The sequence below is a fragment of the Amblyomma maculatum genome, chromosome 10 (assembly GCF_055883805.1).
Source record: "Amblyomma maculatum isolate TAMU_Amacu chromosome 10, ASM5588380v1, whole genome shotgun sequence".
Lineage (NCBI taxonomy): Eukaryota > Metazoa > Arthropoda > Arachnida > Ixodida > Ixodidae > Amblyomma > Amblyomma maculatum.
In genome coordinates this window covers 141387278-141459366 of record NC_139353.1, presented here as the reverse complement: position 1 = coordinate 141459366, position 72089 = coordinate 141387278, and the positions used below count along the sequence as shown (strand labels likewise).

Below are 72089 nucleotides of genomic sequence, written 5' to 3'. Positions count from 1 at the left end.
GCAGCATATCTAGAAACTTATATCTTAAAAACTGTTATCTTGAAACTCTACACAACATAAAAGAAGAGCACAATACGTTGCGATTTCATATCTGCTTTACTAATGTATTTAGTTTCCTATTTGAAGCAAAAAGAGGTTTTTTTCATTGTTTGGAAGTTCGCAACTTCCACACATTCTTGCAAACCTACTACATAATTTCATGATTTGAGGTTGGATTGTCTGTTTGGCATAATTTGTCCAAGGTTTATCAACAAAAATGAAAGTCCTCCTCAAATTCTGACCAGTATTTCTATTTAAACGATGACTAGAAAACCTATTGTAATTGCTCGATACTTCAGAAAATACACACATAGATAATTTCTGGTTGTATATATCGTGGAAAGGTAGGCTAATATGTTTTGCCATGAATGTTACGGTGCATAACTTTTCCTTATATAATGCTCTAATTGACCTTCGCTGCAGTACATACAGTCTATCATTATCAGTCTTATTTCCGGCTCCCTCTACTAAGGCGCTGTATTTAAATTGAGAAAAAGAGCTGCTTTTTGAGTCTGACGGGGATAAGGTTTGGAAGGCGGCTTAAAATTACAATACATCACGCTACTTTCATGCCTACAATTCCCACATGGTAGTACCATGTTAGGTTTGAATGGAAAGTGACACCTACGAATGCTCAAGCTCAAGCAATGCATCATTACAGCACAGGCTCATATTGTTTAGAATGGGCTTGTTTTTGTCAGAAAATATTATATATTTTGTTTTGGTTCTATTTATATGAAGCTTGTTTCTATGCACTGATAAACCGAGCTCATTCAGCCATGCGTTTGACGTGGTCTCAGGTTCTTCAAGGCTCCCCCAGAAAAAAAGACTTGTTTTGTGAGTATATACAGCAACCCCTTACACAATGTCGAACGTCGTATATAATCTTATCTTTCCCTTATGTAATGACATGTATGGGAATGAACTGAGACCTCAACTGTAAATAAGTGCGTATCAGTCTTTGTGCTGTGCCTCTAAAATCATATGCTTCAAATTTACAGTGTTCTTCAGAATCAAACTCCTTACGAAAGTCTAGATAAATTTCAACTGTATATAGCTTGTTTTCAGTGTTACGAATGATTTTATGTTTAATATGCAGCAGGGCTGTTTTGGTGAATTTCCCCTCTTGAAACCCGTACTACTATTCGACTGTCACTTTCCTTGACGATAAAAAGTGCCACATTGTTTATATAAGACACGCTCTGCAACTCTGGAGTAATGTGACAACACTGAGATTGACCTCTAATTGTTTAGCTTATTGTATTTACTCAATTTGTATTTGAGTAACACGACCAATTTCCAGTCGTGGGAAAGTACCAAAGGCTAGTGTTGACTGAAAATATGAGGTAGGAATCTCGCTATGCTATCTGCAAGTGCCTTAATCAGTAGGGAATAATATCATCTTTTAAAATCATAATTTATCATAATAATATATTACAATAATTTATTATCTTCCCTAGCAGCCGAATTGTTGTCAAGGGAATTCAAAAGAGAAATAACTTCATCCTCAGATGTAGGAGAAAGAAATGTACTGTCCTTTATGACATCATTAATATAACATTAAGGGTTGCACTCTGGTTGGTTATTTGGCACTCCCATTGGAGCTCCGACATTATTAAATAATTGTTAAAGAAACTAGCTAATCATTCACGGAGTATGTTCTTCCATTATTTCTAATTCTAAAGGCAAGAGAGCCGTGGGGGCGCCGGTCAACTTACTAAAAACCCTTCATATTCTGTTGCTATATTGGGTTGAGTTCTCCAACCTACGTTGAAAAAAAGCGAATTTGATTTATTAAGATCTGAAGTTAACATACTCCTGAAGCGTTGGAATTCTTGAAACAGTTCAACTTCACCTGTTTTTAGAATCAGACAACATTTTTTACATTTCCCTTTTTTAATGAGCTTATAAAGATCATTAGTTGTCCATGGTTTCCGGGCTTTTTTGTGCTGCAGCATCGTTGATAAGAAAAATGCAACATTATAGTGTTGCTGTAGTGTATAGAAATGAATGGTGTAGTTTCGTTTGTTGGTTTTAATGTCCCGAAGCGACTCAGGCTATGAGAGACGTCCAGTGGAGCACTCCGGAAATTTCGACCACCTAGGGTTCTTTAACGTCCACTGACATCGCACAGCCCACGGGCGCCTTGCGTTTCGGCTCCAGCGAAAAGCGGCCTCCGAGGCCGGGATTAGATCCCGTGTCCTTGGGAACAGTAGTCGAGTGCCGTAGCCACTGCGCCACCCTGGCGGGGTGTAGAAATGAATACATCATATGACTTAGCGAGATCAAACGTATCATATGACTTAGAGAGATCACTTTCAGTGTACACATTTGTCCATTTGGAACTAGCTACCAAAGACGTGAGCAAAATAACACTATGGTGATTCATGTGTCTTTTAATGTATTCTATACTTTGAGTATTGCTGTCTATGGGAAGTGCTGTAAATATTGTTAGGGTTTATTTACAGTGATTCTGCACCTTAGCCTGATGTGCTAACAGATGGTAAGCTTCTTCTTCTTCTTCCTCTATTCCGGAGAGCCTCTTTTTGCACTTCCTTCTCCTCTTCTGTGCGCATTCCTGACATGCGGCCCTTCGCAGACGAAGCCCCTGGGCTGTCAGAGTTCCGAGCGAGAGTGGCAGCGCTTCATTCTTGCGAAATGAATTACCTGTGTTTTCCGAGAGGGGCGACCGTGGGAACATTGGCGAGACACGACGTAATTAAACCCATTGATGCGTTTGAGCACAATAAATGGGCCTGTGTAGCGCGACAACAGCTTCTGGGACAAACCACGCTTGCGAAGAGGTGTCCAAAGCCACACTAAGTCGCCGGGAAGGTAGGAGACATCCTGATGCCCACGATCGTAGCGCTGCTTAGAGCGGTCCTGCGAGGCCAGAGTGCGTAATCGGGCGACCCGGCGAGCCTCTTCAGCGTGGCAGAGGGTGCTCGAAACAGACGGCTCGGTGTCGAGAGAGAACGGCAAAATGGAGTCAAGAGAACGTCGAGGCGGACGGGCGTAGAGGAGGAAAAATGGACTATAAGAAGTTGTCTCATGCTTCGAGGTGTTATAGGCGTTAGTAATTAAAGGAAGCACGTCATCCCAGTTCTTGTGCCGCGAGTCAAGATACATCGCAAGCATGTTTGTCGGTGTCCGGTTTGTACGTTTGGCGAGGCCATTTGTCTGGGGATGGTACGGCGTAGAGTGACGCAACTGGCAAGTGCAATAGCGCAGAAGCTGTTCCACAACATCTGCCGTAAACTGGCGGCCTCGGTCACTGATAATTACACGAGGAGGCCCATGACGGAGGATGACAGCGTGAAGAAGAAAGAACGAGACTTCAGCGGCGGTGGCGGAAGGGATGGCGGCAGTTGCACAGTGACGCGTGAGATGATCAACGCACACGATGACCCAGCGATTGGCTTTGGACGAGCGGGGAGACGGGCCTATGAGGTCAACACTCACTTGCTCATATGGTGTGGTCGGTGGTGTCACCGGGTATAAGTGGCCCGGCGGAGAAGTCGTGGGGAGCTTGAACCGCTGGCACTGCACGCAGGAGTTCACGTAACGCTGAGTCGTTCGACGCATATTTGGCCAGTAGAAACGTTCCTTAATGCGCGTAAGAGTCTTGGCAAACCCCAAGTGCCCAGCTGTAACGTCATCGTGCATAGAGTGTAGAACAGAGGAATAGAGGCTAGCCGGAATGACTAGCAGAAAGCGTGCACCGCCAGACGAGTAATTTTTTCGATACAGCAAACCATCGCGAATGCAGAAAGGGTTCGCAGATGCCGGATCACGAGCTTTTTCAAAAAGTGCTACCAAGTCTTGATCTTTTCGTTGTTCTCGCTGGAAAGTGGCAAGACCCTAAAATTGTACGTTAACGGTGGCAAGATAGTCGTCAAAGTTGTCATCGCAGAGGGTAGTTGCGAGAGGCAGCCGCGAGAGGCAGTCAGCGTCAGCGTGTTGGCGGCCACTTTTGTACGACACTGTAAAGTTGAACTCCTGAAGGCGTAATGCCCAGCGGGCCAACCGACCGCAGGGGTCGCGTAGATTTACCAGCCAGCAAAGTGAATGATGATCGGTGATGACTGTAAAGAAACGTCCATAAAGGTACGAGCGAAACCGCTGTACGCCAAAAGCGACGGCAAGGCACTCTTGCTCCGTCACGGTATGGTTGCGTTCAGACTTGCTAAGGGTGCGACTTGCGTAAGCGACAACGTGTTGGTTTCCGTCATGCCGTTGTATGAGCACAGCACCCACGCCGATGCCACTTGCGTCAGTGTGGAGTTCAGTGGGAGCTGTCGGGCTGAAATGACGCAGTATGGGCCGCGAGGTAAGAAGAAACTTGAGCTGGCGAAGCGCAGAATCACATTCAGGAGTCTATTCGAAAGGAATATCTTTCTGCAAGAGGCATGTGAGGGAGTAGGCTACGTCAGCAAACTTAGGGATGAAGCGTCGAATGTAAGAGCAAAGTCCCAGCAAGCTCCTGAGTTCTTTCACTGACTTGGGCTCTTTGACGCAGCTGACAGCTTCAATCTTCTGTGGGTCAGGCCTAACACCGTCTTTGTCAACGAAATGCCCAAGCACAACAATCTGGCGTTCACCGATGCGGCACTTAGAGTTCAGCAGGAGACCCGCTTTCTCAATGCAGTTAAGGACCACAGCTAAACGGCTGTTATGCTCGGCGAAGGTCCTCCCAAAAATCACTACGTCATTTAGGTAACACATGCAAATTTGCCACTTCAGACCATGCAAAAGAGTGTCCATAATTTTTTTAAAGGTAGCCAGAGCGTTGCATAGGCCGAAAGGCATCACGTTAAATTCATATAACCCATCGGGAGTCACTAATGCCATCTTCCCCTTGTCTTTCAGATGCATCGGTATCTGCCAGTATCCGGACCGTAAATCAACAGATGAAAAGTAGGAAGCTGAATGGAGGCAGTCAATGGCATCATCAACACGCGGAAGCGGGTAAACATCCTTCTTGGTGACAGTATTGAGGCGGCGATAGTCGACACAAAATCGCCAGGTGCCATCTTTCTTTTTCACGAGAATCACAGGGGCGGCCCATGGGCTAGATGATTCCTGAATGATTCTTTTTTGCATCATATCACGGACCTGTTCGTCAATTACCTTACGTTCTGAAGGTGAAACACGGTATGGTGTCTGTCTAATCGGGTGTGCAGATCCAGTGTCGATCATGTGATGGGTGCGGGAAGGCGGAATCGGTGGTGTCTGATCTCGAGCGAAGTCGAACACATCCGCATGTTGCATAAGAACCTCTATCAATATTCGCCGGTCGTTGGTGGGTAGCGATTCATTTATCATAGACTTAAACTGGGAATCAGCATGATCGGGACGTCTAGTTGAACGGGCAACGCCGTCATTGAACGCGGCGATGTGCATAGAAAGGCGTTCTTCAAAGTCGGCGGGTTTCAAACCACGCGGCAATACGGCAGACACATTGGTATGATTGACAGTCCAAAGCGTGGCACGGCCCTCGTTCACTCGAACAACGCTGCGGGGCACCAACACACTCTTTTTGGCACCGGAAAGGGAAGCGGGTTCCACCAGGGCGTCGAAGGCATTGAGAACTGCACCCGAAGACACAACTGGGACGAAGGTGGTGGACATCGCCGGAACGACGGTATTCTCGAAGACAGAAAACACTTGGACCGCCCGCGGCGATTCTTCTATGAGGGCCGATCGAAGGCTGGGGCTTATCGATATCTCGCCACTGTTGAAGTCGAGAGTTGCGCCACACTGCTGTAAAAAGTCAACTCCTAGAATAACGTCGTGCGTAGAGCGAGGGAGCACCGTAAATTCAGTTCTAAACTCGTGTCCAGCCATCGCTACATTAACATCACAAATACCAAGCGGAACCAACGATTGTCCCCCTACACCTCGAAATATCGCAGTTCTATCCCAGCCAAACATAATTTTGCGGCCGAGACGGTTCTTAAAATCTAAGCTCATCAAGGAAACTGTAGCACCCGTATCCACTAAGGCCATAACACAAATACCATCCACTAACACTTCCAAGCGGTTCTTCAGCATAACGACCGGTAGAGGAATTGGCATATCTATCACCTGGCGACCGCACCTCCATCGGCCGCACACGCTAGTTTCCCGGTGGCGGAGAAGAACGGCGGGGAGAAGGCGATTGTCGGGAGCGGCGGGCAGGAGGAGTCAGGCTGCGATCAGAAACTGCTGAGTCGTTGCGTGGTGGTACGTAGCGGTAGGAGCCCGAAGGAGGGGGATAGGTCGGGTCACGGACTTCTGGACTCACAGTAGAACGGCGATTCTTCCATTGGCGCTGGTAGCGTGATGCCGGGTTCCGGCGGCGGCAGAATCTGGATATGTGGCCAAGCATACCACAGCGGTAACCGACGGGTGGTTCACAAGCACGGTCCAAATAATAGTCCGCGGTAACAGGATCGCAGCGATCAGCAAAGTCCAGCCGCTGGGGTTGTTGCGGAGGAGGTGGCGCCCTATAGTGGGAACGAGCTAGGGGAGCAGGGCCATATGAGTCGTTTCGGTGGTCACGGACGGGAGGAGGAGCGGTAGAACATCAAGAAGAGCGCTGGATGGGAGCTGCCTGCAGGGAGCAGCTATCACAGGGGATTGCACTGCGGTTCACATCTTGATGGCGGGAGAGCTCATCACGGACAATTTGGCGAATCATGTCGGCCAAATGCGGAGGCTCATGTGAATGCTCGTGAGAATCCATGCATGGAACAGTGGTCACGTTAGGCAGACGGCCGAATTTCGGGGTTATGCGACGCAGCTTTAAAGTTTCGAACGTACGACAGTGCTTGATCACGGCCGCGGGAGAATCTAAGTTTTCTTTTGTAATTAAAAAGTTATATACGTCCACCGCGATGCCCTTTAAGAGATGGCCAACTCTGTCTTCGTCAGACAAGCTCGGATTCACCGCTTTGCAGAGTTTTAGGACCTCTTCTATATACATAGTGCATGTTTCACCAGGCCCTTGGGCTCACTGGAATAAAGTCTGCTCAGCGCATTTCCGTTTTGCCGTGGTATCCCCGAAACAGTTGCGAATCTCCTCTTCAGAACAATCCCAGCTCGTTAGAGATGCTTCATGGTTCTCAAATCATGTCAGGGTTGTGGAGTCTAAGAAAAAAATAACATTTGCCAGCATTACAGTGGCATCCCAGCGATTGTACTTGCTCACCCGCTGGTAATTGGTGAGCCACTCATCCACATCTTCGCCAGCCTTGCCAGAAAAGGTCCGCGGCTCACGGTAATGCTGCCATGCGGGTGCCGCTGGACCTGGCTACCGTGCGTCGCCGTCTTGGATCATTGTGGAGGTCAAAGGAGGAAGCCCAGCGGTCGTCGGCTCGAACGAGGTAGAGAAGTATCCGTGGTGATCTTTGCAGCACCTTCCACCACACTGTTAGGGTTTATTTACAGAGTGATTCTGCACCTTAGCCTGATATGCTAACAGATGGTGATCTTCTTCTTCTTCTTCCTCTATTCTGGAGAGCCTTTTTTTGCACTTCCTTCTCCTCTTCTGTGCGCATGCCTGACAATATGAATAAATTATCGCTAGTATATCCGAACACAGGAACCGTAGAAAGTTGTCTGCTTAAGAATGCTTGTGAGACAAAAATAAATGCGCGTGACTGAATCCATTGTTACCCTAGTGGCTTCGGTGATTAAATTTTCACAATTTGAAAGCATGACTTCTAAAAGTTGGTATCGTGGTTGTTCAGTTGAAAAAAGGTTAACATTAAAATCACCAATAACAAGAATATGCCATTTTTTGGCGTTTGAAACCTTCTACGAAGATGAAGAATCGGCAATGAGAAAAGTAAAAGGCTCAGTATACTATACTTATGGGCGACTTCAATGCCAGGGCGGGAAAAAAGCAGACAGAAGACCAGGCAGTAGGTGACTATGGCATTGGCTCTAGGAATAGCAGGGGGGAGTTACTACTTGAGTTTGCAGAGCGCAATAACTTAGAAATATGAATACCTTTTCCAGCAAACGGAAGAATCAGAAATGGAAATGGAAAAATCCTAACGGGGCGACTAAAAATGAAATTGACTTCATACTGTGTTCAACCCCCACTATTATGCAAGATGTAGAGGTAATAGAAAAAGTGCGATGCAGTGACCATAGGATGATCAGGTACCGAATTAGTCTAAATCTGAAGAAGGAACGCAACAGATTAGTAAGAAAGCTGTCCACCAACGAATTAGCAGTGTGGGGGAGGGCAGAAGAGTTCAGGATCTCGCTACAGAATAAATATTTAGCTCTACCCCAGGATGGCGACATTACCCTAGAAGCAATAAACAATAATTTCAGAGATATAATTACTCAGTGCGCTATAGACGGAGGCGGTAGGATAGTTAGAAAGGATACCGATAAGTTGTCTAAGACGAAAGATTTGATCATAAACGCCAGAGTATGAAAGCTTCCAATCCAACAGACCAGATAAAATTGGCAGAGATACCAAAGGTAATCAAAAAGCGCAGTGGCCGATATAACAAAGTATAACATGGAGAAAGTTGAGCATGCTGTAAAGAACGGGAGAAACCTTAAAGCGGTAAAGAAGAAATTGGGCATAGGCAAAAACTAGATGTATGCGATAAGGGACAAGGCTACAACGTCATCATGAATATGGACAAGATAACCAAAGTGCCCGAAGAGCTCTATACTGATCTCCACAGTAGCCAAAGTGGTCAGGACCGTAATGAGATTGGTGGTAGGTAAAAACAGTGAGACGTTCCACCAGTGACGAAGGACGAGGAATAAAACGAGGAAGCAATAAAAACTATGAAAAGGGGAAAAGCAGCTGGAGATGATCAGATAAATATAGATTTGTTGAAGGACGGGGGGAGGGAGGGGGGGGGGGGCGGGGGGCCTATCGTGCTAGCCATCCTGTATACGCAGTGCTTGGTGTCATCGACGTTACCGAACAATGGAAGAATGCAAAACAGTATCCTCATTCATAAAAAGGGGACGCTAAGCCTCTAAAAATTACAGACCAATCAGCTAACTGCCTGTTACGTAAAAGGAATTTACTAAGTTAATCGCTAAAAGAATCAGAACAACCTGAGACTGCAATCAAGCAAATGATCATGCAGGCTTTCGGAACCGGTACTCTACTATCGATCATATCCATACCATCAACCAGGTAATAGAAAAATGCTCGGAATATAACCAGCCCTTATACATAGCATTCATTGATTACGAAAAAGCATTTGACTCAGTTGAAACCTCGGCAGTGATGCAGGCATTACGAAATCAGGGGTAGACGAGCCGTACGTTAAAGTGCTGGAAGATATATATATATATATATATATATATATATATATATATATATATATATATATATATAGCGGCTGCACAACATCCATAGTTCTGCATAAAGAAAGTAACAAAGTTCCCATAAAGACAGGTGTTAGGCGAGGAGACACAGTCTCCTCAATATTATTCACAGCTTGCTTAGAGGAAGCATTCAGAGACTTGGAATGGGAGCAGTTAGGGATAAGAGTCGATGGAGAATACCTCTGTAAACTGCGATTTGCTGATGACATTGCTCTGTTAAGTAACTCAGGAGGAGGAGGAAAAAACTTTAAATAAAAAAAAATACGTAAACACTTCTAGGAGGACCTCTCAGTCGAGGAGCCCTCTGGCTGTTCCTTCTAACTTAGCCCGCTCGACCAGCTGCAACTGAGGAGATGAACTGCAAATAATGATTTGATGACATAGACAGGAAAAGTAGAAAAGTAGGATTGAAAGTCAAAATGCAGAAGACTAAGGTAATGTTCAACAGCCTCGAGAAGGAAAAGCACTTTACTTTAGGTAGCGAAGCACTGGGAGTAGTAGGCGAATATGTCTACTTAGGACAGGTAGTAACCGCTGATCCGCACCATGAAAAGGAAATAACAAGAAGAATAAGATTAGGATGGAGCACATTTGGCTAGAGCTCGCAGATTATGACTAGCAGCTTACCGGTATCGCTCAAGAGGAAAGTATACAACAGTTGCATCTTACCTGTACTGACCTATGGGGCTGAAATGTGGACGCTAACCAAGAGAGTTCTACTAAGTTAAGGACAACCCAGAGGGCTATGGAACGAAAAATGGTAGGGGTAACATTAAGAGATAGGAAGCGTGCTGTGTGGGTCACAGAAATAACTCAAGGTACTGACAGTCTAGCGGAAATCAAGAAGAAATGGGCAGGACATGTAGCGCGAAGAGAGGGTAACCTATGGTCGCTTAGAGTAGCAAACTGGATTCCAAGGGAAGGAAAGAGTAGCAGGGGGCGGCAGAAAGTTAGGTGGGCGAATGAGGTTAAGTTCGCAGAAGTCAAGGGGATGTAGCTAGCATAGAACCGGGTTAATTGCAGAATTATGGGAGTGGCCTTCGCCCTGCAGTGGGTGTATGCAGGCTCATGGCGATGATGATGAACTTTCTATAGCCTCCACCCGTCGATGCAAGTCGCTTATGCCTGCTCTTGCTATCCTATGTGTTTCTTAGATCATCATAGGTATTCGACAGATACTGGACGGTTTTCGCAGCGTTTGTTGCCGTTTCTTGCAAGCTCATCAAGTATTTGCTTCGACTACCCTAAACTACTACCATCTCTGGCTACATTTTTCCAGTCTGATGTATTTCAGGCTCGCTAGCATAAGGCTTGCAAGAGGAACATTCTAGCTTTTTTCTAGTTTTTTGCTTTCATCGGTCGAAATGACTGTACAGATATGCCACTGCATTTACGAAGGTGAAAGTGCAGGTGACGTTCAGCACATGCTATTATCAAAAACGTTGTACCCAATTAATATTGGTAAAAAGATCACCAATCTTTATCGAATGGCACAACACACTACTAGCTAGTGGCGGCCTTATCAAGAAGGGGAAATCCGTACAAGCAAAGACGGTAAGGGCAGCAGAAGAAGCAGTGATGCAGTTGGGCGAAATGTGGCGAAGTTTTTTTCTCAAACCTGCAATGGAAGGCAAGATGCATTTTAGACACGATCTCTTGACCATGCTAGCGCTGCCGCCCAAGAATTCAAGATATTGGGATCCGGGTGGTTGCATTTGTAGAAGGGGCTGATGATTTGTTATCGGGGGTCTGATGCGGTGGTGATGACAGCGGCGATCACGATATCAGCGTTTTGCGTTCTGTTATTCTGGAACGCGATCGCTATCTTCAAGAATTTCAGGATGCGTTTTAAGCACTAGAGCACTGGATCATACGACGGCTATCGTTGCCGCCCAAAAAGTCTAATACTTCTAAGACGTCTAAAACTAATGAATTGTCTAGCTAGTTGGTATATATTGGCTACCTTTAACAGAGAATTGTGTTTGCATTTGCATCTTAAATTTGCACCTTCACACTGCTGCTGTGTCACGGGCCCTAGTCGAGCTACCTCGAGCAACCTTTTTACCCAACAGTTCCTACCATGCGTACGGTGGAATAAACGAATTTGAATATTGATTGTCATTAAGCTGCGGAAATGGGTAATGACGCACTCTGTAAATAAATTAGCGGCATGGGAGGTTATGTTGAGGTTTGTCACAGCGCCTTTCAGCAGTGACCTCTAGAGTTCCTGTAAACAGGTCGGCAGTTCCGAGATCCCAGAACTAAAAGAAGCTTATGCGTGTTTTGAAAATGAAGAAAGAATGCTATAAAATATGTGATTTTTGCCGCCATCACTTCCACAACAATTCATTCTTGCATACAATTTATGCCTATGGGACATTTGTTTCATAACGGCGCTTCTTCAGGGGCCAAATTTTCTTCCGATGTGATATTTCTTTCGAGGAAGTTTTTACCTACACAATTTCAAGATACTCTTGTAATATAAACCCACAAAGATCAGACAAGTGAAGTGGCGAATGCTTACCATATCGCAGTGAACTGATTAACAACTATCTGTTCTCCTTTGTGTTAAGGAGGTTGCTTTCATCGATAGTGCTTGAGAGGAATATAAAATAATTTTTTTATTAATTACCTTTTCGCAAAGATTTTAAATTTGAGTCGAATCCTCACAAAGACCACTTGGATGAATTTTTCCAAACAGTATATTACCGCAAGGGCGGTTTCAGGGGCCGTATAACATAAATATGTTGATGACAGTGTGGTACAATGAGGGAAAAAGATTTCCATAAATCTGAACCGCTGCTATTACTGAGCTACCAATCCTACTGCGCGCCAGTGGTGGCCACGTTATTCCGAACGTTGCCGAACCTTGGTGCTCCGTAGCAGGTACAAATGTCTCTGAGATACGACCGTAGAGAAAACCTGCCTAGAAGAAAAGTCCCCATAGGAAGCAGTCTGAAGGAAAAGGTGTTGCAAAGGCAAAAATCGTCTCTACAAATAAATACTTCCGGAAGCCACATTACTAATTGCACATTTTATTGCATTCTTTCCTGACTAAGAATAAATTTGGTTCCTGGGACCTCGAACGCTTGACGTGTTAACAGGGACTGCAGGAGGAACTGCTCAAAATCGCGGTGAAAGAGTTCACCACAACATGCCACACCGCTAGATTCCTTCAGCAGAATGCGTCGTTCCGAGTTCTGCAGCTCGCTAAGCACTCATTAAGAGAAGTTTAAACAGCTGGGCAATATTAACCACTGATATACAACCGGCTAGGCACGTAGTAGTATTGCGGAAGCTCCCAATACCGAAGGGGTCAGTAGAACAACATCACAAACCTTCCGGATTCAACGCTTCCTGTGGCGAGGATGCGAAATTCTTCCTACACTTCCAGGGCAATGGAGATGTTGTATTGAGGACAGGCCGAACCTTTACTGGTCGTTGACTACGGTAACACTAAAGCCGCGCTTCAAGCATACCTACCGAAGCCGATGGTCGGCACAGTTTTTCCTCCGCAAACAAAACCATAAGGCACTCTCACTCTCTTACTGCTGCCATCATTTTTTTTTTATTAACGACCCGCATCAGCTTTATCTTCAGTCACTACCGAGCTCACACGTGAAAACTATATAAACATACTTGCAGCTCGCCTCGGGGAAACGTGGTGTACGTTTTAAAGCGGGGAGACTACAGAAGGGGGAGATAAAAAACAGCGCAAGAAAAATATACATATAACGTCCAAGCTAAAACAAAATTATCTGATCGCTGTGCGAGCTACGCGTCTTTGCAGGTTTATGACGCTTTTTTGTGTTTTTTTTTAATTCTTTTTGCCATACTCAATTCGCAGTTGCATGACGTGTGTGCCTGTACCATCTGCGCATGCTCTTATGTTCCTTTACATTCCTCGTGTTCAGTTCAGTTCAGTCGTTAAGTCGTGTCCGACTCTTCGTGACCCTATGGACCATGTCACGCCACGCTTTCCGGTCTCTCACTATCTTCCTAACATCACATAGCTTCATCTGCAGTGCCTCGAGGATGCCATCTAACCATCGCGTTCGCTGCCTACCCCTTCTCCGGCGACCCTCAACCTTTCCCAACATCAAATCTTTCTCCAGCGACTCCTCTCTTCTCATCAGATGACCAAAGTAGCTGAGCTTTAACTTTAGAATTCGACCCTCCAATGAGCAGTCAGGGTTTATGGTCGACAATATCGACTGATTTGATCTTCTGGCTGTCCAAGAAACTCTCAAGAGTCTTCGCCAGCACCACAATTCAAACGCGTCAATTCTTCGGCGGTCAGCCTTTTTCACACTCCAACTCTCGCATCCATACATCACAACTGGAAAGACCATAGCACGAGTTATACGGATCTTGGTTGGCAGACTAATGTCTCTGCTCTTTACGAGGCGGTCAAGGCTAAACATTGCTCTCTTTCCCAGAAGCAAGCGTCTCCTAATTTCATGGCTGCAGTCTCCTTCCGAGGTAATCTTGGAGCCCAAGAAGAGAAAATCTGTCACAGCTTCCACTTCTTGTCCATTGATGCTCCAGGACTTGATAGGGCAAGACTCCATGATCTTTGTCTTTTTAATGTTAAGTTTAAGCCCAAACTTCTCACTCTCTTCTTGTACGCGCATCAGAAGACTCTTGAGTTCCACTTCACTTTCTGCCATTAAAGTGGTATCATCCGCATATCTAAGGTTGTTGATACATTTTCCAGCAATCTTCACTCCAGCTGAAGACTCGTCCAGACCGGCCTTCCTCATGATGCACTCTGCATATAGGTTAAATAGGCAGGGTGACAGTATGCAGCCTTGCCTCACTCTTTTCTCAATCGGAAACCAATCAGTAAGACCATAACCAGTTCTGACTGTGGCCTCTTGTCCTTCATACAGGTTCCTGAGGAGACAGATGAGGTGAATTGGAACTCCCATCTCTTGGAGAGCTTGCCACAATCTGCAGTGATCTACGCATTTAAACGTTTTCGCATAATCAATTCCTCGTGTACACACCCTAATAAACAGTTAGTAGCAGCGCTTATCAATCTTCGTGTGTGTTTCCTTGCTTTTGTCCCCGTCCAAGTATTTGCGCCTATTTCTTCTTTAATATGTAACGTTAAATCACTGAACGTCACTGACACTAAATTCAACCCTTATAAGCCGGCGACATCAGGCTTGGCGAAGGGATGTGGTTGCGGTACGTTTGAACCTGTTCGGAAACATCGTTTCTTATTTCTCAAGTTGGGACTTCTTTTCAGGGGACGTTTTTACCGCAACGCTTGGTGCTCCACAGGATTATCGGTCACGTACGATTACATTTTCCTTCTATCTACTCTGTCATATGAGGCGAAGTTAGGCCTATGCAATTGCTGCATCGCCTAGGCCAAGTTTCTGCGCTTTGTATATAATAAATGCGCCTTCAATTTCTCTCCCATGTCCACACCTATAACGTGCTTTTTTCTGATTGGCGCAGTGTCTCTTTGATTAGCTTGCAATATTTTTTTCAGCCTAGCCTTCAAGGTTAGCGACCGTTGTATGCAGCAGGCTGTAAAGCTGTGTGAATGTACTCCCACGCGTGACCCATTCAGAAATCACATATGAATGGCAGGGAATCTCAGACCAGGCACCAAACGCGGCCAATATACCACACAAACCTCTACGATAGTTTCGCAACAGCAGAAAATAGTAAAATAGTTACTGTTTAGAAGATTATATCTTAAGTCAATAAAGAGGCCCGAACAAAGCAAATGTTGAGACGGAGCTTAATTTCCAAGCCAATGTCTTGACAAGGGGACTCGTCTTAGTCTTGGCTGCACAATCATCACAGGCGGGAAGAGAGAGAGAGGGAAGAGGATGACGGGATCCTGCATCTCATGCTCCTGTGAAGTGAAAAATGAAATAAAAAGGCGGCAGCATTATGGAAGAGAATAGTTTTCAGCACGGCTGTCTAAACTGCTGGAGTAGCGTGTTGCGGAGCGAGGTGAAATATTGGCTGAGCTGCTCTGAAGTGGTACAGTGCAGTTGTCAGTCCAAAGAGTATGCATAAGTGCCTCCCTTGCAGCGCCATCATTGTCTCTAGAAGCAGAGCCCTACTCTAAAATTTCATTTTCTTTTTGCGTTTTCACGATAGGTCGCCGTTCCAGCTGTCTAGACAGATGTGCTCACGACTGTAAAATGCAGGACACAAGATTTCACAGCCTACAAGCAGGTTCGATGATAACAGGTGTTTCTAGAAAGGGGTCATGCATTACAGGGACCTGATAAGCGATACAGCTCCAGCAGAGTGTTCGTAAGTGCCTTTCCGGGTGTGGTAAAATACTAGCAGAGGCCAAATATGTTACACTAAACAAAAAAGAGGGGTGGCGAAGGCGGGAAAAAAGAATGAGAAGAGAGGGATAATTGAAAAGCAATCCTAAAACTTAAACAGCTTAACTTATGCCTGCAAAGCGGGAAATTACCAGAAGAAATGGTTTAAGAAGGGAATTAAATTAATAGTGAAAGTAAGGACAAAAGTTTGGATAAACTCGCGGATTTCATGGTACAAAGGGGAGTATACACGCTGTGAATAAATCGTATGATTAACGTTGTAATTAATATAAGAATAGCTAGGACACAATAGAAATATGTTGCAGAGATTCGTTCTTCATTCTAACATGAAGCGAAAAATGTAATTCATACAAAATTGCAATCTTTAAATATGTGGCCTGATGTGTCCAAACGACATGCCGGTCATGAGAGACACTGCAAGTGTGCACTCGTGATTAATTCGCGCCATCTGATGTCCAATGAGTTTGCAATAGCATCATGCATCGAACGGTACTTTGTGCATTTGGGCTCCATTAAAAGCAATCAGCTTCCCTGGGATGCAGCCAGATGAGAAGCCCAAAGCTAAGTCCACAGCACCACCGCGAAGCGTTGAAATCAACATAACAGTAGGTGCATTAGTAAATGTAAGATTTGGAATTGGCGTTAATGTATTTATATTTAAAAATCGTTAGGACCAGTGCTCCACTCCTAAACGCTGAATATGGTTGTAAAATATTTTTAAGAAATCAAATTTAAAGAAAAACCCAAATACGGGGAAATATTGCCGGTATTAAAATTAACCGTTAAGTGATTTCCATATAATATATATTGGAACTACACTAACGTCGCACGCGAATATTGCCCCGCCGGGGTGGTGCAGTGGTTACGGCGCTCGACTACTGTTCCCAAGGGCTCGGAATCGAATCCCGGCCTCGGCCGCCGCTTTTCAGTGGAGGCGAAAAGGAAGGCGCTCGTGTGCAGTACGATGTCAGTGCACGTTAAAGAACCCAAGGTCGTCGAAATATCCGAAGACCTCCACTACGGCGTCTCTCATAGCCTGAGTCGCTTTGGGACGTTAAACCCCACAAACCAAACCATGCACGCAATTATTGCCCATGCACTTGGGAACAGGTGGTATCTACGGGACGGGGTTCGGTCAGGATTTGCGGTGCTTTTTCATAGCCTTTCGCGCCTGCGCTTCATGCAGTACAGTAAGGCGACGAGTCGGCAGGATTTTCTACAGGCATGTCAGTTCGTTCGCTTCGATCCGTGCGTCTGCAGATGGGTCAAAGCCCTGAAGTGCGTCGCAGAAGCAGCGAGTAATGAATAATGCGTATGTACACAAAATTGTTGAGTTCCCGACGATATTTTACATGAATAGGATAAGAGCCTAATTATTTCCCACATGTTCATTTATCCTGCAAACAACGACAGCAACATTCACTAGAAGTGCGACTGAAAAGAGGGTCCAAATACTTTGTTAGAAAATTAATAGTTTCTTTAGCGATCAAGCCAATGATCGGTCATCCACGGACTTGTAATGGTGGGTAAGGTGCGATTGGCTTCCACAAATTGTGGCGAGTGCATTCTACGTGGCATGGAAATAGCTCTTCACTTAGAAAAAAGAACGATCCAGGCATGGAATAGCGAATCAGCTCTGCTAGCGCGATTGTGCACACTTAAGGGTTTGCCAGTGCGGATTCCATTGTGCCTGACATGTGGTTTTCTGGAGTCGAACGGACGCAGTACACGTGCCCCGTTTTGTAGATAGTACATTTTGCTGATTCCTATCTTGCAGTGCTGACACCAAACTCAGCGGGTTTCCTACGCCACTATACAAAAGCGAACAGCTTAAGTGCTTTCCACCGAGCGCTTTCCGACGATATAAATTTTCGCTTAGCCTTTAGCACATGTGCTGCCTATTATTTCATTTCCGTTGGAGTCATGCGCCATTTGCTCGGTGCCCAATGATAATCAATGCGAAGGAAGCCAGCTCACCTCAGCAGTATACTCTTCTTTCATGCCGTGCGCATCCACGTCAACTCCACACGTCCTGCCACAATAGACACCCACCCTGATGTCGTTGAACTTCTTCACGCACCTTTATCATCGGATAAACGCTGACACTGAGTGCAACTGGCTGCAACAAATGACTTCCTGATATCACGACTGTAGAGCAAGGCATCTTGAGGGTTGCTCCACTGAAATTCGCTAAGAACACTTATACTGCAATCTAGCATAGGTAAAGAAAGTCTATTGGTCAATATAGAAGGATCTCAAGACCGTCCTCAGGTCAGTCATTTTGTATTTTTTGCAGTCTGCACTATCTGGATGCTATTGTGTGTAGCATTATTTTTGCGTTGTAGGGTGGTATTGGCAATGATGTCTGCTAAATTAGAAGCTTTCGCTGCATGTATGTGCCAGTGATTGTATCATAGCATAAATATCCACTGAAACATCCTATTTTATAATTAGACTTCCAGTTAGGTTTCAAAGGCATCACTTAGAGGCCAGTGCCGGCTGTAGTCAGCATCTATAGCCGGACTATACCCACCGCCGGCGAAAGCTTGTCCCATATTACTCAAACTAACCCCTTCTTTGCTAGCGGCGTCCACTTCACCCCTGCGGACTTCTTAACCTTCTCCGCCTCGTGCTGGGCTTTCCTTCTCTTGAAATCTTATAGCTGATCATGAAGATCACCGCATAGTGATTCTGCTAGAGGAAACGAGAAAATGCGAAAATGCCAAAAAAAAAAAAAACGGAAATTCAACAGAATTATCAAGGTATCCCGGCCCAGAACACAATCAAGGAAGAAGAACGTAGGAAGTACAAAATAGAAAACAAATTAACGACAAACATCATATGAAGTAAAGGAAAGCTGCTGAAAGCACCAATCATGGACTTCAAACGAACTCGAATCATTCTCCGCCCTCTTTCTGCATCAATTACTTTAGCCAACATTACTTATTTTCTCTTCGCACTATATTACCCCCCCCCCATCCCCCCTTCGTCTTCTTTATTTCCACGAGAATGCCAATAACTCTAGTTTTTCTCGGACCCCCTCTATACGTTCCGTATAGCTTAACGTTACACCTACCATTTTCCGCTCAATAGCTACCTGCGTTGTCCTTATCTTAAGCATAACTCGTTTTGTTAGCCTCCATGTTTCAGCCCCACAGGTGAGGACAGGTAAGATGCTACTGTTATGCTTTCCTTTTGAGAGATACCGGTAAGCTGCTAGTCTTAATCTGCGAGTACTTGCCAAATGCGCTACATCTTAAACTTATCCGTCTGTTTATTTTCCTTTCATGGTCTGGATCTGCAGTTACTACCTGTGCAAGCAATGTGTATACCCCTACTGCTTCCAGTGTTTTGCTAACCTATTGTAAACAACTGTTTCTTCCCGAGGCTGTTGAACATTGCCTTAATCTTCGGCATATTAACTTTAGGCCTACCCTTTATGCTCTTGTTCAGACCATCAATCATTCTTTATTATTCATCCCCTGAGTTAATTAGCAAGGCAATGTCATGCAGATTTAATGAGCCTGATTCTAAGAAGGTTGAGTCCAAAATTATCATCAATCTACATATAATTCTTATTTTAACGCAAATAATGAACGGAAGGTAGCTTCATTTTCAAAATATTTCACTTGTTTTTTAGCGTACTTGGTCTATTATTGTACGAGCTTCTTGATTCCTTCAGGAAGTAATGTTTTCGGCTGAGCATCAAGCAGCGCATGCCCCGCGTCATTCACATTTTGGTCCGAGGTAAATCTACGGCCCCTTAATGCCTCTCTGAGTGGACCAAAAAAGTGGTAATTATAGAAGGGGCTTTATCAGGAATATGCGGAGGATGAGTAATCACTTCAAACTTCAATTTAGAATCATTTCAGCAGTGTGGACTGCAGTATATGGACCGACATTGTCGACCAACAACACAACAGCTTTCCACAGCTTACAGAAAAGGTCCACTTCCTTTGACTTACAGTAAATTCATCCACGCATGAGTTTGTGGCTGCCTTGTTTTCGTTTTTGGCAATGTATCACCTGTCGCATGGTGTGGCAAATTTGTTGTCGTGAGCTTGGGCGTAGTTTTGAACAGCGCGTCTGTGGTCAACGCACCGAGAGAAATTGTCTTTTACTGGACCCAGCCCAAGAGACTGGACCTTGCCGTTCGAGTATGTGGAACACTCGCAGCGTGACCCTCTGCCCTGGTTAAGTCAATCGCTCTTCATTCGTTGCTGGTAGCTTTTCCCTAACAGCAGAGGCCAGTGCTGCGTAGACGCGAACGAAGTGTTGCGTGTTGCAATAATTTCATGATATAATTTCGAGCAGTAGTCATAGTTCAGATGGTTGTCACAGGGCGGCATGTTCCAAAACTTTGGACGACGAAGATAATGCGATGTGGTCGGCTCCGGCTGTGTGTAGTGGTGGTACTGGATCACAGACGCTTTCGCAGACTAATTCGACAAACGATAGCAGGCCTTTTAAGATATCATTAACCTCACCAGGGGCATGCAAGCGCAGGTACGAATAAAAATGGACAGTTTGCGTCTCTGCTACATTTGCCAAAATTGATTATAACTTGAGGTGGGTCACGCTGGGCGTCGCATTCGGTGACCAACTTTTTATTTTCAAATTTCGTTTAACGCCCCACAATTTTCGCTTATACTGAAGATAATATAGTATTTTTTTATTACCTGGAAATCAGTCTTTTCCGAAAAGTACTTATTCAAGAGCTCAGTGAGATTTTATGGGTGAATGTAGTGTAAGCACTGAAGGGAAACTAGCATCTCGAACTCGTAGTTTTGTACTTCAGATACCGCGCTCAGGACTCAAGCCGTGTCGGTTTTCGTGAACACAATTGCACCCAATGCACTGTAAAAAAGCAATTACAATTCATAGCCTATCATCAGTAGTAAGTATATCCACGAAATTCAATTTCGGAACGGGCGCATCACATTGCAGGATGGCACACAGTGTTAGCCATGCTCGGATATAGGCCAGGCTTACGTTGGCTGTAACGTGTGTAGCGTGATCTCCCGTCTCTGTACACCAATCTAGACAGAGCGCCATGAAGGACACCAAAAGTCTGCCACTTCAATTGTCAGGCACTTTAAACACTGTGCCTATACGACGGAGCGCAAAGTGAAAGCCGCCTTTTCTGCTAAATACTCGGGTTTTCTTACTAAAATAACACTAATATACTGCTGCCTATTACCCATTATGGCTCGGTAATTATTAGTGTTATGTAGATCGTCGCGACTGACTGTATTGTACTTAGTGTTTATTTAGATAATAATCGGGGCAATTATTTCGTGCTTTGCAATTTGGCAATTGTCAGCGGAATTGCTTTTGCAATACCATCCAACCCAGTAGCTCAGCATGATTAGCTCAGTTTGTAGAGCGGCTGCTCCAGAGTCGTGTGTAGAAAGGTCGAATCAAGAAAATTTTTCCTTTTAACGAAATGTTTCTATGAAGATGTATACCTTTCTTTTGTAGTTGTATGAATGGGATGGTGTGGGCGCTAATGAATGATCCTCCCTAATGACTAAAGCATTTGATGCTTCCGAGAGGCTACAAAAAATAGCTTGCCGTAAACAGCAATAGAAACTAATTGCTTGGGCATCTTTATAGGAACTGTGAACCATTTTTCGTATCACCTACGATAACCACGCACCCAGCAATTAGCCGGACTTCACTAAATAGCAGTGGATGATTTGCAGGGGTTATTTCCGATTCATTGAAGACGCCTGTGTTATCACACTGCTTTCAGCATCAGCAATGGTGGGCATGTATTTCCGCTCGCAGTGCTTTCCTTTTCTCTAGGGCACTTGATGCTAGTGGGATATTCTTAACATTTCGGCGCGCCGCAAACTGTAATCATACTGTCAAAAGAGGCCGATGCAATATATACACTCATACGTGCAATATAAGAGTATTAGTGACCAGCTATCTGACCTGTCTTAATGAACAATATTCCCCATAACGTTTGACCCCACAAAGTGTAAAACTAGCTTAATGGCATGTTCTCAAGACCTCTTCAACCATGTTTTGCGGCTATGCATTTACATACCCGTGAGGCAGCCAGACGACAGTTTCAAAGAACATGGGTTACAGCTATCCTTAAAACCAATAGAAATTCAATAAAGGTGCAATTTATTGCCAAATATGTCCTGGAATGGCTCTTTCTCAAGCCAAGCAGCGCTATGATAGCGGCCAGTTGGTTTGTATGTTGGCTCAAAGCGTTCTACGACACACTAACAACTTAACGTAAAAATATACTGGACGAACAGAGCTAGAACTCACAACTGTTTAATGAAAATGCAACATATGTTTTTATACATTTTTACGCATGCTTTGTCATGGGTAACACTCCAGAAATTGTGGACTCATTTCGCACTCAGGGAACCTGGCTACGCATTGCGCTCGGCATGGTTGCATTCCGAATTTTGCTAAAACGAGCCTAATCGGGCACGCTGGGGAGAGGATTTAAAGGGAGTTATAGATGCATATGCAATTTTGTAGGCAGATACAGAGAAGTGTTTTAGTGACCTTTCCATCACATTGACGAAAGCCGAAACATATTTTGTCAAGAACGGGTAGAGGTGCGGTGATAGGTGCATTATATGTGATAATACAACGACAAAGCATGCGTGAAAAATGTACAAAAAGCAGGTGTTGCATTTTCAGTAAATAGTTGTGAGTTCGCGCTCGGTTCGTACTGTCTGTTTTTTATTTCTTAAGAAAATTTATTTTGCTTTCGAGACATTTTTACCCAGGCACCTCTTCCTCAGGGGCATTTTATTCAAAATGCGTTGCTTTATAAATCATGTTTATTGAGTATGACATGAGGGGGTAATAATGAATGATGAAGAAATGATCAAAGTAGGTAATCGGAAAATGTTCGCAGATTATATGAAGTACAGGAGTGAGCATTGATTTGGACACTGCATTTAAGCAATATATCAATCAAGATTTCTCAGTAAAAGGCCTGCTACCGCCTGGTTTCGGACAGTTTTAAGTTTCATTGCTGGGCAGTCCCACAGCAATTGGTGAAATGTTTCCACATTTGCCTATCGAACACTATACATAAATATCGAGGACACATCTGAGCGCCAACAGGAGTGTGGGCACCCCTGAGCCGGAATCCCGCAAGTGCAACCCCTTCTGTACGGGTGAGACCACCTGCAGGAGGGGTCTACCGCACACAGAGGGGTAAGACATGATTACTGGGAGGCTTTGCGCGGAACAGACGAGGAGGAGAGGCACACAGGACGAGCGCTTGTCCTCGTCTGTTCCGCGCTGAACCTCCCAGTAATTATTTATTTATTTTATTTATTTATTCAGTGATTGTGTGGGCAATACATGGTACTTACAAACATGTCTTACAAACTCGCCCAGAAGTCTAATTTGCTCAAGAGGGGTAACAGCATGTGTGCGACATCGGAGATTTTCCTCACTTGATCAGAGGCGAGCAAGGGAGCCGATGCAATGATGAGCCTAGAGACACGAGGTCGGTTGCTAAATGTGCACAGATTTCAGAAGGCAGTATCGTGGAAACGACTCGTATCGATTTCGGGATGCGAGCCTCCAGCTGGTGGATGTACTCATATATTTCTGGGCAGCGGCTACAGCGTCGTAGCAACAGTACTGCTTAAAATGCATTTGTCGAGATGAGAACGTGGGCCACAGGAGGCATAGTTTTGATGCTCACGAAATAGAGTGCCCCTTGAAAAAAATGTTTTAGATAATCCGCAAGCTGAAAAGTGGAAAAGTGATCAAGGGTAAATCTGCGCGGATAGTAAACTGCTGTTCTTGCTTCGCAGCCATTGGATGCTTTGCAACCACGTATAGAACAATGTACACTTTAGGCAGAGGAGCCTCCTGCTCCTCAAATCTCTGCCGAAGTGATGGTGCCAAATTAATTTGGCAGACATTGGTTTGATATTATTTGTTCACTTCTTTGCGCTTCCGAAAAGGCAGAACTGGCGTTAGCCTCTAAAGCCGCATAAGCCCACTGTGCTAGCGTCAAGGGCGTTTTACCAACACCACCTAGACTAGCTAAGAATGGTAGGCAGAAATATTACTCAGAACGGTGACCTTGACAACACTCGGTGTAGCCCGTGAATACGAGGTCGCTTTTAAAGAAGTGCTGGTCAAAAAGCTGTAACATAAATATAAAAAAGCTTCTTAAGCTGGGAGCAGCGATTGCCGTGAGTATATTAACGCAGCGAGCAGCTAACTCGGCTTTAAACCAGTCATTAACTACTGCAACTACGATCACGTGGCCACTAGCGAAATAAAATTGTTTCCACAAGCAAATAATTTAGGCTGCAAAAGTTCCGCACTCATAACTGGGTAAATGCTACTCGATTTTAGTAGCTGTGCTGTCCAAATTGTGTGCTCGATATAGGCACTCCTACGCGTTAATACACTGTGCTAAATCAAATAGTGGTGAATTGCAGCACGAGTATTAGGAAGCAAACAAGAACGCTTTCTGACCAGGGTGCACTTCATCGGTAATAAGTTTTTCCACCGCACAGCCTTTGTCCACGCTGCATTTTGAGCCGAGTCCGACTGAAATTAGTACACTTGCTCTGTGGATCCATTGGCATAGTTAGTGCGACAGTTTAGCGCACAACAACACCCAGGTATTGTAAATACCTTGCTCGCAAGCGCCTATGCAGCACAGATTAGGAACACAGCAAACACAGGCTGAAAACACGCACACTCAGGCCGAGTCGTTCCAGATCGCCTTGCTTGCGTACGCTTGCGCTCGGCGACGCCGATCTATCCCCAGATCTCACTGTCGTGACGTAGGACTAGTGGAAAGAGGGACATGCGCTGGCGTTCTCTTAGTCTAGGTGGTGTTTGTTATACTGACGTTAGGGTCGCCAGCATCACATCGCTGCTGCACCAGCTCGTCGATGGTGAGTGCGCATTCTCTTGTAAATCGACAAGAAGTGCGATGCTTGGAAGACGCTTAGTAATCCCTAAAGACTCTCCGTTCACAACTTCAAGAAGATCTCATTGTACTTTTATAATATGTTGAAATGGGGCTTGATAAACAATAAGTGGTACAGCACCGCCCTTACCAAATGGAGTGCAACAGATAAGCAAGCGTCGCCCATTTTAGGAGCAAGTCTTATGAAACGCAAAGTGTAAATATCTTGTTTTTCCCAGAGAAAGCCAAGCAGTCTTTAACCGCGATTGTTTAATTGTCAAGCCCACAATTTTTACACTCGGAAGTTTTTATAGGGGATTATCTGATAGACAAGGGTGACTAGACTTGCTGCAAGTTTGCGGTATCTCCAGTGCCTGGCGGCCGGCCTGTATGTTGTTTTGTTCACGGAAAAGTGAACACCAATTGATGAAGCCTAATTAGAGGTAATATGGAAGGCTGATCGATGGCCACCCTGTTACGGCTTGACTGCATCATAAAACGTAACTTCAGTGATGTCTTGTAAGCATGCATGCCAGCGGGATGAAAGCAATAATAAATAACGTCGGTGACAATTCTGAACCTTGGAGCACGCCACATAGTGAAATAAAGGATCAGGCTCCTTCCCCATTGCGTCATATTACAAATGGTCTTCCTTAAAGCAATAATTCAATAATTTGCTTCCTTAAAGCAAGCCTGAGCACTGTTAGAGGAAGGTGAAGCATGTAAGTGGACTTCAGGATTGCAGTATGACTGATGTTGCCGCATGCCTTTTCGATTTCCATTGCTAAAGCGGCACGCACATTGCGGCTACTAATAGATGACGGAACAGCTGACGCCAAGACGGCCAACTGGTCATCTGTGTATCAGTTTGAAAGGGGGAATAGAAACCGTGCTGCTCAATCCACAAAAACAGTGGTGGTGCAAGCATTTTTTCTACCTGCTTGGAGAGCGTTGGTGTTAACGAAATGGGTCGTTTGTTAACAAGGTGTGTTGGATGCTTGCCTGGTTTCTGGAATCCCGACAGTAGATTTCCAGCTCTCGGGAAAGGTATCTTCAGCGATATTTTATGGTGTGTGTACTAATTGAGGTAGTGTAAGGGTACATAGGTTCTTGTAAACTTTACATGAAATATTTTCCAGGCAGGAAACTCTTTCTTTTCACATCGTTTGTGCCAGCCAGTTCAGTCGGCGCCGGCAGCTGAGAGACGTTTATATACATGTGATGGGATACCTCTCAAATTAAACCCACAGGGAAAAGGAGAAAGAATATCGTGTTCGGGAAAGGGTTTTGTGCAGCTGCTTGTTTGCGAAATCTTCCGGCGACAGGTTAAACGTACAGCATGCGTATGTGGTTGCGTCAACAAAACAGCGGCTGTGTTCCATTGCACGTAATGTTCACCAGACTGAGGAATTCGATTATTTAACTGAAATTGGTTCACACCACTCTTTCCACTGGCGTCATGAGGGGTTGCGTGCATATGTGTGAGCCTTTACAGTAAAATATTTCAGTCATGTACAGTTGCAGACAGAAGTACACTAAGCGCCACATCTAAGAAAAACTCAGGACCGCCTAGACGAGTTAGTCGAAAGCAGAAAATCGTCACGCGCATCTGAACGCTCCCCGCCCGTGCGACCCTCCCTTGCTCCGCATGTCTTGTTACTTTCCCGGCATCACTGTCGCGAAAATGATGATCATGATCGGATGCTCGCGTTCTTCAATGCAATCGGGCATGTTAGATGCCCGGACCGCTGACTTTATACAGCATTGTGCTCAGTGGTGGCGCAACAGTTCACCCCCTTCGATGAGGAAGCGGTAGACACATTTGCGCTGCAGGTGACCCGCGTGTTTTGGACTTTTTCCGGCGCCGGGACTGAATTGTATCTCGCTTTCAATCTGCTCGAAATACTCGACGTGCCACCGCAAATGGGGCTCGCTCAATACAGTTGCCGGTAATGCTTAGTCATTAATGCGATAATTGGGAGAAAAGTACCTGTTTACAGGTCATTTTCTCTGAAGGTGTCCGCTTACCAATAATATTGATAGGCAGTTAATCTGCAGCTACTAACTCGAATATCAGCAATTAGGTATGGCCAAATCAGTCACGTGATCACTCCGAAATTGAAGTGACCCCTCCGAAATTCTGCCACAAAATTCGACTTGGTCCGAACTTCCCTAAATACGGTATCACTCTTGATTGACAATTACCGAATCAGTGTTGCCTTCGAAGTTTACCCGCCTATATGGCCCAATGATCCCCCAGATTTTGCCTTCATCTGAAGTTGACGAAATTTGGATGCAACATAATGTGACTTCATGTGACATTCCTTGAAAACTCCTATCTTCCGGGATTTGACGTGGCATATAAATAGCCTTGAAAAGCTTCGATCTGTTCGAACTGAACTTTTGAATCGGAATGGTATATTGCCTGGAAAAATTGCGTGCCTGAGCACGCACTTAGTACCCTTTGTGCTGCCGTGGCATATAACGATGTAATAAGGAGAATCCCCGCCACATCCGGTCGCCGATACTGCCTTGTTTCTGGAAGGGCACCGGTGGAATCCTTTAACGTGTCACATTGGAAAGACGTTGCTGGCCACAGTTTGTAAATTTGCAATACCGTTCGAAAAGCAGCAAGTCCACGGCTGGCGTGCCGAGTTATCAGAATCTACATTTAATAGCTTGCACTTTCTTTCATTTCTTATTCATTTATTTTAATACCTTACAGGCGTTCAGGGACGAATTGTGTAGGGGGTTCAGAGCAGATATACATACATATAACAGTGCCTGAAAAAGTATCAAAATCGTTAGTAACGAACAGTGGAAAATCCAAAAATATATTAGGTAATCTTTTCAGACATAACACCCAAGCTAAAGAAACAACGCTACACGAAATAAAATAATATGAATAAGGAAACATACATAAAAAGTATCTCGGCAGAAAAACACGTGCATATTTTACAGATATGGAAATAGTAACAAATAGGAAACGAATGTGATACGGCAGGGCAGCATTATCGCATATCAGGTAAATGGAGCGAGCTGCCAGTCACAGAAATCGCAAGATAGCGGGCCCTGTGTCGGCGATATCATCGACACTTGCCACTCGCACATACCATATCGCTTTCTGCGTCATGAAGCCGATTTTGAGAGGCGGTCGGTGGTGTGTGAATGGTCGGGTCGCTTCTTGCAGACGTTGCAGTATTCCACGACCACATAACAATATTAACATACACATCAAGAACAAACTCCATGTCACACATGTTTTCCCTCTTCACATCCGCACACATTCTATCGCCTACCTGGTTGACCCAACACATTTGACTTGGGGTAGTCTGTTTCTTTTCTACGCAACCCCACAGAAGGACCGCTGACTCAGGTCTCTTGTTCATTAATTATACTAAAGGCTTTAAACGTTTCTCGGCTCTTTAGAGTCTTGAACTTGCGCTAGGCACATGTCTTACTCAAAAACACCTTGCATGGCGGCTTGTGTAACGAAAGGCGAACGTGGTCAGCTAAGTGATCTGCGCCTGTTAACGAATGAGCTGTCCTGCAGTGTTTGAGCAAACGTTCGTTAATGCAGAGTTCCGTCTGTCCAATGTACCGTCTGCCAGAGGCGCGAAGAATGCTGTACACCACTCCAGCCTCACAATTAACTAGTTGTTTTGTATGCTTAAATTTGCCCACAGGCCTCTTCTTCTTGTCATTTACTAGGTAGCACATGTGGCCACATGCGTCCCATGCACATGCACATGAGTTCCAGCTTTTGAGGGTCTGAAGACACAACACGCACGCCGCACTTGCCGCCAGCCTTCTTGAGGTGGTGTGACACCTCGAAGGTAGAAAAATAATAGACGGGTACATAAGAAACAGCGTTGTTAGACTTCCTAAGCGTACTCGCAATTGTTCACCCTACAAACGCTGTGGTAGTATCAGTTGGGGACATCATAAATAATCTAAGAACAGCCACTGCTCAAAGACAGAGCATAAAATTCGGCTGGGTCAACAGTCACATTATAGTACCAGGCAACTAAATTGCAGACGTGTGCGCTGCTGATGCTTATGACAACGGAGTCAACAGCTTAAAAAGGTCGCAAGTCCTATATGTCCCCCATTTACTTGTCTTTGAAAGTCAGCGACTGCATGGCGCTAGTACGTTGTAAACAATGAAAGAAAAACAGCAATCGTCATTGAATAGTATATTAAATAACAAACTGCAGGTATAATAAAAATCAAATTGAGAAGGGACGTTACATAGATTTATTTTATGCCGTCTCTGCCTTGGACACACAACTGGCACATAGCGTTTGCTGGGAAAAGAAGGTGTATTATTATTTGGGTCGTACAGAGAGGTGAACCTAGATTAAATCTCATGCACTAGATTTGAGACCGACATAAAAAATATTTTAATTCGAGTTTACAACTAACACATTCATTTTCATCTACCATTGATTTTAAACGAAAAGGGCTTGCTTGCTTACCGGATGTTTCTGTATTCCTAAAGGAAGCAGTTGGCTTAAGAAGACTTTGTAATCCACTCCACTAATCGCAACGCAACTTAGCCTTACTCTTGGCGCATTCTAGCCCTTTTCGGTTTCTCGGTGATGAACTCCACAACAAATTTCCTTCATGGCTCCACCTGTAATATATTAGCGCTGTGCTTTCGTATCGGGGGCTTTTTAATTTGCTTAGCACGTGGCACTGATAAAAACGTTTCCGCTAGATATTGTGTGGCATTTTGTGTAATGTCACCAATACAGGCAAGCGCAGGTATTAACGAAAGCTAGATTTCCTGATGCATCCTTACGTCTGTTAGTCACACATGGCTGTTTTTTATGATCACTGGAAAATGGTTGAAGGGGAGCCTGACTTCCTGAGTCAAGCTTAAATTTCGAAAATGTTGATACGGCTTGCAAACTGATGCTCCCCTTCAACCCTTGTTCAGTGCCTCTATCATAGCGTGTAACCATCTTCTTTCTCTCGCTCTACCCTGGATGCAATTTTAATGAGCTAGCACTGAGACCCTTTGTGTAAGATTATTATAGACACCTCTCCTTTTTATGGCCTCTAGTGGGTTTCAATACCGTGCTGACGAGAACTTACAAGCTTCGCTGACTTTTGAAATGAACCCCTTTGTCATCACCGCGGCCGATCATACCACGTGCTTAACTACACGTCTGTCTCGCTGCTCTCTGCATGCCGTCGCGTTCATCAACCGCACACGACTGGCAGCGAACGTTTAGAGTTCGCTGCCACTCATGTGAGGTTGATGAACGCGACGGCTTAGAGTCTGCTGCAATTCAGACCTTCTGAACTTGCTTTAAGCTATCTTTGTCTGTAGCTTGCCTGACCATGAAAACAGAAAAATACCATGAAAAGACAGAAAAAAAGATTGCAAATACCGTTACAGAACGTATGAGTACTTACACCGCCAAAAGAATGGTTCAGAGATTGATAATGTCTAGGCAGCTCGCGTGTCGGGTTTTATAACGAACAATAAGGTTTTGGCGGAACGTCGCCCTATAGGGCACATTGATAGCGGACTCAAATCACAGGGCAGCCTCACTCTAGCCGACGAAAAACGTTTTGACCCTGCTACGAGGCGTTTATTACCATCAAAAGCCTGTATATATACGCTGACTTTACCAGTTGTCTCAGGTAAAGGTGACCAAGCCTTTAGAATGACTGTGCGTGCTAGCCTTAGTTAAACTAAATATAAGGCGGCTGAGATTCACGTAGCCTTGACAGCACTATTCGTTTTTAAAGTTATTTAGCAAAAACGATTTAAGTAACTCTTTAAAACATTGACAATAAAAATTAATTCCGAAGTTGAAGGCCTTCTATCATAACAGGCGATTAAACGTTTGTACCAAGATACTGTTTACGTAAATTAGATTTTCACCGTGTCTAATTGAATATCTGAAGACTAGATGCGCTTCCAGTGATAACCGACCCACTTCAGCGTTCCAAGACATGTCTGAGAAAACAGAACGCGTTCTCTTTGAACTGCGTTTACAGACTAGGCTTGGGTGGATGCAATGAGTAATTACTCCCTTATTACAAATCTACTCCACCATGGGGGATTCTCCTAAAATATTTGACCAACAGACTAGGCTACTTTTTAAATGTATCGCGCGATCGTCAACTGCTTGGTGCTGCTACGCCAGAAGGCAAATGAGAGAGAAAAAAACGCGAGGGAAAGGGCCCGAAAACAATTCTTTCTGCTGCAGTGAGCGTCGCCTGTTAGTCTTCTCTGAACAGTGCGAGGCCAGCTTCGGTGTGAATCGGCAGTTATGTATCAGGGTCCGAGAAGCTGCTACCACGTTTTTTTCTTATCAGTTGCATACAGTGCGGGTTTCGCTCGAGGTCCATAACCTCAACAAATGTGAAGCGAAAAAAGCTGTTCTCCCAGCGATATCGGTGCACTCATAACTGATAAAACGAGGTATAGAGAAATGCTGAATCAGCAATGTGTTAAGTCTTGTGTACATATGCTCCGTGGAGCCCTGGCGCTACATATTAGGTGGCTTTATGACGCTGTCTATCCTGAAACCCTCGTTTGCGGTGTAGCTGAATGTATGCTTGGCAAGAAAAGAGTAGGACACGAAAAGGATGATCGCAGAAAAGTAGCAGTAATTCCATATGTGCATGTAAATGTATATAATCTGAAAACCAAAAAATTGGAAAACGAATGGGCTTTCAAATTGTCTTCCTTGCGCGGTTGAAAATTTTAGTGTTATGCAGGAAAACAAACCAATTCGCAACTAAGGAGAACCCTTCGGTGTTAATCATCAGAACCGCTTCGTCATTTGTCAAGGGGGTGTAGTATATCGCGTGCCTTTATCGTGCGGCCGCGAATATATCGGACATACAGGCAGGTGTGTTAACACAAGGTTGAGATAACACAATAACAATGTATATGAAGGAACCAGGGTCAACTCAGCCTGCACTACCGTAACTGCGGACGTCAGCATCGAAAAAAGCTATGCGTACCAGCATTTATTCAAAGCACAATTGACAGCAACCATAAGGATCACAGGTTTTGAAAAATAATCGAGGTGGTGAAGATAGCGCGTGCGGAAAATAAATGTGTTAGCATGCCATCGATCGTTCTGACGCAGAAGGAACTTAGATTTTTAGATGTTCGGAATTAGGCTCCAGGTGCTATGTTGTGGCATGACGAGTGTTGTTTCCCCTTTGCTCTCTCCCCATTTTTTGATTTCAATCTACGTGGCATGTTTGGTGAAATAAATAGTTGAAAGTCAACGCTCTTTTCTCTTGTGTTCTATCCCGTCCTATCTTTCTACCTGCGCTGTTACTGAAGTCATGTTTAACCAACTAGACCCACAAGCATCAATCTGTATACTAACTTTAGCCTGGACGAGCCTGGTCGAGTTCGTAGGCGTAGTGTCAGCCGAATCCGCCATGTTGCATGTCAAAACGAAGTAGCTACTAAGAAGTCAAGAAAGAAAGAAGTAAGGAAAAATGGAAGCTCCAAGAGACAAAGGCACATATAACACAAAGCAGTAGCCAACAGTTGGGAGGGAGAGAGAGAATGGCCGGGTGCTTATCACCGGAGATTTCAACATGATTTGGTTTGGTTTGTGGGGTTTAACATCCCAAAGCGACTCAGGCTATGACAGACGCCGTAGGGAAGGACTCTGGAAATTTCGACCACCTAGGGTTCTGTAACGTGCCCTGACATCGCACAGCACATGGGTGCCTTGCATTCCAACATGAGCAGGTGCAGTCGAGATATCATGGAATGTGTAAGGGTGATAAGCGAGTGTTAGTTTCAACCTTCCCAGGGATGACATTGAACGCAGTGCTGAACGAGACCAAAAAAAGGGCTGTCAAAAATTCTGCATAGAGCATTATGGTGATAGCAGCCGCGGGGATGAAATATCCTAAAGGGTGACGCTGCAGGACTGGTGACAAGTTTAGCTTGGGGAGCTGACGATATCAGGGCGAGAGCACAGCAAGCTCAGATTGTTGTGTGCACAGTACCGGAGGGGATAGGAACGAACGGAAAGCTTGAAAAGGACGTGGTGACAGTTAATATTCACATAAGGAAGTTACGCCTATAGGAGCGTTAAGAAGTGGTTGAGGTAAACAGGGATGTGCATAGGGCAGGTTTTGGCAGGTCTTTTCAGCGAGATGGCAACCATTTTAACAGAAGGGTGGGAGCAGAGATCGGCTGGCGCCTGGCAGGCAGGACTGTAGCTTTTTTAAGGGGAACGCACAGGGGTAGTTGGAAGTGAAGGAGGAGAAAGCGAAATAATGGAGGCGGAGCCCAACAAAGTGGCAAAGAGAAGTTCCAGAAAGAAAAGTCAAAAAAGAGATTCAACACCAGGATCAGCTACATAAACAAGCAAGGAGGTAGATAAAGAGCGAAATGGCTAGAGATAGAACACCAGTTGAAGGATGACAAAATAGGTGTGTACGCTCTATGCGAGACTCATCTCAGATCTCTAGAAGATCCGCCGTGTATAGAAGGCTACGTCTGGGAAAGGTGCAACAAAACGAGGACTGAGAAAAAGGAGGGAGGGTTAGATATGTTGATACACCAAGGAACAAATTGTCAAAAAATAAAATCATCTTGCATAGAATATATCTGGGGCATCAGGAACATTTTCTGGCATAAGGACATGGCTAGGAGTAGTTTATTTAGAAACAGGAAACCAATGCAGGAAGGAAAACAAGGATCTCATTGAATGTCTCAGTGACGATATAAGCCAGTTTGAAGACGGGGCCGATATTATTCTGCTGGGGGACATGAACGGCCACATCGACGATCTGCATGGATAGACGAATTGCAACGGGAAGCTACTGCTAGATTTCTGTGAGCGACATAACCTTGTTATTGTATATAGAGAAACAAAATGTTAGAGACAAATCACGTGGGAATTTCGGAATAGGCAGACGACAAATGACTGCTGTTTATTGTCGCAGGCAATTTATAGCAAGCTCGCAAAAATGGAAATAGACGGAGAAGGGGAATGTAATCTGGGAAGGGATCATAAACGTAAACAAAAAGATAGGATGCATATGAAAGCATAGAGGCCGGTTATTATTAAATCTATATAAAGGTTGGCCATGCAGGCGGTGCAATTAAGGATGCAATCATGAGTAGAATGTAAGAAGATACTCGGAGAACTTCAGAACGGCTTCAGAAATTTTAGGCGCTTAGATGATAGCCTGTTCGTGCTTACCCAATGCATCGAAATATCTATAGTGGAAAATAGACCTTTGTGTTTGGCCTTCCTGGACATAAACGGGGCGTACAGCAACGCAAACAGGGAACTCCTGTGGAACATATTAAGAGAAGAAGGTATCGGGTATGAGATAACAGTGTTCCTACAGGAAATATACCGGGATTACAAAGTAGAAATTACATGGTAAGGAATAAGAAGTACGGAAGCTATCAAGGTATGTAAAGGATCAAGACAAGGTTGTCCTATATCACCGCTGCTGTTCACACTTTATATGATAAATAGGGAACGGAGGATACAAGAAAGTAACAAGTAACCTGGGTTTTAACCTGTCGTATAGATTAGGCGGAAAGGTGGTAGAGCAGTGCCTCCCCGGTTTATTGTATGCAGACGATATTGGGCTGTTTGCAGACAGCCAGGAAAACTTTCGAACTCAAGTTAAGTATTGCGGAGACGAAGGGGACGCTCTAGGCTTCAGTTTCAGCGCAGTTAAGTCGGGTCTGATGATTTTCAACGGCTCAACTGATCAGGGTCTTAAACTACAAGGCCATGAAATACTCAGAGTGGCGGAATATAAATATTTTGGGGTATGGGTAAACAAAGGATTGGCATACATTGAAAAGTATGATCAATCACTTAGGGCAAAAAGGGCGAAGAAATGCCGGGATAATGAAGCATAGGGCATTGTTCGGATACTACAGGTATCAGGTGTTAAGAGGTATTTGGAAAATAATTGTGGTGCCCGGGCTTACTTTCGGAAATGCAGTTTTGTACCTAAAGGCAGAGGTACAGTCGACATTTAAAATATATCAGAGAGCCGTCGGACGATTAGCACTGGGTGCCCACGGCAAAACCCCAAAAAAGGCAGTACAGAGATATGGGTGGAGCCTTTCGAAGCTCAGAGTAAAACATTATATGAAGAACGCCTGAGGAAATTCGACAGTAACAGGTGGGCAGCTAAAGTATTTAAATGCATATACCTAAAAAGCATTGACTCAAAATGGAGGAAAAAGGAAATTACCCAGTAAGTATGCTGGTCACAAGGACGAAGAAATAAAGAGCGTTAAGCAACAGGTTAAGCACATAGGGTAAAAATTGGATAAATTATATAGAAAAGACATACAGTGTGGAACTATATCGAAAGTGGAAAAGGCAGATCAGGTAGGAAGCTTTCTTCGATAACATAAGAAGCAGTGCCCTACTTTTTGAAACTAGATCAGGGTGCCTTAGAACACGCAGCTAGAAAAAGAAATTTACCCATGAAGATGACAATGTGCAGTATGTGGTAAATCCACAGAAATAATTAACCATCTTATACTCGAATGGGACGGTATCCATCCGGAAGTCGATACAGACGCAGTCACTGTTCCCGGGGCCCTGGTGTTTAGAGATACCATTGGCCGGGTGAATGAACCTGCGGTGGAAGCTAGGAAAAAATGATTTGAAGATTGGTGGCTTAAAAGCAGAGAAGTGACATAATGTTAGTAATGTGGAAACAAAAATTTAATAAATAGAATGATGATCTAAAACAGTAATTCGGATATAGGGGATAAACGAGCATGATAGCAACTGCTACCACCCCGTTTCAAAGGGGACGCTCCTATATTTCATCCACCCCATCTATCCGAGGCCTAGAGGAAACTACTGTCCCTAAAGAGAGACGCAGAGATCGCCGCTGTTTCAGACAAGCTGCTGAGACCAATGAACAAAGAGAACCTAGACTAGCTCGTTGCCGAGAAGCTTACTAAGCGCGGAATCTAGCAGAGATCCATAAACCGCAGCAGCAAATGCAGCGCCAGGCCATGGCTAAAGTTCTTGAGTTAGTTCAAGGATAGTTGACCCACTAAATGTTTTTTTAGCGGGCGATTATACTTAAGCCGAGCGATATGCGCAGGAAGCTGGTCACCGACGTGATTTTTTAAAGACCGGTGAATAAACTACGTAAACTGTTTCCTTGGTGAAATCGTTTCAATCAGAATTGGTTTTCGGGACAGCGCACATCTTCAACCCCGCCTTGGTGGTACAGTTGTTAGAGCGCTTGACTACTTTTCTATGGACGCGGCAGCTCCTTTTGATGGAGGAGAAAAGCTAGGTGCCCTTGCGCTATCATATGTCAGTGCATGTTAAATTACACCAGGGGGTAAAAATTTCCAAACCCATTCACTACGGCGTCTCTGATAGCCTGAGTCAAGTTGGTACGCAAACCCCACAAACCAAACCTACCCTACATCTTCAGAATTCCCACTTTATTCCCGAGACGAGTAGTGTCAAAGATGCGTAATTAGCACATACTCAAAAATGAATTTCGAGTACAAAAATACGGTAGTTAAGCCGTCGCTACCGTTTCCAGTCCTACTTTAACGCTTTGACCGCGTTGTTATATTAACAAGAAAACTCGGTATATGGCTAATGATGTGACGTCGGTTTCGTTTTATATAGGGGTACAAAGTCTTCATCACAGTGGAGGGTCTGCGTTCTAATGAACTGCAGTATGAATAAAGCTCTGACGTGTGTGTTTCTTCTGATTATATTTTCGGGTTTCTCTTTTACGTCAATGAACTAGACGGCTGCATTCTTATGTCTTACTCTCTTCGTACACGTCAGTGCAAAGCTGCATTTATCTCTACTGTCAAAGGCCGTTTTATGGGCTAGCTTGAAAATATGGAAGCGGAGCTTTGCTCTGTTTGTTTATGCCGAAAGCTGCCGGCACGGGGCTACGTTGTTAAGAGCCTTACTGGAGCCAGTTTAGCGGATCAGGTAAGTATTATTGCTTTGCGACTGTATATGCTACCAGGTTTATCTAGAATGCTCGTAGCCGCTCGTATTGGCTTCTATGCCGTTCTAGATTGTTTCAGTTGCTTTATGGTGCGTTACATAGAATGTTGCTTGCCAGTTATATGTTGAGTGCGGCCAGGAAGCGTAGTCATTTTCTTCATCGATGACCGCATAACATGCCTATTTCTATCACCACTACAGAACTGTGCAGTTGTTTGCGAAATAATATAAACCCAATGAAAATTTTTTAGAAGCCTCTTCATGCATTCCTAAATACAGGACTGTCCTCACCTCACAGTGAAAATACTCTGAATTTTGAAACATTTGGTTTAGATAAGTTTATTAGAAACGTGTAGGGATATAAGGGATGTCGCTAATATATGCTTGCTTAAGGGTTCTCGTTTCTAGGGTAGCTCTAAGAGATTGCTTGACAAGGATTTCGTTGTAATCCTTAGCGCGGCCCAACGAAACGCCACGGTCGTCATTTACAGGCGCGACTGTCGAAGCGAGAATTGGACTTGTTGGATCCATGTTGGTGTAGGAAATCGAAACAGCAAAGAGCTTTCGAATAGTATTGTTACAGACTAGATGGATGAGGAAGTAATTCCGCCCAAGGCTCCTTTTGAGAAAGTCGGAGTTGGCCTTTTGGGCCCTTTCCCAAAGTAGCAAAAAGGCAATCGTTGGATTGTTGTATGTGTAGATCATCATACTCACTACTATGAGACGGCCGCTCATCCTGCCGCTACAGCTTACCAAGTGTCACTTTTTAGGCTGCATTCAGTCATCTTGCGACATGGTCCACCGAGAGTTATGTTAAGTGACAAAGGCCGTCAGTTTACTGCTGATGTAATATAAGAACTTGTCCGTTTATGCGCATCCGATTTCAGGCATTCGATCCCTTACCACCCTCAGACAATTGGTTTAACAGAACGCACCAACAGAACTCTAACCAATATGCTTGCAATGTACGTTGCTTCGGGCCATAAAAACTGGAACTGTGTTCTCCCCTTCATCACATACGCATTCAACACTGCCAGACATGAGACCATGTTCCACTGACGACGACCCGTGTTTAGCGGAAACTGTCTGCCTGGCTGAAGATGCGCGGCGGATAGCCCAATTGCGGACTTTGTCATCGCAAGACAGATAAAAAGCTCGCTATGACGACCACCATCGCCAGATTACCTACCTCCCCGGTGACATAGTCTGGCTTTGGAAACCTATGAGGGCTTACACCAGAAAATGCTGGCACGCTACACCAGCCCATATCTAATTTGAGAGCGACCCGGTGAACTAAACAACCGGATTGCACGCCTTATGGTCAGTAGACGACGTTCGGCGAACACTGAGGTTACGCATGTCGCCCGCTTGAAGAAGTGTCATACTCGTGACACCTTACTCGCCCGGAGGGCTTTGTTTGCGAAAAGGGGGTAAATGTTACAGACTAGATGGATGAAGAAGAGGAGCCGAGAGTGTAGGAGGACAAAGAAAAAGTGTGTGGTAGCGGAGGTGCTGTCTAGCTCGGGTGTACTGTTGTTTTGGTCGCGTAGCGTTGCCCTGCCTGTGACATCAAGAGCGCTGCGTCAAAAATATAGTGGCTGGTCTGCAAAAGCGGCTTTCGTCCACCTTGTACAGATTTCCTAAGGTGCAAAAGCACAGGAGCCCCGGGTAGCCCCGTAGAAGGTTCACTTGAGTATAAGCTTTGCGACTGATGGCATCGTGCAATCTACCTAATGATACTAAAATAAGCCGTTTAGCAGGACTACCACAACGAAGTCGGCACAGTTTGCGCTGAAGATAACATTTTGCATCCATTGTAGTGAAAGGGGCTTTGAATGAATGCACTAACGTGTCTACGAACTGAACATTCTTAAAATGCAGGCTTTCCTGCAATAAGTAACAGCTAAGCAGGAGGAGTAAAACTACCTCGGTCCTTAACGTTTTATCCGATTAAGCACGTCGATATGGCACATCTCGGGCCATACGTCCATGGTCGAACACAAAAACCACTGCGAGTCACGAAGAAAGTCGTAGAACAGGCAGTAAAGCTGTGCCGAGGTGGTAAAGACGATATTACTTTATCTTGATATGAGGCTGTTTACATAACTCTTCAGGAAACAGTGTGAAATGGTGAAAAAATACCACGCTGTAAGGAAAAATTATGTTTGCGTAACATTTCAGGCTGTGCGCACAACAAATTGCATTGGTGAAAGGCTAACACAAATGCAAGTTGAAGGACAAGGTAGGGCTTCACCTTAACTGTATATTAAGACGACGGTTAAGGCGCTGAATAAAAACGATGCCTGCTACAACTGATATGCCATCTGAACTGACGTCACAGCACGAAGCGTAATAATCGTTAGCATAAAAGCTGCCTCTCCTTTGTTCCTGTTCCACGATGCATACAATCAGCATTCACATCCATGTGTTCGCTGTGACTTAGGCTTCCGTATGGTCTTTGAAAGACCGTTTTTCGTGTGATCAGCTATGAAGACTTGATGCACTTCGGTCTGGCCTGCGGCCCACTACAAGGATCGATGCTGTACACTCGGTGACATTGTTCCACTGAAGAACATACACACCCACAAGAAACTCTAATAAATGTTTTCTATGCTCTGCCATCAGGGTCCGGCTGTGGCGCAAATTACCCCGAAAAATAATTTCGCAACGCATTCGCCAATCTTAGAATTTTGTGGGTTCGTGGAACCTATCTTAAGGCATGGATGGAAAATATTCCTTCTATACTGCCCCTTTGCCAATCTGCTGGCTGAAGTCTTGGGGTCTGAAGTCTTGTCAATATTGAAGATGTTATCAGGTGCTTGTTCAGTTTAATACTGGAGAGCATTTTCCCTCTAATAGTGTAAAAAAAAAGCATTTCTCGCCGCTTCATTAAACGCTTTTAAACGCGAAGAGGCAATAGGATTTGAAGAAAACTGATCCTGAGTGGCGGACACTTCATGGTGAGATAATTCGGTTTGATTTCCTTTGGCTTATGCGACTGACACTGGTTGTAAGCGACGCCGTATTAGATGACTGCATACAACTTCGACTACCTGAAGTTCTATAACGTCCACTGAAATCGCATAGTACACAGGTCTTTTGCATGATCGGGGTTAACACATGTTCCTGGCTGATTAGTTGAGCTTTTAGGAGTATTCATTATGCAACCCTATGTTTTATTTCCGTTTCAGCCCACCTGAGAAAGAAGCCCCACAAGAATGGTATGGATGCTGTACGCTACGACTGGTGCCTACGCAGCAGCCCTCCTTTTATGCGCTGTGCTTTTAGTATTGGTGCGCATCATGAGCCGCAAACAGCAGAGACCGGATGGACATCGGTTTCCTCCAGGGCCCACCAATGTACCCTTCCTAGGATGCTTGGACACCCTTATTAAAGGACTAGATCCCCGTCAGGCATACCATTGGTCCCGCTCTTATGGCCCTGTTATCAGGTACTCACGACGTGTAGCTATCAGCAAGGTCAGGATGTGTGCAGAACTTATAGTCCATGTGCTTTTCCTGTCTGGGGTTAATGTAGATCTAAGTGTTTGCTAATGTTTTTTTGAATTGATTGTAATCATCATCATCATCAGCCGGAATATACCCACTGCAGGGCGAAGGCCTCTCCCATATTTCTCCAATTAACCCTGTTCTGTGCTATCTATATATAGTGGCTGCACAGATATATATAGATATAAGATAGATATAGTGGCTGCAGAGCAAGCATAGTTCTGCATAAAGAAAGTGACAAAATTCCCATAAAAAAAGGTGTTAGGCCAGGAGACACGATCTCCCCATCAGGCTTGCTTAGAGGAAGTATTCAGAGAGTTGGAGTGACATTGCTTTGCTAGATAACTCGCGGATGAACTGCAAATAATAATTGGTGACCTAGACAGGAAAAGTAGAAAGATAGACTTAAAAATCAATATGCAGAAGACTAAGGTAATGTTCAACACCCTCAGGAATGAACAGCGGTTTACGTTAGGTAGGGAAGCACTGGAAGTGGTAGGCAAATACGTCTACTTAGGACAGGTAGTAACCGCAGATCCGGACCATGAAAAGGAAATTACAAGAAGAATAAGATTGGGATGGAGCGCGTTTAGTAAGCACTCGCAGATTGTTACTAGTAGCTTACCGGTATCGCTCAAGAGGAAAGTATACAACAGTTAAATCTTACCTGTACTCACTTATGGGGCTGAAATGTGGACGCTAACCAAGAGGGTTCTACTTACGTTGAGGACAACGCAGAGGGCTATGGAACGAAAAATGGTAGGTTTAATATTAAGAGATAGGAAGCGTGCAGAAGGGGTCAGAAAAATAAGCCAAGTTACTGACATTCTAGTGGAAATCAAGAAGAAGAAATGGGCATGGGCAGGACATGTAGTGCGAATAGAGGATAACCAAGGGTCGCTTAGGGTAACAAACTGGATTCCAAGGGAAGGAAAGCGTAGCAGGGTGCGGTAGAAATATGGGTGGGCGGATGAGGTTACGAAGTTCGCAGGGGTCAAGTGGATGCAGCTAGCACAGAACCGGGTTAAGTGGAGAGATATGGGAGAGGCCTTCGCCCTGCAGTGGGTATAATCAGGCTGCTGCTGATGATGATGATGATGTTTAGAGAGCACCACAGGCACCGATAATGTCAGAGGATGATCATTATTCATAGACTGTTTTGTTTCCTTACGCGCAGAGTAAAAGCTGGATTTTCTGACACGATCATCTTGAACAATCTAGACTGCATAAAGGCGTTTTTAACTCACAAGGACATGCTTTACCGATCGCCGAGCTGGGTCCAAGGTGCAAGCGTAGACGTTGGTAAGTTGCCGCGCTTTTTGTCCGGCTTTCGATTCTGGAGCAGTATCGATGAAATCAAAGCACAGTGTATACGCTAAAGAGGACAACACGCAGTATACAGGACACATACACTATGTTTCCGTGAAGCCGTTTCACGAGATGCAACAATTGCAGGGTATGTGAGATTCAGTGTCCATCATCTGCAAGCGACTTTGAGAGACGCTACAGTAGTAGGTTCCTCATAAAGTGTCAAATAGAACTTCTGCCACACCGCTGCATTTGCGAGGCGACTGCTTTATGAACATTATGATGATCATATGAACGTACTGAATATACTGTGAACATATTGATAAGGACATTTTAACCGTCTTTTGCAGAGAAAAATATAGCATTGAAGTTTTGTCCAGCGGTCTTGCCGAGTACTTATATATATATATATATATATATATATATATATATATATATATATATATATATATATATATATATATATATATATATATATATATATATATATATATATATATATATTAAAATTAATGGATTGAAAGTTTTCCCATTTGAAAACATTATTGTGGATATTAAGGCGTCACCTCTAAGAGCATATCGCGATTCCCTAGATAAACAACTGACCTGGAAATCTCCGTTTCAACAAAACCGTGTAGTGTGCTTCTGTAGCCTAAGAATAGCGCACGCCTCACTCGGCGTCTAAGAGCACTACAGCGCTGATTTCTATTCTAACTTCGGACCTCACATGAGCGACCCTGTTGGCAGCTCCTACTAATTTTATGATATCAAGTGCCCTCCCTAAGTTGTACAAGCCATCGAGAAATTAGTGCGCGGCCATGTGAGCTTCTAGCCTCTATTTACCAGCGCCATGAGCGTGATTTGTAGAACACAACGCTGACGTCGATTTTTCTGTGTAACGAGAGCTATATATAAAATTTATTCCATTCGCCCTGCCAAGCGATGCTCCACAATAATTTTTGTTTTGACGAGCGTGCTCTCGATAAAACATGCGTTTGTTCTAGAAAGCGCCTTTGCATGACCTTTTAGCACAAATGACTAAATATGTGGACTCGCTGTTATTGAAAACGCGAATGAAATTCCGTATCGTAATACACAGCTCGTAAATAAACGCTCAAGGATCATAAACACGCAAAAACAAATTTGCGTCACGAAATATGCGTACGATTTATGCACGAAAGAAGCTGACTCAACGTAACTGAAGAGTTGAACGTACGCCCAACTAGATCTTATACCGGTCTTGCTGCTAGGCAAACGTCCGTATACGGAAAATAATCAGAGAATAAAACTTTCCCGTGCTATAGAATGGTTCGTCCTCTTAAAGAGTTTTACGGCACCGGCTTCATATGTCGGGGCTTGTTGTTGCTGCTGATAACACTTGTTTGGCAGAGGTTTAACGTTCGCATTCGAGACACTTGCTTTGCTCTAGCGCTGGTGAAACGACCTTTGCATCTCTATCGTAGGGATGAAATTACCTGAAGCGTGATCTCTTGCATTTTGATAGTAGAGTTCCAACATGTGAGTGCTGGGTATGGCCGTGCCAGAGCAAAGCTATTAATGTGTTCTCAACTACGCGGACACAGATTTTTGACGCGGGTGAGCTAAAATACGCATACCAGGCTTGATGAGCTGTTGGTGCTGTATGTCCTGGGGCCTAATCTTGTAATATTTACATAAGTATCCACTCATTAGGTACAACAGTGCTACTATTTGTTTAGGAAAGGAAATAAATCAACAATGCGACATATTATTTTATCGTACTTTTGGTGTCATGAGTCATGAATTGTTGGTTATACCACCCAAGCTGTGGGTTCAACGTAACTTCAGTTTGCAGATCACTGTCGCGACGCAGTTGCCGTCCGTAGAACAAGAAGGTTCATCACAAGCTTTCGGCTTTCAACGTTTTTGAAATGGGCAGATTCTTTAAAGTAGAATTTAGTGCAGCGGGACTCGTATTTTGTGCTCTACTTTCATTCGCGGCAGGAGGTCAAATATAGCAGCCGTGGTAAGGAAACCTTGCATATTGCTAGTGCGACCGCAACTCACAGTCGCTATTTCATCGCAAAGACCGAGTGAAGTGAGTAGAACTTGTGTCATCGACGGTGACTTAATCAGTGCTCCATGTAGTCCTAAATTGTCTTATAGCTCCAATTCTGTCGAGGAAGAAAGTTACGTTCAAACACGGTGATGCAACAAGCTCCGTCCAGACTAACAGATTCGGCGCCGTGAAACAGTAAATCTCCCTTCTTCACTTGAATGATCACGTCGAATATATCTGTGTAACTTCGCTTCTAGTAAAATAAGATAGCAAAACATAATTTATCATGCTCAAACGTTCGCCAGAGTGCGCTTACATTACCTTTCAGTGCTTATAAAGGCTACATAGTGCTAAATTATGCTTGCAGGGTTTTCCGCTTACGGAGGTAAAATGTGGGATGACAACCGACATTTCTCACTCAAGCTTCTGCGCGAACTGGGATATGGAAAACACGAAATGCAAGTGATAATTGCTGTGAGTACACCCTCGTTATGTCACGTATCCTAGAATGGCGTCAGTGATCAGCAGAATGGGGATTGACCGGTTCGTGCGTTCACATTTATATTTTAGTTACCTAGGACTAAATCTTTCTCTGAGCCTTAAAGCGATTGTCTGTATTTGCGGCCGCCCTGACATTAAAAGCAATAAAACGAATATGATAACGACTGATTTCAATCTCGTGTTGGCGAACTCATCAGCGTTGTAGACCACTGCACGAGAGTACTACGTCGTTATTTGTTCTTCATTCAATTATTACTCCGCTTACTCCAAGTGCGCAAAGCAGGGGGTTCCAAAGTTGAAAGCAAGGACACGTCTTCATTGCACAACACACCCTGCTAACGAAAAAAACTGATTTCATTTGCGGATAAAAAGCTAAGATGGCATGCGTGTTAGATTTTTAAAGGTATTTCAAATATTGAAACTAATATCTGCGAGAAAAAACATAGTATTGCCTACATAAGTACCTTTCTTTTCGAATACCTGTTTTGTTGGTATATCCGGTGTAAAGAGAGTTTTTCAAAGTAACTCATTTGCAATATCGGTGCTTTTTTAACGGCTTCATACTGAAGTACAATTAAAAACCCCAAATATATAGTTTGGTATAACACAACTGCGATAATTTAATTTTTGCGAGCATATCAAGCTATTTATTGAGTTGTTTATATCCACCTCACAGTAGCATTAATGATATGGCGCCGGAAGATGAGCCCCCAAGGTTGGAAGCCGTCCCACATGCTACTGGGGATGAACAAAGTGTGATTCCTAGGAGCTCCAGGACGAATGAAGCGGCTGGGCTAAAGCCAAAAGGACGCTCAGTTGTGGATGTGTCGGGAAGCGACCGGGAATTCCGATGTTGCAAGGAGATCCAACATGGAATGTAAGATCTATGACGCAAGGTAAACTGGATGTCGTCAAGCGAGAAATGGACAGATTGAACATTGATATCTTGGGCATCCAGGAGAAGGAATTGGGTCGCTCTAATAGTAAACAGAAAAATGGGCAAAGCAGTGTTAGAGTACAGCCCCAAAAACGGCCGAATGATTTCACTTCGAATACAAGGTCACCCTTTCAACATAACAGTTACCCAAGTCTATGCACCAATCACTACTGCTGAAGAAGCCGACGTTGAGAGATTTTATGCTGACCTGCAACGCCTTTTAGACCGCACTCCATCATCAGACGTCCTTTTTCTCATAGGAGACTGGAATGCTAAGGTGGGGAGTGAAGAATTATCCGGAATTACAGGCAAGTTTGGTCTTGGTGAGCCAAATGAAGCTGGGCACAGGCTAGTAGAGTTTTGTCGAGAAAACAATCTGACCAAAGCAAATACTCATTTTCAACAGCACAAGAGGCGCCTGCACACATGGACTTCACCGGACGGTCTATAGGAATCAGATTGATTATACTCTTTGCCGGCAGAGATGGAGAAGCGCTACACAAACAGTAAAAACAAGGCCTGGGGCCGATTATGGCACCGATCATCAGATTCGTGTTGCCAAAATTAAGCTTCGATTGAGGAAAACGCAGAAAACTAGAACGCCTTTCAGGTATGATCTGGATCAAATTCCATCAGCATATGCTGTGGAAGTGACAATTCGATTTCAAGAATTAGATCTAGAAGACGATCTAGAAGATCTAGGCCTGAAGAGATGTGGACTGATGTTCGTGATATAATACAAGAAGTTGCTACTAAGGTAGTTCCAAAGCAAACGAAATGCAAGAAAGCAAACTGCTTATCTGAAGAGGTTTTGCAAATAGCTGAGGAAAGGAAGATGGCAAAAGGTATGGGAAAAAAAGAGAAATATACAAGGTTTTCAATGCGGAATTTCAGAAAATAGCAAGAAGAGATAAGAATGCCTTCCTGAACATACAGTGCCAACCAGTTGAGGACAACAGCCAATTGAGGAGCACAAGAGCTCTGTATAAGACAATCAAAGATATCAAAGGAAGCTTCAGTGCTAAGCTGGGCGTGATAAAGGAAAAACGAGGCAGAGACCTCACTGAAGCCTCAGAGATAAAGAAGAGGTGGCAGGAATACACAGAAGAACTGTACAAGAACAACCAGGATGTGCAAACCCAACATAAGACGGTTGTGATTACTGATCTCGAGGCGGGCAGCCTGAAGAGTGAAGTTGAATGGGCCTTAGCCAGCCTTGCTAAGAACAAAGCTAGCGGCATTGATGGCATTCCAGCTGAGTTGCTTCAAAACCTCGACCATGACGACGCTGTTAACGTTCTGTATACATTATGTCAGCAAATTCGGATAACCCTGCAGTGGCCACAGGATTGGAGGAGGCCATTTTACATCCCCATTCCAAAGAAAGGCAGTGCCAAAGATTGTTCCAACTACAGCACGATCGCGTTTATTTCGCATGCTAGCAAGGTGATGCTGAAAATCCTCCAAGATAGGCTGCAGCAGTATGTGGATCGGGAGCTTCCGGACGTGCAAGCTGGGTTTCGCAAGGAGAGAGGAACTTGGGGCCTAGATTGCCAACCTTCGCTGGATCGTGGAAAAAGTAAGAGAGTTCCAGAAACCCATCTACATCTGCTTTATTGAATATGTGAAAGCGTTTGCCTGCGTAGGTCACCGCAGATTGTGGCAAGCTCTCCATGAGATGGGAGTTCCAATTCACCTCATCTGTCTCCTCAGGAACCTCTATGAAGAGCAAGAGGCCAGAGTCAGAACTGGGCATGATCTTACTGATTGGTTTCCGATTGAGAAAGCAGTGAGACAAGGCTGCATACTGTCGCCCTGCCTATTTAACCAATATGCTGAGTGCATGATTAATTAGGAAGGCCGGTCTGGACGAGTCTTCAGCTGGAGTGAAGATTGTTGGAAAACGTATCAACAACCTTAGATATGCGGATGATACCACGGTAATGGCAGAAAGGAAGTGGAGCTCAAGAGACTTCTGGTGCGCGTACAAGAAGAGAGAGAAGTTTCGGCTTAAACTGAACATTAAAAAGACAAAGATCAAGGCGTCTTGCCCTATCAAGTCCTAGAGCATCAAGGCACAAGAACTGGAAGCTGTGACAGATTTTCCCTTCTTGGGCTCCAAGATTACCCCAGAAGGAGACTGCAGCCATGAAATTAGGAGACGCGCTTCTGGGAAAGAGAGCCATGGCTAGCCTTGACCACATAGTAAAGAGCAGAGGCATTAGTCTGCCAACCAAGATCCGTATAACTCGTGCTATGGTCTTTCCAGTTATGATGTATGGATGCAAGAGTTGGATTGTGAAGTAGGCTGACCGCCGAAGAATTGACGCGTTTGAATTGTGGTGCTGGCGGAGGCTCTTGAGAGTTCCTTGGACGCCCAGAAGATCAAATTAGTCGATATTGTCGACCATAAACCCTGACTGCTCATTGGAGGGTCAAATTCTAAAGTTAAAGCTGAGCTACTTTGGTCATCTGTTGAGAAGTAAGGAGTCACTGGAGAAAGATTTGATGTTGGGAAAGACTGAGGGTCACCGGAGAAGGGGTAGACAGCGAACGCGGAAGTTAGATGGCATCTTTGAGGTGCTGCAGATGAAGTTATGTGATGTTTGGAGGATAGTGAGAGACCGGAAAGCGTGGCGTGACATGGTTCATAGGGTCACGAAGTGTCGGACACGACTGAACGACTGAACTGAACTGAACTTATATCCACCTTGGTCCATGAGCACTTGACAAGCTCGCTTTCATTTTCGATATAATATTAACAAGCAGGGCAGACGTCAATATTTTAACCCTGACCTCAGTGCGAGTTCGCCGTATTGCACGCACACATAAAAAATATTCTGTACATTCGTCTCACCGTTAGCATTGAAACTAGCTGTAACACGTCCCTTGTTTTATCACCACTGGCTGCAGCTGTGCATAGCGTGTCGTCGTCATACACTTTCACCAGTGCGGAGTGAATCTAGAAATAATGGTTGTTAACGTCTCCGAACTTTATATTCAGGCAAAAGCCATCGGAGGCTCATGGCAAAAATATTGCGTTTGCGAGATTCAGCGGGATGCCATGATAGCTTCTTACATTGACATAATTTTCCCTGTCAGGTCGTCGCAATAGGTTGCGACGTTGACACAAATTCGCCTACCATTAGTTAGGCTTTTATTCTTGCCGGTCAGTGAGAGGAGTCCTGAGACGCTGGTATCACCGAGGAAGAAGCCAAATAAAATAAAATAAATGAAATTACAAGTAAAAAAACAGGCAAGAGAGAATTAGAAGAGAAGATGCAGACAGAACAGATATAAGGAAGATGTAGAAGAGCAGGAGGAGGAAAATATCTCGTTTGTAAGCTCTTAAGCGAAGTAAAGCACAATTACATAATTTATTACTCTTCCACTGATGTCCCCAGTCACCTATTTCGACAATCCTTGCCGAATCTCGACCTTTCAAACCTTGCATTTGCTGAAAGCGAAGCGAAATGCAATGCGATTTCGTAAATCGCAGTTAGCCAAAAAATTGAAAGCAGCATTTATTTTATAAATGTGCTACAATCCATGGCTATGCGCCGAAATATATCCTTGGGTTATACACGCAAAAGTGAGCGGCGCTTCTCGTATCTACGGTTTTTTTTGCGATTCTCCTTGCCTACGCTGCGCTTAGTTTTTGCATTGACTTCGCCTAAAGCATTCCTGAGAGTGCCGCTTAGCACTCTTCATTTGTTTGAACCAAACGTCCTACTTCCTGGTCACTGATTCTTACTTTCTGAAGCGCGGAATAGTTTGCACTTTTTAAGCATTTAAAAGCAATTACCAGTTTCAAAAAAACTAATAATGCCACATTTCACATCGTGCATCAGGTCCCGCCGTGGTGGCGCAGTCGTTAGGGCACTCGACTGCTGTACCCAAGGATGCTTGAACGAGTGCATCAGAGATTTATCCTGGCCAGGCGCAATTTCCCCTGCCTGTTGTAGGCAATCACAAGCCCTGCTTGTGAACGACGTGGCGTTGATGAAACGATTGAGCACCTCCTTTGTGATTGCCCTGTTTTTGCAACTGAACGACATAGCGAAGCGAAATGATCACCCCTTAACGGAAGGGAAGATTTTCGGACCATGGCCACAAAAGTCATCTGCGCTCAAAGTCTACAAGGCACTTCGCTTTTTAGGAGAGACTATGCTGGTTTACAGACTGTGACTTTCTCACCTCCCTCTTCTACCCTCCCCCTTCAATCCACCATGTCCTTTCCCAAATAAATAAGAGTAGCCAACTGGAATTCATCCTGGTTAAGTGTCCTGAACATTATATTCAGGCAAAAGTCATCCCTGCCTTCCGCCCTCCTTTTCTCCTCCTCCTTATCGATGGGGTCACAGATGCTGACTGCTTCTAGAGACGACTGGCGTCTCTACCTCAATGCTAACAATTCGACACTTACCCAGGAAAGGTTTGGAGCATCCAGAGCCTAAGCTAGCCACTGCAAAGCTCTTAAACTGTGACCCTTTAAATGCAAAAAAAAAAAAGAAAAAATGTGGCGTCAGACATGTGGTACGTGAGACATATATGGATTAACTATGATTACTAAAGTGAGGTGTGTGTTGTGTTCTTGCAGCTACACTCGCTTGACAGTCACAAGACCGACCTAACGAATTTATTTATTTATTCTTATTACAATAAAGGAGGACAGGGTTAACGCGAGACATATGGCAGAGACCGTTCTCTTGAAGTTGACGTAGTTGAAGTGACAGACACGGTACGCAAAAAGTCTATTATTATGGGTGTACATGTCTTGAGGACGCGGCGCAGCTTGCGCGTATGCACCCGGCCTCTGATCCTTTCCAGTGTGTCACTCAGAGCTACAGCTATGGAACTCTAAATGGCGTTGCCAGTAGGAAAATGAAGTAAAAATAGCAAAGTGTTTAACGTTGTTAAACCGACTAGGACGTGGAGAGCCTTTGCGCCCAGATAGAAAGTTCATAAAGCCGATGACATGCAGTTCATGGTGAAATAGTGTGTTGTAGTTTGAACGCGTAGCAATTGGCTGCGACGCTACCTAATGCGTATTATACTGGTTTCCCGTGAGAAATTCTTGGGTTACAATCTGCGCCAATCCCACGTTGTGTTTCGTGTGAGTTGGGTATATGCGACCTGTAACATTCTTGGTTGTGCTTGATCGTTTGGAATAGAACTTTCGCACTAAATAATTCGATGTGTAAGTTAATTGCACCAATCATACAGAGCGACAGCTCTGTTTCAATTACCCGCTGCAGAGCGTATCAACTGTGATGTAAAGGTTTTGCGGGCCAATCACGAGTACTGAACACAATATCCGAGATCGTTACTGACGTCCGTATGAGTACTAAAAGGGGCAGCTTAGGTAGCATGAGCGACTAGAGCGCATGGGCACCCAGGTAGCTTGCACATGGCTTGAGTGGGCTGGCTTTAGCTCTTAGGCAATGATATGATTAGGCATCATTTCTATAAGCGGCAATCAGCTTCGACAATGTAGTTGGCGGGGCGCTAATGCGGAGACAGACAAGTTAGGCTTCGACTTTGTGGGTACTTCAAAATAAGATTTAGTTATTCGGGCATAAGCTCTCATCTTAAGCAGAATGCAATCGGTTACATGGGGAATGTAGCGAGCATTATGACACTTGCCTCAATATTTGTTATAAAGTTAGAAGAAACATCTTTAAGAAACCAAACAAAAACCGTGACGCCGAGTTTTAAGGTTTGATCGACGCAGCAACTTTCATTTCCAGGAGGGATGCGATCAATTCGTGAATCACGTGGCCGAGGTTCGGGGGCAGCCCTTGGACCTTTTCCAACTACTGCTGGCCAGTGTGTGCAACAACATAGGTGTGCTTCTCTTCGGCTGCCGCTTCCCATTCGAACACCCCAAGCACACGTATCTGGTAAAGTCCATAAGAGAGGAGTTTATGGCCAGCCGAAAGAAGAGCATGGTATGGCTCTTGCCCTCGTCTTTCATAACACTCGCAAGATATCTTCCGTTCACGACAACAGCAGCAGTGCACGGAGCCATGAAATCGATAGAAATGTTTGTGAGGTGAGACATGCACAAGCTTTGTTTACTGAGAATAAGGATGCAAGCCTAAGACGTGCAACTAGGGGGGTTATAATCTGTTTTTAGGTTCAGTGTGTAGGATAAAGGCGAGGCGTGGTAAAAATCAGGTGTTTTTAATAGAGATGCCTGTATTTATCTGTGCACAGCATTTTTCGTACACATTTGAAGAGCAGCTCAGTCATTAACTTCACTTGCTGTCACGAGCACTGGACCAGTATTGCCCTCGTGAACTTCACGAATCCAGGCATGCATTATTTAGAGCCGCCATCTAACGAAAGTTGCTATCACCCAGTGACAGAACCACAACCAGTGATGGGAAAGAATATTCAACTATTGATCAGGTGTTGACGTGAATTAGAAAAGGATTTGTCTACAAAGCATTGGTGAACTTTTTGGGACAGAAAGCAATGTATGGTCTTTAACGGTGCTGGCGGTGAACCTTTCATTCTCCTTGACATGTGCTGTGCTAAAAGTTTTAGTGATGGGTAAAGCGTTTCTGAAGAAAGAATATCACGGTCCTCTATCGTTCTACACGTGCAGTAATTCTTGATCTCAAATTTTTGCAACAGTCGCATTGGAGTGCAGAACAGAAGATAAGTTACTCCACACTACGTTTATGGCAGATCTTTAACATTCTCGTATCTCGACCTAGGAGCGTTTTCTGTGTCTCAATATGCAGCTGTTTCAGCGGTGTCAGTTGGATTTCTTTCGGTTGTTTAAACCAGTACTTCATCCTACATTTTCTCCGATTTCCACCGATGGCTTGCGTCTCGCTTCCATCATAAACCGCGTTCCACAAATAAGATTTTATCCTGCGCCCTTGAGTTCAGCTGATATTGCACATGCACTGGGCTTTTATTTACTTTTCGGTAAAGCAGATATTGTAGATATAGGGGCTCGTTTCGCAGCAACGTCTCGCATAGCCTGGGTGATCTTGTCACGCTAAATGCTATAAAAGAACCCATGTCACTTCTTTCACTCAGACCTTCAAAAGCACACAAACCCGATTTATTTTATGGAATCTGTGAAAAATAACAATACTCTTATATTAGATATTTTGACAGTACGAAATAACTACTGGAGTACTTAAAACATCGAAATAAAATGAACTAATGTAAAAGAAATTGACAAGACTACACCTAACCTCTGTGACCCTGGTGATTACGCTAATCCTTTCTTACAGACAGGAGGTTGGTTGTCTGTCGGCATATGCGAACGAAAACAGGGATTGCTTCATTGGAAAGTACTTGTCCCACAGCAAGACATGCAGTGTTTATGACAACTTGGCTTATAATAGTGAGTATTGCAAAATATTTATCACATCTGTATGGGGAGGTGAACCTATATGTGTAGTTATTCTTGCGTCTGCTTTGCGATAATGTTTAGAAGTGATACCATGCACAATAACTTTATGACGGATAATACAATAATGTATGTTTTTAACTTCAAAAAATGGCTATTTTTGGCTAGAAGTCTATCTGCGGGATAAAAAAAAATAACAGCGGGTTAATGTAGGAAGGCACATATGCTAGATTTTGAAAATATTTTTGATGATGCAGCCGTAGAGGATACAGTCAGCCTTTAAAGAGTAAGGTTTGTTCAGGTCATGACTCTGCTGGGAATATCTACTACTCACATAAATAATTTTTTTTAGAAATTCTGCCAGTCAGCTACACCAGAAAGAAAATAACAATGAATTTATATTCAATATCTACGGAAACGGTGGCCATGTGGTAGAACATCCACCTCGCATTCGGGAGGTACCAAGTTCAATCCCTGGTGCCGCATGATACCAACCAGTTTTCAATGGGTACTGTCGCAATCAATATGAAGGTGATTGCTCGAACCGAACCGAGACAAGGAGTAGCGCCACCTTACGTCATCACCTTTCATGGCGAGGGAAACATCTTGGTAGCCGCTCTCTTTGCGCTGTTCCTGTAACAGCTGACACTCCCCGCTAGCTAGTAACAATTTTAAATTTTTTCACGCGTAATCAAGCAGGGTCCGCAAAATCATGTCCGCAGCAGTTGTGAGTAGAAAAAAACGTCGGCGAGTTAGTCGGGGGGGGGGGGGGGGGGGGGGTGATGCTTGTAGCTCGGGAGAGCGTAGGAGGGCAAGAAGGTAGCCCAATCATTATCTTCGCAGTCCGAAAATCGGACGCTATGCAGCTTGAAAGGCCTACCGGTGGAAGCTCCCGCGATCACCTTCATATTGATTGCGACTGTACAAGCTTCCCCCGCCTTGGTGCTCGGCTCTTTGGGTTGAAATTCTGGGAACGGGCTCAACGGTTCTACAAAGTTGCGCCGATGGGACAGTGGTCCGTTCCACCATCGGACAACAATAAGTCCGCCTTGAGCGGCAAAAGCCATTTTTTAACATCATTTTTGGTCCATGGCTCCTTTTCCCAAGCATGTCACCCCACAAGAGCCGAGAACCAGGCCGGGAGAAATCTTGTACCCATTGCAAACCAATGGATAACTGGCGGCACCTGGGATCAAACGTGTAGCCTCCCGAATGACCTTATCAGCAGCCTTTGTTCCTTAGGACCGCTATAAATCCCCGACACGAGTATAAAACAGGAGACAAATTACATTGTAAGCCCAATGTGTAAGCGCACTGCTCAGACCAGCCTATGTTCTTTGAAGAGGTCAACGAGTTCTCAACGCGAGTAGTGAAAGAACACATAAAAATATTTAGAATCTGACAAACACCCAGTGAGAATAACCATCTAAAGAAAACGAAAGCGAAAGCTGGTAAACAAAATGCTTTCATGCTGAAACCAAAATAAAGGCACAAGAACATTGGCAGCTGCCACTCTCAGTGCGTTTTAGCTGATACAGTAATGCTAAGAACAGGGCTCCATCTATTGCATTCTTGTTAACTTTTTGACCCCTACGCTCTTATTGACAGAATGGTTTTTTCCTCTCTCTCTCTCTCTCTTTTTTTGCACTAGATGTCTGGCAAAACCGTTCAATGTTTCTGTTCAATGTAGAGGCAGCTTTCTAAATTAATTATTAAACTATTGCGGCTGCATTGCTATTTCCTGAAAACTGGCCCATGCTTTACAATTGGCACTGTGGTTGTTTCGTGCTGACTAGTGATTGCAGTTTTATTCATAAATATTTTGCTGGCATTCTTGATAGCTGTGCTGCGCATAATTGTAAAACATTTTAAGCTTTAGCTGCATTGACCAAGTGTAGCCAAAAAGGCATAAGGCCCTTATGATTTACACGAAAACTAGAAACGTAGGCGGGAATTTAAGCTCGGCCATTAAAGGAGTATAGACACCATTTTTTGAAGCGTCGGAAGGAATACGATTGCTTTCCTGGTTATACAGAGATGCTCCCCAAGCAATCCCAACCTCGCACGTTTCCGCGAAGATATTTTATTTTGATTTTAAAAACAAGCAAGGCAAGTACTCCGTTTTTTCAAAACACACTGGCATCGAAATCGTTGTGACGAAAACGTGTAAAAAGGTAAACAACATGACGTCATCAAGTAACTCTGACGTAGTCGGCAAAGCAAAGAGCAGTGACGACACATGGCCGGACTCGAACAGCGCCGCCGCCGCTTCCGGCCGTGCCCTGAGAAAGAACTCCGCTTCTGCTCGCTTTACTCGATGGCTTCTTCGTTGGTGCATGTTAAAATTATCTCACCGGTATACGTATGGAGACTGCCTGCTAAACTCAGGCCCCAACAGCATGCCTGCACAAGTGCAGGGCTTACGGCAACAGTGCCTGTCGATGGCGCGCCGGGAACATACTGCGCCGCTCCCCTCCTACCCTAGACGTCGCTAGCCCTAGCTGGTTTCACGTCGAAGCGCCAGCGAAAGGCGCTTCGGAACGAGCTAACGCTGTAAAAAACGTCGGAGTTTAGCGCCGCTTTACTGGCAAGCCCATCTCGTAAAATAATTTCTTGCTTTGCGCGACGCCTTCAGCAGCGGAGCTAGCTGACATCAGGTGCGTCGCACCGGACAGCAGCTGTCGGAAAAAAAAAGCTCGCTTGTGTCACTTTAATTATTTCTACCAGGACCTCCGTTTTGGCCGAATGATCCTCGCAATTTAATCGTGACTGATAGTCCTTTCTACAAATAGGTATGTAAGCGAATGAACAGCGATCTGCGATAGCTAGATTACCGATAGCGGATGCTGAGGCAGCTATGACTTGGGAGCCGATCGCGGCGGCCACGGCTTTACGCACCCAGATTGCCTTGACTGCGCCAGGTGGCGCCACATGCTTGGACGGCGGCACGCAGGCCTGCCGCGTCGGCACCAATCAGCGCGTGAACAGGCGTGAGCACGGGAGCCATCGGGAGAGTTTACGGGTTACGGTGGCTGATCGCGTCATTACTAAAACATTTTTTTAGAACAAGCTTGGCTCACAGCATTGGCCAACCGGACTGATAAACCCGCATCTTTACGGTTCCTTTGTTCAACATTCCTACCAGTTGACATTTCCTGCGCGTCAACCCATCAAGCTTTCGTGGCTGCTGCTGATTCCTGCTTCGTCGCTTGAGTCGCAGGCGAGCGGGCTGGGATTAAAGTGCCCGGCAATGTTAGCAACATCCACGCTATTGTGCGAAACAACGTCGCAGTACTAATTATGCTACGCTGAAGCGCTGCTCGACGACGATATTTTCGTGCATGTGCGACAGCAAGCAGACGAAAAACGCGACCCGAATGCGTCATCAGATTTTGTGTTTACGCGATCACCAACCTTGCTGTGGGCGCTCGTGGTGCGTTCTCGTATCTTTGACGTCATCGCGCGCTCGTGTACGGAGAGATCGAAACCGAAACTGGCCCTGATAAATCCACTGATAGCAAATTAATTGATCTGTGCTGGGGCTTTTTGGGTCGCAGTCCCTCTGTTTTGGACCACTGTGGATCGATTAAAGCAAAAATACCGGAACAGAAAATATACGTGTCTGTACTCCTTTAAGGCTATGATGTGACAGCGTTTGGCACACACGGACGATGTTTAGTGACTTTTCAAAATGTGTAGTTTTATTTTGTTCGTTTTTTTAATTTTTGGTACACCTATACTTAACATCAGCAAGCATTGGTTGCCCATTCTGAGCAGCCTGGCATTTTGAAGACATTTTAATATTTTCAATTTGAGTTTATTTAAATTATAAGTTATACGCTCGAAACATCCTTAATTAGCATACCAAGCATGGCGTTTAATTTTAAGCATTTCGAAATCTTCGAGAGTTTTTCAAATGTTTTATTTATAACTATTTAGGTAATCAATTATACACTCAATTTTCTTATTCAGCATCATCTAGCATTGGTTTTTCATTCTCAGAATTTGAACACCTTAGAATTATCTTTTCCCAATTTCTGTTGTTTATTTTATATTTTATAAACTATTCTATTATTTACAATGATTTGCATTGACTCGTCATCGCCTACCACGTACCACTCGATCATAAATAGACCAATCAATCAACCAATAAATCAATAATTCAATCAATAAATGAATGATTCATTCAATTATATTATTTATACAAGTACATATATGACATGATGGATATTCAGTTAGAACCCCAGAATTCTAGAGGGTTGTGAGGGGGGCTCTTGTGAATAATATTTCCATAAATTAATGCAAGCCATCTGCAGTGAGCCGGGAGTAGAACTTATACAATGGAGAAAACAGAAGGTATGAAATCAGGTTTTCAGGAGTAGAAGTTATACAATAACAAAGTAGAATTTATACAATCAAGCTATCAAGAAATATTTTTACGGACCTTGGAACTCTTGATAGTTTTGAATAGTTTCACTGCTTTGCGGTGGAGTATTTCAATATTTAACAGCATCATATGTAAACAATATCGCACCGTAATTATTTCTAATATGTGGAAGTAGGTACGTCACAGCAGATGAGCGCGTAGTGTGGGTAATGTGTAGTGCTACGTTGCTGAATTGCTTTCAACTGACTGCTGTACAATTGACGATATTTCTCAGTATTTTTAGCATTGAGAAGGTAACACGTTGATGAATGTTGTGATCAATGGGTAGGATATTTAGTAGTGGATAAGCAAAATGAACAGATCGGCGTTGATTCAAAAATATGAAAACCAAGAACCACAAATTACCATGATGCTATTGTTTTATGTGATCCGTGATTATTTATGATACGCGGTGCCGACGCCACCGCAGGCTTTTCGTCCGAAAGAGCTGTATAGGCCATCTTTAAAAAATAAAAAACGCATTTCGCTCTCGCGCCCCGTTGTACAAAAATAGGTCCGTGGAAGCTTGGGAAAATTACGGCGCTGTCGTGTGCGTGGAGCCTGAAGAGGTGCGCTGCTCAGGGTTTGTAAACAGGGAGCCATAAAACCACGACATTTCGATCAAGCTTAAAGATCGGGTAGCATCTCCCATATGCACTAAGTGTACACTGAATTCAGTACCTGGAAGTTATATCGGGCAGGCCTCCATTGCGTCTTCGGAGTTGCAGTGCTGACCGCCTCGTGCACGCACTTTGGTAGCTTTGGTCACATCACCACCACTTTGGTCACCATCAAGCCACTGGTTCAAGGGCGTTGACAATGCAGTACCAGAGGAGATTAAGAACGATTGGACAGTTGTTTTTTCTCATGAACGAGCGTCCTCTCGTGGCGTAAGCTGAACCACGGAACACATCTTAGTGCAGGCCAGTCTCTCATGGGCAACACCACTGGGTTCCTGATCACCGGCACAGTGACGATATCCGCGCTGCTGATGCGGATACTGCTGCTTGTGGCCGCCAAAGTGGATACTGTGCAAGAGCGCATCCAGAGGGAAATCGACGCTGTAGTGGGCACCGGCCGGCTGCCGATGTGGAATGATCGTTACACAACGCCCTACACCTTGGCAGTGATATGGGAGGCACAGCGGTGGCACACGCTGCTTCCCTTGGGACTCCCCAGGTGGTAAGTACGGGGAGAAATTCATTTACCTATTTATTCACACTACTTGTTTCTCATATAGGAGTTGGGCAGAGGAGAAATAGATTGTTTCAAGACTAAAGACAAAAATTGGGCATAATATATTCTCGTGTAAGACTTATCACACATCGATAGTGTTTGGGTTGGGTCGACTAAATTATAAGTGATTATACTTCGAGACGAGATTCCTATCTTTATATAATTACCAATTAATAACCGACATAGTTATGAAAACGTGGCATCATGAAAACCCAGTAGGTTCAATTTCCCTCTAACGCTCTCAGGACATGAAGCTGACCGAAATTGTAGCTCCTGCTAACTCCATGTCATGTGATATCGTGGCATACACTCACCTGCCTAGCAAGCATTGCCGGCCGTGCCACTTTCTTACTATCTATTCTCGGTGACATGCTCCTTATTCCCCATGTGTAGGGTAGCCTACGGGTCATCGCCTAGTTAACTTACCCTCAGTTCTACTCTCCTATTTCTCTCGCTCTCACTCATCCGACAGGGCATGCCGAGACATCGCAATAGGGAGGTATTTCGTACCCCAAGGAACAACCGTGGTCCCCAACATCTGGGCAGTGCACAATGACCCCCTGCGCTGGAACGAACCGGATAAGTTTGACCCAACGAGATTTTTGAACGAAAGCGGCTCATTCGCATCGGAGAGGCTGAAAAGCGTCCTTCCATTTTCAACAGGTGAGAAAACTTTGGAAAGTGTTGGTTTATTTTGCGGCTCATATGGCAAGTTACTTTTGCAGTTTTAATGTTTTGGCATTACTCCAATATTTGAGTCTTTCAGGCCCTTGCCGTTATTTTGAGTAAAACACCCTGCCTAACCATCCTGTGGGATTGAGCAAAACAATTCCGAAAAATTCTGAAACCAAGCCTTTAGCAAATAATTTCACGCAACAGTGTATAACAGTTCGTACCAGTTGCCAAAAACAGATAAAAGGTTTACATAATATTAGCAAGTTTTATCAAATAAACATTATAAGTATCATAAATTAGTGTCTTGCGAAGATTCAAGAAAAGCTAGAGCCTCAGCATAGTTTGAATAGCATGAAGTGGATTGCACTGTAAGAGGAACATATATCGCAAACTGAATCTTGCTGCAAGGCAAGCTATCCTCTCTTCAAATTGCAACCGCCCTGCGGCAGCTTCGCCCAGGCGACACATAACCGTTCTTGACAACTACATTCTGCCACCCACAATGTTTACAACACGTTTCATGCTGCGGTGAAGAATAGCGCCATGGCTCTGCACCAGCCCACAGCACGCCTCTGTTAGTCATGAATCAGTCAGGTGCATGATTTATTTCTGTAAATGCCCCGACACTTGTCTATGTTCTCAACTCTTTACAACCTCACGCATTAACGGGTGTAGCAGCGCAAGGACACTCATTTCTTCAGCCTCCCTCACTACGAGAATCTGGAGCTCGTGACACTGCTTTCATGGTTTGTTTTAAAACAAATTGATAGCCCATTTACCTCTGCTTTTTTGTTCCGTTGATATCTAAAATATCTTTCTTCTTCATATTGTTTAAATACTAATGTTGATATTCCCTTATCATCAGTAAAAATTCCAAACACACGTACGTAAGTAATACAATGCTTTCACTGTATACTTAACACGCTTGCTACATAACGACACTTTGTGGCCTATGCGTTGCGAGCGCACCTGGTATTTAGAGGGCCGGGGTATTTTGTACGTCATCAGTGTCAGATTTATTATATTGAGGGACTTCTATATCTTCAAATACTTGGTAGAAGAACCGCCTCGCTAATGGTCGCATCGCTTGGATTTTCCCCCAATTCATTAGCTTTATTTACATGTCTGGCGTGTGATATTCACGCGCGAGGTCGTAGTCTTGTCTCTCAGCGTGGGGAAAACGTGCAATAAAAGACACACAGAAAGGGGGAAAGAAAGACAGGACAATATTTTTTCCTGTCTTTTTTCCGTGAGAGTCTTTTACTACAATTTTTCCCGTAACAAAAGCTCTGTATTATTTGGTTCAAGCACAACTTTTTATTTAGTTTTGAACCTGTAAATCGATCCGCAACGTTCGTCGACCTGTCACGATTTTTCCCGCATGCCATCTACGGTGGCGGCTGGCGGCTTCGCGGCGAAATGAGCAGTGTACGGGATTGCGTAAAAACAAATGCATCCGCCTAGACACTCACAACAAGCGAGGAATTTCGTAGACATCGTACCCGCTACATCATCACTCTTGCCATGTAGGGGCTTACAAGGGACGTAATGCAAGAATGCACACAGGACTTTTCGGAGACAGCCATCTTCATGAAGCTCCTTACAAATCATATGAATCCGATGAAAATATTGAACAGTGTGCCTTTGTTTCTTCAGTATGGTGAACATGTACCGCGGAATAGTCCACACGGAATAGCCGAGAGCGATAAGAAGATCCCGGTTCCGCAACTCCTGTGGCCCTGAGTCCGTCCTAAATATTAATTTGAGACGGTTAAAATCATATAACCAAATCAGGGTAGGGTCTCGAGAAGTCAAACTTGGCAAACACGTTTCTTACCGAAGAGTTAAAAGGCAAATGCGTTCGTGTGCTGTGCGATGACACGTTAACAATCCTCAGATGGTCGAAATTATAACGAAACATTCCACTACGGCGCCTCTCTCTCTCTCTCTCTTTTTCACTTCCACCTTACCACCTTCCCTTACGGTGTAGTGCAAGTGCCCCTAAAGATTTGGGACTTATACTGCCTCTTCCGTTTTCTATAGTGAAATTTACATTTATTTTTAGAAGTGGGAGCTTCGTAAAAGGAAGCCCGCAGAACCTGGCATAGAAAAACCTATGGGAGCATTTGACAGCGTGATCTCTAAAGCTACAAGTTTCAGCGCGGATTTCTTTTCATGCTAAACAAAGCAAAAAAAGTATTCTAGTAACTTCTTGCCCATTCAGGGAGTCTAATATGTGCATTTTGGACATTCTGTTCGCGCTCCTCGCAAAAATTAGGATGATTTTGTAAGTATTACGTGCGGAATAATATGATGGTTCCCTTAATAAACAGCTATTCTTATATGGCTCAACTGGCGCCAGTAATGAGCAAAATTAGAAGATAACAAAAAAGCACCTCCTTTACTTTAAATCTTATAAATATTTATTTCAACTTGATCCGCTGGTATTCTTTTTATATCAAACACAACCTAACCATTTTTGGAAGGAATATTTTGAAACCACAGTGGAGTGATGGAGTCGGAAAATAAAAATGTGTTATGACTTTTCTACAGGGAAGCGTGGTTGCCCAGGAGAAATACTCGCTCCACAGGAAATCTACATGTACGTCATGCGTACGTGGCAGAAATTTCGCATCGTTCCACACGCCAAAACTGTGATCGACGTATGTATCCCTGACGATGTCATCATGGAGCCAGGTCGCCATATATTTTGCTGCATACCACGAGAATCTTTTTCATCCTCATCAAGTTTCTGACAGCAGAGGAGTGAATTAATAAACAAAACGTATATTTAAATTTATTAAACGCGTGAATGAGCATTTGACAGAGGACTCATTCATTAATACTGTTAGCTCTTTTTGAGCAGGTAAGGATGGGGTTTAACATCGATACTACCACAAATACTTTGTATTAATAAAAAAATAAATTCACATACAAGATAATACCACACTTTGGTTTTACGCAAGCTTGCCATAAGGCATATTATAGAAACTCGTGTAAATTATGTTCGGTAAGGAACCGGAGCAGGCTCCCACTCTTGTTTGTTTCGGTGGGCCATTTAGAGAAGTCCTCTTCACTTGTGGTTAGTCCCACTTGGCGCAGAATCTGTGTCCTCGATGCCCTTGTCCCTGCACAAGTCCACAGCAGATGGCGAACATCCACTTCTGCAGCTGGTGGGGAACACTTAGGGCATGTGGTTAGTCCGATGTCTGCTTGAGATTCCCATCGGCATGTTACCGACGGGCTAAGGGCCGCCCCAGCGCTTATTCTTCTAAGGGAAACATCCTCCAATCTTGTTAAGTTATAAGGGAGGGTGAATGTACACGGGGGATTGAGGACACATTTACTTCTCCTTAAAGATGATGCTGAGGTGGGAACAGCGGAGCGGGCATCAAAAGGGAGCCTGGGGGGGGGGGGGTGCATTAGTGTTTGGAACGTCGCGTGTGAGGTGGTCAACTTTTCTCTACTCAGCGTTCTCAGCATCCTATTGTGTCCAATGTATCTGGATGCGTATCTGTTTTTTTATTGAGTGCGTGGATTTCCTGCTTTAACACATAGCGTCTTTGTCACTTTCTTCAGTTGTTTTATGGCGGCTAAGGAGACTGTATAGATGTGGGCTTCTGTTATGAAATTTATTTTATTTATGGCCTCCACAGCATCGCGGATTGCATAGAGTTCCACCACAAGCGGGTCCGGGTATTCTGAAACATATTCTTTATGTACATTTAGTTCACTGTGTGTTGGACTAGCAGCTGCTGTTCTACCGCATTTTCTATAATTGATGCGTCCGTATATGCAATGCAGGTACCTGGAAGTGCATCAACCAGAGGTCGAGATGCCAGCTTTTCTTTGCGACGAAGCCGAGTGGTCTTGTTTGTCGCAATAGTCGTGAATTCCCACGGAGCGGGGTCAACCATTGGTGGTGTTTGAACCGCCACTTCGTTGTACAAGGATGCTATCAGCATAACGTACTTTTGCTTCATATCCCTTGTTGCCTCTCGTTGTTCAATTAACTCTGCCAACGTATTTATCTGCGCAAACGCTTAGAGAATAGGGATAGGGGTTAGAGTTGGTAAGGCCGTGATTATGCGCATTGCGTTTCTATTTATTGTTTTCAATTTCGCCCACTTCCGCCTTGTGAGTCTTTGGAATCGGGCCTGGTATAGTATGTAAAAGACGTCTTGCCATGTCCGCTCGAGTTCTTCCTCTCCTATACGAAATGCGTTTTATCAGATTTAAGGAAGCTACTTTTTTCACCTTATGAAGCCATTGTGTTCCTTTGCCGGATTTGTGAATTTCTAGGCCAAGAACTCTCGACTCGTCCACCTCTTCCAATGCCTGATTTCCAATATTTAGGGTGGCTCTTTGCGTTGCCAATTGTTTTCTTCCATTCTTGTTTTCAACATGACTGTAACCGGACATTTGAGGTGACAATTCCAGACCTGCACACTGAACGTACTCATCTATGGTATTTAAAGCCTCTTGCAGATACCGAGTCTGTCTTTCAAGTTGTTTACGAACAGACCAAATCGTGACATCATCTGCGTATATCATGAACCGCACATCTGGTATTTCAGCTAATTTGCACGCCAATGGGAACAGTGCGATATTAAATAGCAAAGGGGCTAAAACTGACCCTTGTGTCACGCCTCTGTTCGAGGTGTCATTGTCAATTTGTTTTCCGTTTATCTGGATAGAAAACGTCCTGTACTTTTATGCTTTTATGAGCTGCAAGAAAGTGCCCATACATTCCATGTTGCTAAGAATCTTGACATGTAACACGTTGTCGTATGCCTTCGCCACGACGGTAGCCACTACAGTGCGTACTAGGTTGCTATAAGGCGACACGTGTATGACCTCTTCAGCGAGCATAGCCAGTCCATTTTCTGTGCCAAGGATTGTTCGGAACCCAATTTGTCGAGCATGGTATTTTTTATTACGTTCCAAACACTATGACATGCGGGTGGCTATCATCCTTTCATAGATCTAGCAAATTGTGGCTGTTAGCGAGATAGGCCGCAAAGGTTCTGTCTGGGCCAGCCTTTGGTATTGGGACCACCACCGAGTGTTTCCAGCCGAGTGGAATGTCTCCTCCTTGCCATACTTCATTTACTACATCCAACAAGCTGTCATCTGCGGCTCCTTCTAAATTCTTGAAGACTTCGTGAGGAATATCGTCATGGTCAGGCGAAGTTTTACCATTCGCTTCTTCTATAGCAGCCGAGAACTCCAATTTGGTAAATGGTGATGTTATTCCTGTTTTATCAACCGCATTCACCACACTTACAAAAACAAAATTTTCTTCGCGAATAGTTCTTTCCAATGACCATTCGTATTTGGATAAAAAAAAACAATACAGAAGAATTCAAAACAGACCCGCACAAGAATTAAAATAAGAATAAGAAAAAGGAATCTCAGTGCTATCGACTATATATCGCAAATCAGATTACCACACGCATTACAAAGGAAGCAAATAAAAAACGAAATACATACCTCCCATGTTGCTGTATTGAATGTATATATTTATTAGCGATATAGTGGAAGATAGACTTTTTGAACTGGTCCAGTGAGTTAACATCTGCTATATCGCGCGGTGAGGAGTTGAAGTGTTCAATTTTCCTTGAAAAAAAAAAGAGAATTTAAACGTATCCGTCCTTACCCGTAGAGGAAGACAATGGGGAGGGTGGCTTCAAACTTACGGTCAGGTGGAAGTAGAAATTTACGCATCAAATACCAAAGTTTTCGCTCTCAAATTTCCCGCCTATTTGAAATAGAAAAGAATATGTGTACTGTTCTTAGTAATCCTGGCAAAAACAGTTTTAGCATGATTTATTTTCATTTTTTATCTTGAACACCATTATTGTACAGTTTTATGCCCCATTCAACAAGAACTGATCTTCTAGAATTGAAATAGCTGATCAAATGAGACAGTCGTCTGCAAATACACGAAGCGTAATTTTTGGATTGACCACTTTGAGCAATGTCATTATTATAACTTATAAACAGTGCTACACCCAGTACAGATCCCTGGGGAACTCCAGACGTTACTGGCAACATTTCAGTATTTGCGTCTCGTACTTCAACAAACTACATTCTACCTGTCAGGTAAGACAATAATAAGAAAATAATTTTCTTTGTAATACCAACACATGACAGTTTTGTGAGCAGCTGAGAATGCGCAATACGGTCAAATGCTTTTGACAAATCTGGAGATACAGAGTCGATTTGTCTTTTATTGTCAATAGCATATGCAAAATCATAAACTCTTTCAGTCAGTTGTGTTAACGTTGACACGCTTTGTTTAAAGACATGCTGAATTGGATTGGAAGCGTCACAATTCTAAAAGTAACGAAACATGCTTTTTAATTTTGACAAGATGTGCTCCAGTATCGTACAACATGTGCAAGTTATTAAAACTTGTCTCTAATTCCGAACGTCGTGTTTGCTCCCAGATTTATAGATTATAATCACTCTTGCATCTATCCAGTCGTCAGGCAAGCTGTGCTGTTCTAAAGACGCGTAAAAAATCTTCGCAACCCATTCAGCATAGCGCTTTAGAATTTCAAAGGGGATGCACCTGGACCAGCCGAATTTTTGGTGTCTAAATTTAGTAAAAGAGAAACTCTTCGGACAGAACAACGTCTTCCATACCTGAAAACTTTCTAATGTCGAGGTCATTCAAGTTTACAGCTGGGGCAGGAGGTTGGTTGAACACAGAGTAAAAACATTCATTAAACTTCTGGGCTATTTCACGGGGATCAATAAGCACACATCCGTCATCAATACCAATTACCTCTTTTCAAGAAGCAATATGACGCCAAAACCGCTGCGCAGATGGCTTCATGAAATTGTGTTAAATTATTACCGTAGTAATTTTCTTTGGCGCTGTTAGTTTGTCCCTAAAAGCCCCCCAAAATACATAGGCATGATTTTTATTTTTTTTTCGCCTCCTACGTCTTAATCCGCGCATCAGCGGAATGATTTCTGTATTTCCCAAAGAGTTCCTTTTTCTGTCTTAATTTTCCTTGAGAGGCTTGGTACTCCACCCCTTGAGGGTGTTACTACACTTCTTGAGGCAAAACGAGTCGTGAATGCATCGAAAGTTTGCCGCCAATTTTCAACGCTGTAGCACAATACGCTGCTCATGCCCGCGTAGGAGGGTAGGGCAAGTATTGCGGAGAGAAGACAACTGATGGTCACTTACGGTAGCGAATGGGATTCCACGGGAAGGAAATAGTAGCAGGGGGGGGGGGGTAGCAATTTATGTGCGTGGATGAGGTTAGAAGTTCGCAGGGGTCACGTGGGCGCAGCTAGCGCAGGACCATGTTAATTAAAGGGATATGGGAGAGGTCTTCGTCCTGCTGTGCGTATAGTCCGGCCAATGATGAAGATTCATGAAGATTACTCCGGGTTTCTAGATTTCTTGGCTTCATTGCCTTCGATTTCTATCACTATAGAATACTATTGTTGCTATCATAATCGTGATTCTTCATCGCGATAAGCCAAAGATGGCTGCCCTAAATATTCAGCTTTCAAGACAACATCGTTATTTCACGCCCCAACACAGAAATCAAAACACAGCAACAACCGAAACTACCGCCACGGTGACTCAGTGGTTAGACGCTTGGCTACTGAACCGAATGTTTCTGGTGCGAACCAACCCACGGCGGCCGAAATTCTATGGAGGTGCAGCGCCAAGGCATTAATGCGCTTTGCAGTGTCGGTGCGCGTTAAAGATCCCCAGTTGGATGACATTATTCCGGAGCCCTGCATTAAGGCGCCACATTTAATGCGAAAGCCTTTTTAGGCTCATGGGAATTGTGCGCTGATGTGCCCTCGCAAATAGAGTACGCGTGAGGAGGGAGATTGAGAACGAAAACGTTTCATGGTTATATGTAATGAATAAAAGTTAAAATAGACCTCGATAGAGTTAATGACTAATGCTAATGACTAATAATGGTAATTATTATTGCCTTAATATGACGTAGAATGACCAATATGTTAAACTACAACTTGTAATGACTGCTACTGCATTCTACGGCATTTTACATGGTATGTACGTTACATAATAATGTTTAACTGTTTCAAGAAAACCATGAGGGAGTTGTATGAGCTCACATGTACTGCCTCTGCAAACCAATTCATCGTCAGTTTCCGAGCCTTTATAGAGCAAAGCCCTATCAGGGGCTCCAGAGCGCAGAAATGTTATTCTAGTGGCTAAAATGTCGAAGGAAAATAGTAATATACACAAGCACAGCCGTCTGAATGATACTTCAAACCTGACGGCCTGATCAGCCGCAAAAATGTAGTTACAAAATAGATCCATGCTAACAATGCGATTATGCGATTTAAACCTGCGTTTACGAGGGAAGATGATGCTTAATTGGGACGAAGAAGTGGACGTTTTTATTCATGCTCTGTCCCGTTTACGTCATCCGCTTCTCTAGGTAAAAGATGAAATCTCGTCATACGGTTTTACTGCGGGATGACACAAACACCAGAAAAGGTGATATCTCTTCCATACAGTTTTCGTACATACAGGCGCGATATTACTAGAAATCAGAATGAGAGATGCCACTTCACTAAGCAGAGTAACACATACCTATCTCGCGCTACTTCGCCGACCCTCTTACGGTAGTTTTGCACAGTGGCCGCTAGTTGCCGAGAAGGGATGTGGTGTAGCGAAACGGCAGCGGGCACTCCATCGTGTTCAGTAAGCCTACTCCGAGAACTCCCAATATCTGACCATATTGCAAGACATAACTACACATTATAAAGACAGCCACCGCTGTTTTACGAAACCCTGTACGAGTATCCCGACAGAGGACATAAGGCTCCTCCTCGAACGTTTAACAATCTGTGCCGCGCAGTCTTGAAACACTTCAATTCAGACTTATGGAGGCTGCAACCTATGTGAGGGCGACCTTCTCAGACCTTCTGGTGGTCTGAACTTTCCCATCCAATCCCCACCGTTCCCAATCCTTCATCACCCGCCCTTCTGGGGAGGAGTAGAAGGCGGCACTGCCCGGCTGCCATTATGTGCGGTCCCAGAGCACCTTGGTAGGCAGTGCGCGAGCGGCATTAGTTACTACTTGGGCTCTGGAATAGGAGCTTCACCTAATTTGTGAGGACCTGGGCTAATAAGGCCTACGCCCAAACAGCTCCTTGCCGAAAACTAATAGATGTTTGTTACCCCCAACACTGGTGGAGGCAGCACAACTCGCGCTGGTACGTCCTTCGGTGTCGATTTCCCGAGGCCGAAGCATTCGAAGAGCTGGCTTCTTTTTTAAAGCGCCCTCAACAGTCAGTTGCGTGGTACAAATGGATTAATGGAGCTTTAAGTTGTTAGAAAGAAATGGCTTTTTTTCAGATAAACAGTAACACCCAGGAAAAGGAGCACGCAATCAGCCTAACCAAGAGAAAACCTCTGCTGGCAAATCCCAACTTCCCATGTTCTGTGCGAGCTGCGACCAAACAATCCCGCCAATATAGCGGGCCTCATACGGCAACCTGATGGTTTATCACCCGCAGCTACATGTTAAACATCTGTAAAAACAGCATGCAGCTCTGGGCTACTTTTTGCTTGCTCTAACCGTGGAAATAAACCATCAGAACTGGCGCAGCCTTTTGAAATATCATTTGTAAATAACCATCGTCTGTACATATGATTGCCAGGTATGAACTCTTCTTTAGCCTCTAAATAGTTAATTAATTTCGTGATAATGCGAGGCAGAAGATGCGGAGCGCAGCGCGGTAGTTGTTTTTTAAGTTTGCGCTGACCATTGATAGGAGTGGGAACTGCACAGCATATGGCCTGCGTTCAGAGCAATGTTTGCAACACCCTCCATGAGCTCAGATAGCACAACAGGTGGTATCCGCTCACCCCCCTCCCCCACCCTCCGTCTCTTATCGCAGATATAAAAATGCGCGTTTCGTTGCAGTTTCAGAACACCAGCTTTAACCCAGCAGTTTCGTATGCAGGTGTACGCCGCAGAGGTGTGTAGTTAGCCCCTAGAGTGACGACTCTGTCTTAAGGTAAAAGCTCAGAACCTCGTAATTCTTATTCTAAATTGAAACTCCAACTATGATGAGCTATGCGAGTGCGCGTAGTCGTAGAATGTTTTAAGCAGTACGCTTTGAAGCACTTAGCGACGCTATGACTTTGGGCCAAAAACTACCCAGGACCAAATTCAAATTTCATCATGCAGTATCATCAAAGCCTCCATGGTGTGCGCAAAAATGTCTTCAGTCTCAAGGACACAGCTGTCCGTAAATCTATAGGCAGAATAAAAGTGAACAGGAAGAGCTCGGGATGAAGCAGAACACTAACCCGTAATCGGCTTTTATCTTTCATTATGCTGATATATGTAGTACTCACTATAGAACATACAGTAACGTTTGTTGATACTCATTGCATATAAACCAGTCCAAATATAATACAGTACTATCCGTAACGGTGCAGACCTATGGAGCAGCGTTTGGCCGGTTCATTTGGAACAAATTATTACGTAGACAACAATTACACATATCCGCATGGACTAGGTCTATCCTCACAAGCGTAGTACAGTGCACAATTAGACAGTAGACAAATGTGCCAGGGAGCGAATATCTTTGCGGTGCTGTAAGACAAAAGCAACGCAGAGTGCTAGAGAATATTGTCATGCACGGCGTACAAAATAAAATTTAGCTGCTTTCATCTCCAGTGCAAAAGGAACTGATTTGAGCGTGTACAATGGTAATATAAAATGTAAATATTTTACATTTCAAGAGCTGCTCTGTGTAATTCTAACCTTGCACTGTAACAATACTTTGGTGGACGTCACAAAGACACTTTATCATTAGTTCTAATTCCATAAAGAAACTGTCGCCCCTTCGAGAGGCGTCTTTCTGTCAGAAGGTAAGCGTGAGTTCAGTGATCCTTGCTATAAATATAAAAGTTCAAAGATAATTGTCCCAGAAGATGAGAAACCTTAGCGTCGAAACGCAAGTCCACAGCCACAGACAACGAGACACACTGGCTTAAGAAACCTGCACACAACCAAAGAAGTCGAAGAAGCCAATTATCTCAGACGAAGAAGCTGCACTTTTTTCCGGGTTCATATTGGATCCGAGGGGACACCCGAAGGTTCTGGCGAAGGGCGCAAAGTTTGCCATCGCCTTGTTGCAGTCACCGCCGTAGAGGTTGTCGGCACTCGTCTTCGCGCAACTTGGAAGGCACGCCGTGATGAAGAACACCTTCTCCTCGGTCAGCTCCTGCGACGCAAGAGGTCCACAGTAATTTATGTCATGCTTCAAAAATGGCAACCGCCGCCATCACGTGCACTGACTCCACAAAGGGAAAGTTATTCAAAGCAAGCAATATTCACAGAACCCTCTGCTTTTTTTATTAAGCGAAATCTTACAAAACTCGTTCGTTCGAAAATCTGTCCGGGCCTTTATCATCGTTGTAGTAGTAGTAGTAGTAGTAGTAGTAGTAGTAGTAGTAGTAGTAGCAGTGATAGTAGTAGTGGTAGCTGGCACCACGTGTAGGAAATAATTGGGGGCTGCATAAAAATTATCGTATCATGGTAATTTGTGGTTCTAGTGATTGACGACTGATTGGTGTGTGACCGGCGATAATGAGCGAATGAAATTGTTGTAATTAATTGAAAATTTAAAACAATTAAAAACTTGGAGAAATGGGATTCCAAGACGTAAAAATATGCTGATTGAAAAACGAATGCTTGATGATACTAAATAAGAAATTTGAGTTATTTATCACTAAATAGTAGGGATAAGTGAAACACGTACAAAGCTGTCAAATAACAATATATTGGGAAGCCAATGATCCCTGATACTAAATATCTGTATAAGAATAAAAAAATAACAACAAAAAGCAAGAAAATTAGGGCGACGTGCTTAAGCTTCGCTTCAAGAGAAGACGGGAATCTCCTTTGAACCAATCATTATTGCGCGATTTTTATTTTTTATTTTATGTGATTTTGAATTCATCATCATCAACATCATCATCAGCAGTCGGACTATACCCACTCCAGGGCGAAGGCCTCTCCCATATTTCTCCAATTAACCCTGTTGTGTGCTATCTGCACCCACTTTACCCCTGCGAACTTCTTAACCTCATCTGCCAATCTAACTTTCTGCCGCCCCCTGCTACGCTTTCCTTCCCTTGGAATTCAGTTTGTTATCCTAAGCGACCATCAGTTATCCTCTCTTCGCACTACATGTCCTGCCCATGCCCATTTCTTCTTAATTTCTACTAGAATGTCAGTAACTTGAGTTATTTCTTTGACCTAGTCTGCACGCTTCCTATCTCTTAATGTTGCCCCTACCTTTTTCGTTAAATAGCCCTCTAGGTTGTCCTCTACTGTCCGGATCTGCGGTTACTACATGTCCTAAGTAGACATGTTCGCGAACTACTTCCAGTAATTCGCTACTTAATCTAAACTGCTGTTCCTTCCCGAAGCTGCTGAACATTACCTTAGTCTTCTACATATTGATTTTCAAGCCTACCTTTCTACTTTTTTTTGTCTAGGTCATCACTCATTATTTGCTGTTCATCTCCCGAGTTCTTTAGCAAGGCAATGTCATCAGCAAATCGCAGATTACTGAGGCATTCTCCATCTACCCTTATCCCTAACTGCTCCCATTCCAAGTCTCTGAATACTTCCTCTAAGCAAGCTGTGAATAGTACTGGGGATATTGTGTCTCCTTGCCTATCATCTTTCTTTATGGGAATTTTGTTACTTTCTTTATGCAGAACTATGGTTGCTGTGCAGCCACTATATACCCAGGCAGCACAAGAGTCCGGGCCAATATTGTCAGTGAGTTGGCAGAGATCAGCCCTATGTAGGCCTAGAGCTGCCATCTTAAGGCTGGTATTGGTTGTGCCATTCTATAACACGTCCAACACTGGCTCCGAGAATTCCATTGGTAACCAATATCGGTCGTACCTAGTTATAATTATAACAACATTGGCTCGTCATATCCGATGTTCTCACAATATCGGAGGTACCATTATACGAGCATGGCAATGATGGGCCTGGATATCCGGCGTATCAACAGTACTGGCGTTTCCATTTGTTAAGGATGGCTATAACGGAGAGCATTGGCCATCAGTCCAGTGATGTTGGCCAATATTCGACATATGCTGGACAAAACTGTGAGCTATGTTACTATGGCCCGCCAATGTCAGATATACATTGGCATACCTAACATATCAACGGTATTGGCATGGCCTTCTCATAAGGATGGCTATATCGAATAGCGTTAGCCATTACTCCACTGACGTTGGCCAATATATGGCATATGCTGGACAAGACAATACTGTCAGTTCTGTTACCATGCCCCACCAGATGCATTGGCATACTCTTTAGTCACCATTGTCTTGTCTATTTCACCTACTGGTCAATATTAGATGCAAATTAGCACGTGGCTTGAAATATTCTGTGGAAAACCGCA

The 72089-nt window shown here is 44.1% G+C and overlaps 1 protein-coding gene across 2 annotated transcripts; it reads left to right on the top strand.

The window, feature by feature from the left end:
- Nucleotides 1-36455: 36455 nt before the first annotated feature.
- Nucleotides 36456-61523, top strand: LOC146177584 (cytochrome P450 2J1-like). Of its 2 annotated transcripts, none has more exons than XM_084581154.1 (9): nucleotides 36456-36608; nucleotides 39818-39847; nucleotides 41313-41437; nucleotides 43849-43955; nucleotides 50670-50974; nucleotides 52176-52288; nucleotides 57644-57902; nucleotides 58429-58619; nucleotides 61185-61523. In XM_084581154.1, the coding sequence occupies exons 3-9, from the start codon at nucleotides 41389-41391 to the stop codon at nucleotides 61385-61387; spliced, it is 1227 nt and encodes a 408-aa protein (XP_084437280.1). In that variant the 5' UTR covers nucleotides 36456-36608; nucleotides 39818-39847; nucleotides 41313-41388; the 3' UTR covers nucleotides 61388-61523. The 2 variants fall into 2 exon arrangements, with proteins under 2 accessions (XP_084437280.1, XP_084437279.1); XM_084581153.1 differs by having other exon boundaries at nucleotides 39818-40077.
- Nucleotides 61524-72089: the final 10566 nt, after the last annotated feature.

Excerpts from the sequence above, each read along its gene's own strand:
- LOC146177584 (XM_084581153.1), top strand. The coding sequence starts at position 39,845 with ATGGTATGGATGCTGTACGCTACGACTGGTGCCTACGCAGCAGCCCTC. Across the intron at positions 52,289-57,643 it reads TGACAACTTGGCTTATAATA|GCCAGTCTCTCATGGGCAAC; the intron begins GTGAGTATTGCA and ends ATCTTAGTGCAG. Across the intron at positions 57,903-58,428 it reads CCCTTGGGACTCCCCAGGTG|GGCATGCCGAGACATCGCAA; the intron begins GTAAGTACGGGG and ends CTCATCCGACAG.